The sequence below is a fragment of the Numenius arquata genome, chromosome Z (genome assembly GCF_964106895.1).
Source record: "Numenius arquata chromosome Z, bNumArq3.hap1.1, whole genome shotgun sequence".
Taxonomy (NCBI): Eukaryota; Metazoa; Chordata; class Aves; order Charadriiformes; family Scolopacidae; genus Numenius; species Numenius arquata.
In genome coordinates, this window is record NC_133616.1 from 31,214,176 (window position 1) to 31,286,264 (window position 72,089).

General features: G+C 37.3%; 2 protein-coding genes across 4 annotated transcripts in view; one reads left to right on the forward strand and one right to left on the reverse strand.

Moving 5' to 3' along the window:
- Positions 1-4,926: 4,926 nt before the first annotated feature.
- On the forward strand, positions 4,927-53,378 carry RIC1 (RIC1 homolog, RAB6A GEF complex partner 1). 3 transcript variants are annotated; one of them, XM_074166408.1, is made up of 26 exons: positions 4,927-5,067; positions 16,538-16,645; positions 20,862-20,938; positions 32,084-32,191; positions 33,299-33,441; positions 33,681-33,817; positions 34,785-34,876; positions 35,931-36,019; positions 37,099-37,243; positions 37,691-37,739; positions 38,892-39,044; positions 39,395-39,598; positions 40,965-41,003; positions 41,263-41,373; positions 41,953-42,042; positions 42,615-42,775; positions 43,764-43,902; positions 45,764-45,880; positions 46,791-47,519; positions 47,833-47,991; positions 48,102-48,235; positions 49,273-49,559; positions 50,323-50,517; positions 52,189-52,378; positions 52,519-52,707; positions 53,093-53,378. In XM_074166408.1, the coding sequence occupies exons 1-26, from the start codon at positions 4,927-4,929 to the stop codon at positions 53,376-53,378; spliced, it is 4,272 nt and encodes a 1,423-aa protein (XP_074022509.1). The 3 variants fall into 3 exon arrangements, with proteins under 3 accessions (XP_074022509.1, XP_074022510.1, XP_074022511.1); XM_074166409.1 differs by having other exon boundaries at positions 52,201-52,378; XM_074166410.1 differs by lacking the exon at positions 41,263-41,373 and having other exon boundaries at positions 52,201-52,378.
- A 7,312-nt stretch (positions 53,379-60,690) lies between these two features.
- ERMP1 (endoplasmic reticulum metallopeptidase 1) overlaps positions 60,691-72,089 on the reverse strand; it is a 19,195-nt gene continuing 7,796 nt past the window's right edge. The window contains exons 6-15 of the mRNA XM_074166356.1: positions 71,970-72,062; positions 70,370-70,582; positions 69,190-69,410; positions 66,363-66,537; positions 65,585-65,775; positions 64,822-64,974; positions 64,095-64,297; positions 63,251-63,366; positions 62,626-62,789; positions 60,691-61,482 (exon numbers count right to left, since the gene is read on the reverse strand). Coding sequence (XP_074022457.1) covers positions 61,318-61,482; positions 62,626-62,789; positions 63,251-63,366; positions 64,095-64,297; positions 64,822-64,974; positions 65,585-65,775; positions 66,363-66,537; positions 69,190-69,410; positions 70,370-70,582; positions 71,970-72,062 — 1,694 coding nt within the window. The 3' untranslated portion in view covers positions 60,691-61,317. The remainder of the gene's footprint in view (positions 61,483-62,625; positions 62,790-63,250; positions 63,367-64,094; positions 64,298-64,821; positions 64,975-65,584; positions 65,776-66,362; positions 66,538-69,189; positions 69,411-70,369; positions 70,583-71,969; positions 72,063-72,089) is intronic.

The window sequence follows — 72,089 nt, forward strand, 5'->3', positions numbered from 1 at the left end:
TATTTCCTAAAGCCAAGGCTTTAAAAATAATGTTATTCTGGATGTTTTGGCCTCCTACTATGAAATATTGAACACTTCAAGGAATGCAATTCTTTAGACATATTCAGAAACCACAATGGCAAAGCAATTGTGTGGACAAAGCAAATACTTCAGTGGTAGGCTGCTCATGAAACTAAAAGCATATTCATCAGTCACTGAAATCCAGATAATACAGTCTGAAAGAAGATCATGTATTTCTAAGGATATTTCCACTGAGGAGGAATTTTTAAAAAAATACTCCCCTACTGAATTTATAGCACTTATGAAAACCAAACTGAAGTCCTCAGGGTTGTTTCTATAAGGATTTTATTACAAAGAACCCAAATCTTCTGCAAATGTTGTGGTAGCTATGTTAAATCTGATACCCCATGGTCTTGGCACATATATTTATTGACACTGACAATGAGTAATCCATTAAGTGATAAGAGTTGCTTTCAGAACTTTCAAATCTTTTTCTCCCTTGATATTTGGTTTTATATCTTGTGTATTGCTGTTAATGTAGGGGTAAAAGCTCTGCTTTGACTTCCCTTTCTATATTCCCAGAGACAAGTAAACATAAGAAAGTATTTTGGGCCCAAATTAATTTGATTTCAAGCCTAACTAAACCATAACTATAACTTTATTATAATATTTGTATCCACATATATTTCCAAAATTCACTCACAAATTTACTAACTGACTTGCAAATTTTAGGTTTGGGTTCTTGAATGCTTGATGAAAGCCACTTCTGCCACCTACCAGTGATTTTGTGACCATTTGTGAATAATGGATTGCTAGGAGAAACAGGTGGAATGTATCTGATTGATTTTATTACTTTCACTTTCTTTGCTCGGAATTACCTCTTTATTCTATTTAGCCATAGCTGGGCATAAAAAAACAAAAAATAATTTTATGTAAAGTGAGTATAAATGTAATGATTAATCCAAAAGAACTGTACTGGTCTATTCCAGAATGATTGTTTTGTGTGGTAAAATGATGGTGTGTAGGTATTGCAAATCAGTATTGTCCCAGTATTCCAGGTAATATACTGTATATAAGCACAGATTGCTGATTTCAATTTTGCAGTAACAACAGAATAAACTGTTCTTCCCCTTCTTTCTAACAGTCTCTTCAGAGGAATACTCCTTCCATTTCTCTTGGCTGAATTCAGAAAATGTCTGCAATAATGACCGTGATTTTTCTCTGTGCTTTACTAAAACTCATGGCTTTGCAGTTGACTAGCCTTACCATATAATCCACTTGTGGTTTTTTTTTTTTTCTTTTCCTTTTAAAATACGTAAGATTTTCCTGTGGTTTTATCTCAAAAAACTTCCCCTTAAGTATTTTTTTAAAATTTCTGATATTCATATTCTGATATTTCTTTAGTTTTTGTTTTTAAGGATGCTAACAACCACTATAACTTACTTCTGAAACCATCTCTGTGGATGGTCTATAGACAAATGAGTTCAATATTTGCCCTACCTTGTTCTGTTCATATGTATCTGTTCTCAATAAAAAGTCCATTTTTGGTGAGTCAAAGGATGACTAATGAAACACGCAGTTCAAATAACAGGCTAGTCTATGGCAGTCTTCACAGTTAAGCAGCAGAAATCTGCAACGTAAAGGACTCGTTTGTTTCATAACCAGTTTTAAGAAGTCAAGATGACGAAATAACGATATTCTGATGTACACTAGACAGATGCTCACGCATTGTCACACACCTTCTATGGCTTATATGACATAAAGCCTGCATTTTAAAGCAGCCTGACAAAAGCTTAATGCCACTGACTATGACCATGCCTCATTAAAAGTCTTTCTGTAAGTTTTTTTTGTCTTTGAGCTCTGTTGCTGGCAGTAATAATAGTCAGGGGAGGAGTCTTTTTTTAAAAATAATTGTTCATGCAACAGCTGCAGATATAAGACTAGGTGAGAGCTAGCTGCACAATCTAAATGACAGTTCATCGCAAGAGCTGCAAATCAATGTTAGGAGTCTAACAGTGGCAACTGTGCAGAATGCCTACCCTCCTGTATCTACTTTTGACACCAGCAGTGTCCCCTCCTTCCTCTCACTAGCCTTCTAATATCAAGACTTACGGATCTATGCTTATGGTATTTTAATGTCCCTGGATGTTCACACAGCTCTGCATGACTTTGTCCTTTTCAGGACACAGCTATCTCAAGAGTGCAGTTTCCAAAACAACAGGACTGTCATGCAGTAGGCAGCTGCAGGCGAGTCTTATCTTCAGCTAGGTGAACTTGATGACAACTGACAACTGGACTTCTGTGCATAAAAGGTTTTCACAACTCTGTCAAGCTTTGTTATCATAGTGTCACTGCTATATCCTGTAATTGTGCCATGGTAGCCACTGCCAGATCTGTTCAAGAAACTCTGTGAGCTAGGTCCCCTCTATGTATTTCATTTCTACACAACTTTTGCATCCCAGGGTATTATGAGTTACATTCCAATATTACAACACTGAGAAATGTGCTTATGTTTTCATACGCAAGTACAAACAGCCTATGTTTGTCTATTAAAAGTCTATTATTACCAAATTACCATTCTAGGCATCTAAATATGTTCTTGATTCATCCCACAGTATTGTAACAAAAATGACATAGTTTAGATCATAGGCGTATCACTGATGTGAGGATTTTGATAGTCACATTTTTAACAAAACACTGCATCACCATCATTTCTAATTTCAATTGTGTGCCTTGTGCCTTTCCACAGAGAAATGCAAACATTACAAAGACTTCAGTCTCTTTACTTTTCGCACAATGTACAGTTACAACAAAATCCTACAAGGTAGTTGCTATTAACAGCAATAGCTGTTTCCGTCATGAATTCTGCTCTCAGCATACCATCTGGCATTGTTCCACAAGAACAGCATGAGCTGGAAGCATATTTGCCTCTTATATGTACACACATGTTAGGATGCTATAGCACTAACTAAGAAAGCTACAAGGAAATATGAAAGACATGCAAATCCCTTAATAATAGTTTCATGGACTTTCTTCGAGAAATTTTCCTGTACTTTCATCAAGTAAGTTGAACTTGGCAAAATGTAATTAATCCAGAAGAAGAAGAATCATTCTAAAAGTCATACCTATTCTTCAAGATGTATTTTGTAACATTTATTTCCTAATACAATGAATAGAAAGGGAGTTAATAAGTGAGATCCTGCTACATTCCTAAATATTATTTCCATTTCCTAGTTTAGAATATTACCTATCAAAAAACCTGTTTTTCCCTGGAAACATTCAAGGTCAGGTTGGACTGGGCTCTGAGCAACCTGATCTAGTTGAAGATGTCACTGCCCATTGCAGGAGAGGTTGGACTAAATGACCTCTAAAGGTCTCTTCCAACCCAAGCTAGTCTATGACTCTATGATTAATATGTGAATAATGCATCTTGGGCAGTCACAGAAATAAGATTAAGGCAAGGCCTTGGCTGAAACATGATCTAGCAGAAAAAAAACCCACCAAACCCTTGTTTTTTTTTCAGATGAATCAGATCCTTGATCCAACTCGTTATCTGGGAGAAATATTTGTGCCAGCACCTGGCAGAAGCTTGAGAGCAAAACCACCATGCTGCACACACAGTGCATGAGCAACTGTTCCCTGCACCTGCGCTCATCTTGTCTGCAAAACATAGCCTCAATGGCAACATCCATGCTGGTGACTCACAGGTCCTTCTCACCCAGGCTTGTCTTTAACACTTACAGAGACCCACCCTGGCACCCCTCTGCCACTAAACAACCTCTGCATCTCCTAAGCGGCAGGCTGGGTGCGAGAGGGAACTACTTTGTCCAAAGGCTCCGACAGCACCAATCCCCGACCCAGGCCGGGGGCCTCCCGGTGCTGCGAGGCGTGAGCAGCCCAACCGCCGGCGGCGGGACCCAGAGGCCGAGCCTTACCCGGCCACCGCAGGGTCTCTGCTCACACGCTGAAAGCCGGTTTAACTCCCCCGCGCACCCGCGCTGGGACAGCTGGCCTCCGAAGAACCGCCCCGGCCCCCCGCCCCTCACGTGGGGCAACAGTTACCCGCCCAACCGCCGTCCTCCTCGTCGACATTACCTTCCCCCGCGCGTGCGCAGACCGCCACCACTCGCTCCACTAGCTGGCGGGCAGCGCCTTTGTGCGCCTGCGCAGAACACACACCGCGCTCCCCTCCCCCCCTCCGCGCATGCGCATCCAGGCGCCTCTTCGCCCGGAACCTTGACACGGCGTCCTCTCGGGGGCCGGGGCGGGAACCTCGGGCGCCACTGACGTCACTTCCGTGAGGCCCGCGCTGCCCTGGCCAATGGGTGCCTCCGAGCCTGGCCCCGCCCCGCCCCCGCCCCGCCCCGCCCTCCGCCGCGGGGCTCAGACGCCGTCGAGGGGGTGAAGGAGGAGGGAGATGGCGGCGGCGGCCTTAGCGGCGGCGGTAGCAGCAGCGATACGGAGAGCGGGCGGACGAGGCACCCGCAGGAGGCAGGAGCCGCCGCTACAGCAGCAGTTCCCGCGGGCCCGCTTGGAGCAGTGACCGGTCGCCTTCCTCGCCGTCTCCTCCCTCAGGCCGCGGCCCGCTTTGGCTCTCGCCCCTCTCGGGACTTGCCTTCTCCGCTCTTGCCCTCGGTGGCTGCGGCGCCCCCCGCCCTCCGACGCGAGAGCGGCGGCGGCTGGGGGCGACGGGCCTCAGCGGCGGGGAGACTTGGGCCACCCCGCTAAGCTGAGGGGTCCCGTCAGTTTGCTGGTGATTATGCATGGTCGGCCCCGGGCCGGTGATCAGAGCCCGTGGTCCGGAGGCCGTCGAGCGGACGGCGAGCCCTCCTGCGTCTCTCCTTCGGCTGATGTCCCCGCCGTCCCCCCGCCTAGGCTAGAGTAAGCTGGGAGCCCCGCGTCTCGGGGAGAAGGAAGTCTACAGCCATGTATTTTCTCAGCGGCTGGCCCAAGAGGCTGTTGTGTCCTCTGGAGTCCCTGGAGCAACCTCTTCACATCCAGACGGACCCCCAGAGAACTTTCTTCGCAGTGTTATCCCCATCTCAGCTAAGCATCTGGTACTGCAGAGTGAGTATCCGTCCCCCGGTTAGCCCGCAGACCCTGCTGTCCCAGTTGAAAAGCCCTCTCGTCTTTAAAATGGGGTAGTTTTTTTCGTTCCTGTTCCAGAAGGGGTTGAAAAATTTGGAACTGAAACTTACAAAATACATGATTATTTGTGAATCAGAGCAGTTAAGGACGGTACTTACTTGTAGTGTTAAGAAAATATGTAAGATCAATCTTCTTGGAGTTAACACCTGTTATTCCTGAAAATGAGGCTTCTAACCAACGTTTTCTTTCTTTAACTTTAAATAGTGCATAAGCTTAATATAAGGAGTGTTTGTAGCAGTGCTTTTTTTTTTTTTTTTTGCGAATGTTTCATGTCTTCTGCCTTCATATGTTCTGTGTTTTATGTAAAATATCTTATGAAAGTAAGAGATATGGAACACGTTTTTTATAAAACACAGAACAGACTATAACATTCTGGGTAATGATATGGCATAGAAGTTCACAAACTTCTCCTTTTATGAAAACTTAAAAGTTTTGCGGTCCTAAACAGAATTGTCATGGATTTTGCATGGAAGTTGCTGGTCTAGCAACATCCAGTTTCAGACTGCATGAATAATTGTGGTTAAATAACTTGCTTTTAATTCACTTTGAATTAGTGTGGCAACAAAAATGCTGTTTTTCAGTTTTGATTCGATGCAGTTAATAAAACAGCTGTGATATTGACTGTAAATTTTAATGCTGCATCCTTTTAAATACTGCCTAGATTAGACCCTAAATCTGTCTATAAATATCTCCAACTCCAGGTAATTTATAAATTTCATCTCAGATTACAGGAGAAAACTAACAATCCAGTTTTAGAAAGCTGTTACTGAAATGTATCAACTGGCAGTCATAGCCTTAAAAATTGTGTTTTAAGTTATGCTGAGATTTCATCCCTTTACCTTGTGTTGTGCACTGTGTTGCTGTTCATTAGTTCCTGGGTGGGGTGCTGACGCTGTTTTTTAACCTATAAAAGTATCCAATTAGGGCATATCGGCTCAGTAACTATGCTGTGTGAACATCATCATGTGGCCTCTGTTTTCTTAGGTTTGTGGCATTTAGTGTAGATAAAGTGTACGCTCTTCTGGCCCTCGCCAGTTGTTAAACCAATAGTTGTAGTCCATCAACAGAGCACAACTGATCTTATTTTCCAGGAAAATATGTTAAAAAGGAACAGGCTTGTAGACTACTTCTCAAGATGTGCCATTGTCTAGAATGTGGTTTACTTTATGGTCTGTTCCTGAGGACAGCGTTCATTAACTTACATGCTTGGACTTGTTTTGAAATGTTAAATGTTGTATAACTGGCTACAGACAGAGCACTAAAAGAATTCACTCAATGCAGAGAAGTTGAGCAAACTTACAGGTCATTAAAAATTTTTAAATACATTTTAATTCAGTTTATAATGGGTGCTCTTGAGAAAGGTGCTGACTTTGCCAGGCTTGATCACTGACCGATCTTAGACTAAAAATTATGTCACTGTCTCACCCCCTCTGTGGACATCCAGCTGTTAGCAAAATCCTTTAAGACAAAGGTTTCTGTTAAGGACATTTTTTAAAGAGAATCTCTTGCATTATTTTTATGCACTTAGCTGGGGTATTGGGTGGGATTTTTTGTTTGTTATGCTGGATTTTGTTGTTTGTTTTTGAAGGTGAAGCTTAAAATCATATGTTGGACTTTTATAACACAAAGTAAAGTTACTGCATTCTAGAAAATGTTTTCATTTGTCAGAAGTATCTTTTTTAGAGCAAGGCTAAGTTCTTGTGAGGCTGAATTAATTCAGTTTCTTGAAGTAGAAAAGCCTCCAGGCTAATGTTCTTGTTATGACTTATTACTATCTCAACTATATATGAAAGGTTTCATGTAAGAATGAGGTGATGAGGCTGGTGAAGTTCTGTTTGGAATTTTTCAGGAACAGGGGGCCCTTTGAAGTACTTCCAGGCATGTGAATTTACATTCAGTATGTGTATTTTTCAAGCGAGGTGGTAACAGTTTAAAAGCTCCTTTTCACCTACCATGTGCTAAGAACTAATAGAATTAAGGAAAGTTCATCCCAAAGTGTGGATTGTTTTCTGGTTTGGAAACAATATGGGTATTAAGGTTAGAAACTGGGGTAAATAGTGTGGGTAAGACCAGATGGAATTCTGTTAGTGTTTTGGAGACAAAAAGTCCTTGACTATTTTACGTGTTATTTTGTAGGGAGGGATTGGATTGTGGATAGAAAGGCAGTTAGTCAGTGGTGAACATTTTTGGTGATGCACCAGTATTGGTGAAAGATTTTTGATCATGCACCCCCGATATGTGTACATTTATTTATTTATGAACTATATGCCTGTGCTACTGTACTAGTATACATATTACCAAGTATACACAACATAGAAATTAAAAAATAGAATAGGATAAACTATTTCAGTTGGAAGGGGCCTATAATAATCATCTTGTCCAAATGCCTCTTACGCAGTGACGGGCTTGGTGGCATTGACCACTTCTCGGAGGCCTGTTCCACTGTTTGAAAAGAAAGAAAAACAGAATAAGGTTAGCTGAAATAAACACTTTTTTTAAAAATTTTACTTTATTTATTAATGGTACAAAGCATATTTTCTTCTTGCACTTCAATGGATTGTATTAAATGCATCCCACTTTGAAGACTGCTGATCTAAGTATTTTTCTTAAATCAGAAGAAATTTATGGCTTAGGTGTGTCAAAAGATTCCTTGACAGTAAGAGCCAGTGAAACTGATTTCATTGACACCATTAGAAAGTTTATCAATGTTTTCATTCTGGTAATGTTACGTAGTTGGATGCTTAAAATCAGTAACTTCAGCTTGTAAGAGAAACTTTCTAAAATGCTAAAACGAGGCAATTGATGTTTAGTAGATAGACTAGGGAACTAATGGTGAGGTTTCATGAGGCAGTTGTGCAGTCCTAAGTGTCATGGTCATTCCTGCTTGCCCCTGTATTTTAGTGGCTCCTCCAGTGGATGAGTGATGGCTTTTACGGGGTTGTTTAGCTTGCTGAACAAATAGATGCCTGATTTTTTTTTTTTTTTTTTTTTTTTTTCAGCTCATGAAGGGATCAAGGGAGCCTTGCAGTTGGCTCCTTGAAAGTGTTACTCCTTTAAGAGTAGTGGCTTTTAATTTTAAAATGGTTTAGTTATCTCATGAAGTAAGAGCTTGAGGCAGTACAGGGAATTCTAGGTATTCGCCCACAGGGCTCTAGGTGTTAGGGGAAGATGTGTGTAACTGAGGGAAGAAGTGTGAGAGATGAGTGGAGTTCCCCCTGTAAGTGCTGAAGAGAGAATTGTTTGCCACAGGAATAGTCTGATGATGTAGTTGTATGTATAAATATAGTTCAGCATTTCCTTTCCTTAATCTTAACAAACTTGTGGCAGTGACAGGAATAGGAATTGGCCTTGAATATTTAATGAAAACTACTGGAGGGTGTTGGGCTATCTCCTGTGACTGCCAGTTAAAACCAGTTTTGTAAGCTCTTTGAAGAGAAGAGTAGCTTGCCCCAACTACTCATTTTGAGGGGCATTTCTTAATTACCTAGATGCTTATCAGCTTGTGATTTACATCTATCCATGTTTTTAAACTTTCCTGTTTCTTTATGCAAATACAGACCAGATGTTGAATCAGATCATCCAATTGAACTATAAGCTTATGGGAAAGCATGCGTGTCAGAAACCTAGATTGTCAAATAATTTCTCTCCATTCTAAATACTGAGTAAGTCTATATTCAAACAGTTCTCATAACTCACTTTTATGTGCTATTCAGTCCCTAGCTGTTGCAGTATTAGAATTGAGCTTGATATGTGCTTTAAATCTAAGCATACATGTTATTTAAACAAATACGACAAAGACTATGCTTCTGGTGTCTGTAATCTGGAATTTTTCCACGCTGTGAAAGGAATTGCTTGTGACACCAGTGCTTATAGTTCATACAATATATGAATAAATATCTTAAAAAATAAATCTGAGGGTTTCTTTTGTAATCATTTTTATTACAGGTGGACTTTAAAAGAAAATAAAATATTTTCACCTTATTTTTAGGATTATGCTTTGATCTCAGAACTGTAAGCGGAATAATTTAATGAATTATTGTATGCAGCCTTTTCCTGGATAGGATTGCATACAATCTTTGTTGCGTTTTTATCTGAAATTTGATTGCAAAATGGACAATAGACATCTTATAGTGATTGTGTTGTGAACAATGACACAGATAGGATCAGTGCAAACTAAGATGTCTTGCCTCTTGTGTTGTGTTTTTTTCCTTAGTAATTTAACCCCTGAGATGCTGACTTCTTCCTGATAGCCATCAGATATTTGTCTGAAGAAACCATTTCTTTTTGTACACTGATAACCATAATAGTTGTGCTGTTGCTTCTATTATAAAGAGGTATTTGTGGTTACATAACTGAAGAAAAGAGAAATACCTGTTAGACTGATGGATTTATCGTGTGAAATGTAAAGCTGTCACATGAATATTCAGTAGGCCTTACCAGGTTTTCAGTGTCTCCTGTATTAGTGTTAAATAGATGACCCCTGCAAGACACCTCAGAATTACTTGCATGAAGAGAAAAGCATCCTCAAGTTATGAGTTTTGACTGTCCAGTTAGTTGCACATACAAGTTTTTTGCCAGTATGAGATCAGAGATGAGGTTAGAGAGCCTCTTATCCATTGCATACAATTCCATTTAATCCAAATCTAAGCATGTGGCAATTCATGGGGCTGAGCAGCAGCGAAGATATATAGAATATGGCCTTTCTTACTGGCAACAGTTTTGAGCTGTAGGTTAACTTTCACTTGGAAGATGTAGTGATCAACAGTTCTGCTGCACTTTACTGTTTTTGAACTCTTTCACAGTAGCTTACGTGAAGCACAGTATTGGAGCTGTGTCTGCTGTGTTTGTTGGGGTAGATGCTCTGCTCACTCCTAAGCTTACTAGTTGCTTTTAAAACTGAATTAAAGAAACTATGTTTTTATAAGAAATTCTTTTATCACAACCTTGTATCTCTGTAACTGGCAAAATGGCTTTTTATGGTTGTTTTTTTTTTTTTCTTCTTCTAGTCCTTACTAATGAATTTTCTTCTTCCTTATGCATGTATTCATGCTTTACTTTTCTCAGTCTTACCTTTCTGGTTTATTAGTTTGTAAACCTAACAGTGCTTCATCCGTTAAAGTGGAGCACAGACCATCTAATATAAAAATAAAGTATACACTGTATCCAGGCTTTTATTCTGTTTTCTTCCAGCCTTACCTTTGTCACTTAGGTTGTAAGGTCATCAGAACAGGCTGGTTTTTATTTTTGTCTTGTGCCTATAGCCTAATGAAGCATTGAAGCATTTGTCTTATACAACTAAACAGAACACTTGTGTTTTTGAAAGAAATTGTCTCTTGATTCTAGATGAGATGACTTTTTGATGTCTAGAACACTAAAGTGTTATGGGATGAGAATATTAGGATTTGGCAGTTGTCTACAGCTGTGCAGGTTCTTGTATTGATGTTCCCTTACAAAACCTAAACCTGTTTTTAATACCATGTTGTCAGTTGTTACTACTGTTGCATGTTCTCTGCAAATACAAGAATCTTCTTCCTAGACATAACAGTTGTGAAAAGATTGCTAGATACTTAGTGTCTGAAAGCTATAATTAAATATAAAAAAATGTAAATTAATAATAGTGAATTGGTGGCATTAAGGATGAGAACCTTTAAAAGAGAGAAGGAAGCATTAAAAATTGTGTCATTTACTTGAGTTTAAAATTCAAGTTACTTTGGATTTATAGTTACAATAAAAGCAAAATAAAAAAATGGAGTTCAGAGCTGAACATGTTGGCTATGAATAGGCTAGACAAAACATTCAGGACTTCTCAGTGTTCTTGGGATTATTTGGGCAGAAATAATTGGATTCAGTGCAACTTTATTGGTGTTTTAAAAAAGTCATTTAACTTTTGCATTACGTAAGAATTTGAGTATGTCTATCAACTGGTTGATGCAATGTTCTCAGAATTTAAGCAAACTTGTGATTTTGCTATTCATATTTAATACAGAGAAAATAACTACTACTTTGTTTTGCATAAAAATTATGGGAGTGCTGGTGTCTTACTCTTGGTCAGGCCCGTGGATGTTCCTGTATTACTTCATATTTTTGCAAATTTTTAACACTGCTAATAAATGGTAGTGTTCCTGTCTTCCTCTCTTTCTTTCTGAGTTCAAGTGAATTAATGGTAAGAGAGCAACTAAAAATAAAGTAGCACTAGGAAGTTTCAATATCTGAATGCATACATGCTGTTAGGTGTTTACTTCTCAAACTTAGTCCAGTAGTTTTCCATTGTATTTGCTGACCTACTTAACTTGTTAAATCTACTATATGCACAGTTCGTCATTAACCTGACATGTAGCAATCAAACCATGGAATCCAAATTAAGGAAAACTAATTTTTTCATTATTTTATATTCTGTCAAATGAACAGTGATTGTACCTCTCTCCAATTGGTTAATGTATCATTTTCTTCAAAGCCCTTTGAGCATCTCAATTAGGACATGAAGGCTGCTGTCCAAGTATACCACTTGTCCGATTTGAAGACCGCCTGTTCAGAGCAACAGTTTTCAGTTTAGCTTTTAAATGTCTACTTGATTTACATTTACATCAATGTGGTAGAATGTTTGTGTTTAGAGAAGGAAATGGTAATATCCCATGTCTAAGCTTGCTGAGAGGCATGTTTTATGCTAGAAAGGCATTGCTGAAAAGCATAAAGATTTCAGAGTGAGAGCTGCTTCGAAAAGTGCTCTTGTGAAACGGCAGCCAAAGCAGCTGAGTGGTGCATAGGAAGGGAAGGAGATAAAGTATATTTAACTGCGGGAACAAGAAGTTCTGGTTCTCTCTTCTCAGTAGCATTAACTAGACCACTGGAGAATTTGTTTACTCTTTGGTAATGATACTATGATACTACTATGTTATTTTTAAGGTAATCTTTCCTTTTTTTTTCCCTTTTTTCCTTTTTTCACCATTTTTGTTTTCCTGTGAGCATTCACCACCTCCAATGCTCTGCTCATAAGTGAGTGCGATCTTCTGTTTTGCCTGAGCCTGCATTGCTCCTGAGAGGCAAAGTGTACTACATCAAAATGCTATATTTTCTCTGCAGCAGATTGTGAAATGCCAGATACGCTTCTTATCTATTTTGGGAAACTTTTGCTAGCTTTAAGTTGCAATTTGAGTAAAGAATTACTTACTCAGTTCTTTTCTTCCTTTAAAAACTGAAGGTGTTTACTTTTGTTCTGTAGACAAATTTTGTTCATTTGTTTGTTTTTTTTAAACAACTCTTTATTTGTTAATCACTTACTATGGTTCTCGGACCACCAATTTCTCCAAAGCTGTGGCTCTACCATTAATATTTACAGCAATCAGATTCTAAGCAGTATAAAGAAGGAAAATCAATATCGTGCCATGTTTGACACAGTACACGTTTCATTAGTTGTTTTTAACTCTATTTCTTTATAATTTTAGTAGCTACATGTAGAGGTGTGAACAGATGAAAAATACAGAGTTTTTGTGAAGCTGATATGGAGAGTAGGTTTTTCCAACAGAAACAAATGTAGAGATTTAGGGAAAATTCTGTGTAATAGAATCTAAATTCCTACTGTTTCTGTACAGGCTATGAATTAAATATCTAAAACTAACGAGATAAAAGTACTGTGCTTACTAGGCTCTTATTTTTGCTAAAATGGTGTTTAATGGCTTGCTTTGCTTGGGGCAAGTAATTAAAATTAGACCGATACACTCCTGTTTATAGAACATATTTCTGTGCCATTATACATCTTCTGTCACTTCAGATGTAATAAATTCCTTCAGAAGTAAAATGGCCATTTCTCTTTTCTCTTGCATGAGCAGAGCAGGATAGTGAGCTGCCCTTTTAGCTTTGTTAAACTTGTAGCATTTCACACTTTTGTGGGAAGCTTGTGAACAGGGGGATGAAGTTGTTATGTTAGAGTTACGTGTGAAATAATGCTTTTGAGTTGTGGAGTATGTGGAAATAAATTGTATCAGTGAAATATTTATGGTTTAACCATTAGCTAGGTAGCCCTTGTGACCTATTGAATTAGAAGTGGGTCTGCTTTCTAACAAGAAAAGAAGCTACTCAAACTGCGGAAAGATAAAAATGATTACTTGCACTCCTAATGTTCACTCCTTTAGTGCTCATCTGTAAGGCACAGAATGAGATCAGTCTAGAAATCAATTTGTAGGAATGCATGCAGACCGCTTTTCCAGGTTCAAAGGTGTAATAGCAGCGTTTTCATGAATAAATGTCACAAGAACATTACAATATAAATACTATCATTATATTCTGTAAAAGAAGCAATATAGAAAGAAAATTGTACATTAATGGGCTCCTAAAACTTTTTTTTTCCTGCTGCTAAAGTGCTTGAAGCACACAAGTGCTTTAAGATCAGTCTCTAAGTCTGCATTAATGATGCAGATTACCAAGAGTGTACTGTCAAAAGGCAATTTTTCTGTGGTTATCAAAGGTAGTTAAGATGAGTCTAAGCTAAGCAGTAAAAGATAGTTCATGAGAACAATCAGTAAGATTCTGTTAAGAATTGTAAGTTGTCTGTTTGATGTTAGGTAATCTGATTTGCAAATATCTGCAAAAGAAGCCACATGAATTGAAAAGGCTAGTGTAAAGTGTTCTTAGAGTAAAGATCAGTTTGCTTGTTATACTTTACTGTGTAAATATTTAAATTTATTTTTGATAATTCAGTTCTGTGTGGGTGTGAAATTTAAGTAATAGTGCTGCTTACAGGATGCAAGGTCATACTAACAATTTACCAAGACTGACTGCCTGTGTGGTATTAATTCAGCTCCTTATTTATATGTATGGTGAAAATACTCAATTACTTTGTTTCATACTGTTTTTCCTTTCAAATTAATTTGTTTGTAACTGTACTTTTTCTTAAGGGAAACCAAAGCAACTGATTCCAAATATGACAGTAGTGGATAACCACTTAATTCTGGGGTAGCAGACGCCCATGTGATTTCTGGGGAGAACTAACATTTTTAGATTTATTGTACCAGCTTCTACAGTTTGAGCAAGTAAACTAGGAACAACAGTAATTTGCCATCAACTGTGGTCCTAGTGGTGGATGACAAGCTTTGCCAAGCTGTTTCATGATTACTTTCAGCCAAAAGAGAGATTACTCTTTAGCCTTTTGGTTCCCTCCCAGGAACTGGAGAAGTGTGCTATTTTTGGTACAGAGTTTGCTATTACAACTCTGAAGAGAAATTGGCATTGATAAAGTTAGGGAGAGCATCTGTTATGAAAGTGAGGGGAAACTTCTTATTGTAAAAAGAAAAACGTGGCTTGTTTAATTTAAGTGAAGGCAGAAGTAGTACAGTTGTCATCTAACTAATATATATGGATGTTTCTCTGTCCTCACCTCCCAGTGGTGGAGGGTAGCAGAAGAGGAAATACGTATCTAATCTGAACGCTATTACTGCTTCAAGAGCAAGAAAGTACAGACAGTTCTTAAATATATTTAAGGAGAAAGAATGTTTCTAAACACTGGAGCAAGGAAGGGTAACTTTCCGTTAGGTTTTTGTGAAACAGCTTTCAACTCCTTTCATGAAAGAAAATGAAGACTTAGTGCCTATGACAGCTTTTTCTGCGCTTCATGACCCCAAAGCTTTTCTCCATTCTTGGGAAGAGAGGTGCTAATGGGTGCATCTCATTTTATGCAAAATCTTTTCAGCAAACTGTAGAGGTGGATTTTCTGCACAATTTCTGGGAACTTTTTCTCGAAGAGATATAAAACAGATTTTCTGATTATTATTGTTTTTAATAGAATGGCCAATTAATTTAGTAGAAACTAAGCAAATGATTGTACCAAATACTCTGTACAGAATATTTCATCTTAGTTATCGTGACAGTCCTTTTCATTATAGGAGCCTGATTGAGATGCCTTTTTTCATCTTAAGCATTAGTCACAGAATCACAGAATGATATGGGGCTGGAAGATCTGGAGATCATCTAGTCCAACCCCCCTGCCAAAGCAGGTCCACCTAGAGCAGGTTGCACAGGAATATGTCCAGGCGGGTTTTGAATGTCTCCAGAGACGGACACTCTACCACCTCTGTGGGTAGCCTGTTCCACTGCTCTACCCCCCTCAAAGTAAAGAAGTTCCTCCTCATGTTTAGGTGAAACTTCCTATGTTCAAGTTTGTGGTCATTCCTTCTTGTCCTGCCACTGGGCACCACTGAAAAAAGACTGGCTCCATCTTCTTGACACCCACCCTTTAAATATTTATAGATGTTGGTCAGATCCCCCCTCAGTCTTCTCTTCTCCAGACTAAAAAGACCGAAGTCCCCCAGCTTTTCCTCATAAGAGAGATGTTCTAGGGCCCTAATCATCTTTGTAGCCCTCTGCTGTACCCTCTCCAGCAGTTCCCTGACCTTCTTGAACTGGGGAGCCCAGAACTGGACACAGTACTCCAGATGTGGCCTCACCAGGGCAGAATAGAGGGGGAGGATAATGTCCCTCAACCTGTTGGCCATGCTCTTCTTGATGCACCCCAGGATACCATTGGCCTTCTTGGCCACAAGGGCATATTGCTGATTCATGGTCATCCTGTTGTCCACCAGGACTCCCAGGTCTTTTTCCTCAGAGCTGCTCTCCAGCAGGTCAGCCCCCAACCTGTACTGATGCATGGGGTTATTCCTCCCCAGGTGCAGCACCCTACAATTGCACTTGTTGAATTTAATCAGGTTCCTCTCTGCCCAACTCTCCAGCCTGTCCAGGTCTTGCTGTATAGCGGCACAGCCTTCTGGTGTGTCAGCCACCCCTCCCGGTTTTCTGTCTCTTGGCAAACTTGCTAAGGGTACATTCCATCCCTTCATCCAGGTCATTGATGAATGTATTGAACAGGAGTGGACTCAGTACTGACCCCTGGGGAACACCACTTGTTACGGACCTCCACCTAGATTCTGTGCCACTAATTGCAACCCTCTGAGCTGTGTCTTTCAATCAGTTGTCAATCCACCTACTGTCCATTCATCTAACCCACACTTCCGAAGCTTGCCTATGAGGATGCTGTGGGAGACTGTCAGAAGCCTCAAGGTAGACAATATCCACCACCCTCTCCTCATCTATCCATCCAGTCACCCTTAGTCTGAATTGAAACTACTTCTGTATTGACTCCTTTCTGGGCAAGTGAAGTATTTTATTTAAACGTCCTGGGCTTTAGAGAGTGAGATTAGGAATGATAGTGTGGCAGGAGTTCTCCATAAGCTTACTTTAAAAGCACCATTGTGTAATGCATTGTGTAGTCAAATATGCACTAATTCTTTAACGTCCCTCTTGAAGGGAAACACGTAGTTGCTCTTGAGGTTAGAGTTATATTGCAATATAACAAACATTCCTTCTAGATACAACATGTAATTTTTTTTTTTTTCCCCTCCAGCCCAGTGTATTAATCGTAAGCTATAAGGAACTATCAAAAGCAGCTTCTCAGTTTGGACCATATAAACAAGCAGAATGGCGGCCGGACAGCACCATGATTGCTGTTTCAGTAAGTAGGCTTTTTTCCTCTTACTGTGGTTTAAACTATTTTGTGTTACCAATTTCTCTGCTTATACAAACTCGCGGTTGTTTATATACATTTAATTTATATTTATCTTGTGAAAATACAGAATAGTACCAAGAGGGTTTTTTTGAGGATAGAAGCTTCCTTTAGTGGTTTTCATTATTATTTCCACCTTCCCATCCCCCCATGCCCCCCCCCCCCGCCGAAGAATGAACTGCAGTTCTTCATATTAAAATAACATTTAGATATGGTGGCTAGGGCTGATCCAGCATCTCATTACTTTAGTAATCTGGTCACGAAGAATAAGGGAATTTAAAGACATGTGAATGAAAGAAATAGTTGAGGAGTTAGATGACATAAGCATATTTAGCTTGATAAATAGGGTTTACAGATGTTTCTGAAAGGTGGGTCTTAAGAGGATGAAACTGTGGCTTTATTAAGGTGCAGTGTCTTTTGGTGTTCTGAGAACACAGAAACAAGGGCAGTGATAGGTGACACACAGACCCTTCTGTTAAGACTCTTAAAGGTAAAGACGAGATCTTGTCTCACGTGGAAATAAAATCTTGTTTCGTAGCTGGTGCTGTGCTCACAGCAGCAAAGCGGACTATTTCAGCACCGGCTGAATTTAAAAATTACTTCAAGGTGCAAGGTAGACACAACAAAGGTGGGAGCAGAGTTTATAGGAGTCAGAGTATGTGATCATACTCTTGGTGACCTTTGGTCAGGTCTTATGTTAGGACCAGGTCTTAAATTGGGTAAATTTCTAGCTTTTAAAATCAAGGCTATTGTATTTAAGATGTTCTTGTGAGAAAGTGCAGAAAAAAAGAATGAAATCGTTAAACTTCCCCATCAGGAGTTGTTTATGTGGAATTACAAACTGAATAACAACTACTGTATTTGTTGGTACACTGACTTCATCTCCTAATATAAACCATCTTTTGTGCTTAAAATTATGCCTATAATGCTTTGTAGTTTTTAAACCAATCAGATATTGTTATTTTAGTGGAAAATACCAGATGGTTTATGGAATAGTTCCTGTCTCTACCAATATCTTTATGACTTTAAATCAACTAAACTTCCTGTGCTCCTGTTTTCTTGTGGGTAATGCAGGGGTAGACTTTTCTGAGTTGTTGGTTTAGAATGTTTAAATCACATAAAAGGATCTAATGGAATCAATGCAGTAAAGTATTTCTGTTTTTGTCAGATTGCTGGTAACTATTCACGTTTGCTAATTGAAAATACAAAGGCAGAAAGGAGACTTTTGTAATGTTTACAAAGAATAAAAAAGAATTCTTCGATTTTATAAAACAGCATATAATCACAATGATCCAAACACATTTTAATTATATCTTTATGCAACAGTTCAGAAGATATTTAGATTGTTATATTGAATTACTTTGCATATTATGTTTTTTCTTTGATGTTGGGATCCATTTGCTTGAGAAAGCTTACAGTTTAGCTGACAGTCAGACTAGCTTTAATTTCTGCCAGTCCAGTTACTGTACTTTCAGGTTTTTCTGCAGCTAAATGTACAGTGTTCTTTTTGGCAGATGATATCAGAATCTAAATGCCCATAAATTCTCAGTTTGTAAACTTAAGTTTTACAAATAAAAAGTCAAAATGGTCAGTTTATAAAATAATGAGTGTCATGAGATTTCTAATAGTCTTTGTTTCTTATGCTTATATTGCATCTCGTGGGTGTATATATACAAGTGATATAGTCAAGTGTAGTTTTTATGCTAGTTAAACACCAGTTCTGCTTTGCAAGTGTTTTTAATATACTTTTGGAATATATACATGAATTTTAATTTGAGACAGTTAATGAGTCCTGCTGAAAGACCACATTTACAAATATTGGTATTTTTGTTATAGAGAGACAGGGTGGAAAGGCAGCTTTGGGAGATTAATGAAGAAGGTGTTCCTGCTGATGCATGATACTTTATGCTCAAGTAAAACTGTGAACATCTTTCCAAAAGAATAAACATTTTCTCCCATCTTTGTGACTTTTTGTTAAGAAAAAACCTAACAAGTACAAATGAAGGAGCAATAGCAAAGCTAGTTATTAATTAAGAAAATAATAGTTTGTACTACTAGTTTTGATGAACTGAATTAACTTCTGAAGTCCTGTGCAGTAGCTAAAAATACTGGTTTGAAAGCTGAGTTAAGTTTCTCACCTGTTATTACCTGTGCTTGTGAGTTTCTTGATTGTAGTTTTATGTAATAATAAAATTATGTTGCTCTTTGTTTTTAAGAAGGTGAACAAAAGGCTTGGTATGTACTTACGAGTCAAGCAGTACATTGACTTCCTTTTGTGTTATTTTTTTCAAAGATGACAATGATGGGGAGGGTAGTCTGGATTTAATGTCCACTAGAGTAGTGTTGTATAGTGTTTTTTGTTTCTGACTCCCAGAGTCTTCAGAACACCTCTATGAAAACAAATCACTTAGTAGCATATGCTTTGAGTTTCTTATTATTTATACTGAAGGCAAAACTTTGTCTAGCATATAAGGCTTTGTAAAATACCTCAAGTAGCTTCAGTGGTATGCAGTTAAACAGATTTAAGCAGTTCTGACTCTGTCATCATTCCCACCAATTCTAACTACTTTTTCTACTACTATCTTCTATTGCTAAACTGTTGACACACTTTCTAAACTGATCTTTTTTCCCTGGTATTTTGTAGTTTGTTCTCCCATATTGCTGTACTCGTAATTTTTCCAGTGTTACTGGGAAGTATTTTGTTTCTTGTCTAGATTAGTACATACACCCAAGGTAGTTAATTCTAATAGTTAAACTCGTGAATTAGTTCAAGATGTTTCAATACAGAGAAATATACAAGACATTTCAGTCCTTCCCCTGCTACAGGCAGTCCTTGGGTAGAGACTGCTCTTCAGTGTACGTTCCTGAAGTTAAGGCAGAGCTTTATTAAACATCATGGTATACAAGAAACTATGTAGTGAAATCCATTGTAAGGTACTTTATGTTTATACTTCTGACTGACAGAGATGAGAATGGTCAGGGAAGGATGACAGTGATGGTTACTTAATAAGTTTAATTGCAACACACATTTCTAAAGCAATGTAGAAACCTATGTGAATCAATATGATCAGTTTGCAGGAAACAGTCGAATGCTTCTGCATTTCATCCAGCTCTTTGTTATTTGAGGTTCTATTTAGAAATGAACCTGTAACAATAGCAAGTTTGTGCTTTGAATAGTGCTCAGTAGGGCCCTTTGTACCTTAATATCAGTATAAAGATACTTCACAGTATTGTTTTACTTTTCCTTCCAGGATAAGATAACTTACAGGTTAAATATTTAATGATGTAATGGAAAGAACCTGTAAAGATGTTAGAAATGAGCACATTTCTTTACCACATAATACCTGAACATGATATTGCTGTGCATAGAAAAGCTTCCATTTATTTTCAGTCTGCCTCAAGCTCACTATTACGGTTTGAATTTTATTCTTGCATGAGAAAGATACTCTCTTTGTATGGGAATAGTTGTATTTCTTGGACTTTAAAGCTGAAACACAAATTTCTTTCATGATAAAGCAAAATGTTTGGTGAAAAACATGATATCTGTGAACTGATGAACTAAGCTAACAAGTGTTACTTTTACAGAACATGATTTCGGATTGAATTGTAGTAGAATTTTTTTCAGACACCAGAAGATTTTGAAAAGATGTTGTGGTACCTAAAGATACTCTGTGACATCAGGATTTTTTGAAAGCTACCTGGATGACCAACACTGAGAGGCAGTGCCTAGTTTCTTGGCACTCTGTAGTGTCCATATGTGTTCAAACACCTGGAGGTCTTGGTCTGAAGGCTTGCTTCCTTCTACTCCATGCTCTCTGCATCAGTTCTCTTCGTTGGTAGGAATTAGGTGTCCAGGTTCTAAATATCTGATGTAGCTGTCTGGTTTTATGTATTTATATGAACAGGAGGAAAATTTCTGCTGGACACATACATTAACAGTGGTGTTTTTCCATTTTTCTACCTACTGAGCAGTCTATTTAGTGGCCTTTAAGGGCTAGTATGAGTTTTACCTAGAATTAATTTCGGCGCAGTGTTTTTTGATATAGCTAAAACTTGATATAAGCGTATGTTTGTGTTCGATACATGACATGTAGAAATCACAAGAGTCTCTACAGAATTTACTCGTACAGATAAACTAGATGTCTTACCAGTGTTTCTCTTTCAGACTGCAAATGGATACATCTTATTTTTTGAAATCCCATCACCAAGAGACAAGTATCTTTATGAGCCAATGTATCCCAAGTAAGTATTTTAAACTTTCGTTGTGTCCCCGCTGTGTGGAAAAATAAGTCCTAAGCATATTTTATGATAAAAGTTATTTCTTTCCAAAGTATGTTTCAAAACTTGGTGAGTATATGAAGCATCATTCCTATGAGTTAGAGTCAGTTCAGAGGAGAAGTTGGTCTAATTGGTTTGCTGTGCGCTGGTAAGATTACTTAGGTCCATCTTACAAACTCTCAAAATCCTAAATAGCAGGATTACAATTGTCTAACTTTATGATTTGAGGTAATCTGTTGAATTCATGATCTATAACAAGCTTTAATAATTCCTTTTGAGTAACTCAGTTGAGTAAGTCATGTTTCTTAGGAACTGTTACTGTATAATTTTTTAATAGATTTGTATCCACCCCTCAGCTTTGTAATAATGTAGAGATTTTTGAAACAAATCGAGAATAAGTTATTAGTATTTTTGGAAAGAATATGAACCATTTTTAATAAGAATATACAAGTATTTTAGCTGCAGTGTGTTACAGTGTCATTATCATCTTATTTTCCTTACTGTGAATGACAATACATTTTATGTGTTAAAATATGACTGTATGTTGGGTGTGTTTCTGGTTAACTCAGTTGACTTCTAATAGGATTTGGTAAAATTGGAAAATATTTAGGACAAATTAAAACCTCAAGCTGTGTATTTTATGTGTGTTTGTGTGTTTAGATAGACAGAACCTGTAGGCATTGATTGGATCCAATTTGTCCAAACAAATAATAGAACACTCTTGATTTCTTATTGGCTAGAAACTCCTTTTTTTGATATATCTATAACTTCGTCATTATGATAATGCTAAGCAACTTAAAGTTTTTTTCATTATTCATAAAACAAGTTAAAGTTGATCAGTAGTTGTCTCCAAGTGGAGATCTGTGAGGAGTATTGGATAGTGTATGGTGTCATGTTAGAGGAAAACACTTCGGTGGTGTTTTTTGTTTTTTTTTTAAACCATAACTGCTAAATCATGAGCATTTAAAAAAAAATAATCAGGCCTTCACAAGCATTTAAATTTTAAATCCCTATTCCTTTACAAGGGCTTATAGGAAGAAATGAGTTGGCAGGTAGTATGTTATTTCAAAATTAATTCTTGCTTAATTGAGTGGAAAATTTTGTGTGTGTTACTACTATAATGCATCTTTTGGCCTCTGAAATAGCCCTCAAAGCTCTGGAATTAAATGGAATTTACTATTGCAACTTACTTGTCTATTTTTCAAAAACTTAAGACTAATGTAGGCAAGTTATTGTTTGCCTTTTGTGAGACCTGAGTAGCATTTTTCAAACTGGCTTTTCACATCTGACTTAACTGTTACCAGAAAAAAAAAAAAGAAACAGGTAACCTGTTGAAATAAATAAAGGGTTAATATCTCTTCAGATGCATGTAATGCAAAAGATTAAACAATAGTTTATGGTATGTTGTTCTATTTGGAAAGTTGGGTGGTTTTTTTAATTGCCAAAATCTTAAAATATGTGAAAATAGGTAGAAAATATGCAGTAAGAGTTAAAAAAGAAGCTTTGCAAAATTTGTTTAGACATGCCACATATAGGAGGATGTGAAAATACCTGTGAAGCAGTCGATGACTAACTGGTCTAACTTTTATATAAAACATCGGTAATTGGTTTGTATTGTTGACCTAAAAGTGTGTGTTTTTATCAAAAAGTCTTTCCATTAGCTGTGTGTTGAATGGTCAAGATTTTAAGATATATTTGTATACCCCAGAAGTGGTATAATGCTGACTCTGTGGGTGCATAAGACAAGGTGTTTGTTCCTAGAGTGTTTATGCACAATCTCCTAAGACTAATGCATGTGCTTAACTTTAAGAAGATGAATGATCTCACTGAATTTACTGGGATTACTAGTCTATCTATATTTAGCCCTCAATTTTGAAAGCCTACATAAAATTACTACTGTTCTGGTTATATTAGATCAAAAGAAAGATATAAGCATTTTTGTGTGAATTATGCCTGCTGTGATCAATGTCAAATTTTTCTGTAAGCTATTAAAATGGGATGAGCCAGCAATGTATGCTCACAGCCCAGAAAGCCAACTGTGTCCTGGGCTGGATCAAAAGAAGTGTGGCCAGCAGGTGGAAGGAGGCAATTCTGCCTCTCTACTCTGCTCTCATGAGACCCCTATCTGGAGTACTGCGTCCAGCTCTTCAGTCCTCAGCACAGGAAGGACATGGACCTGTTGGAGCGAGTCTGGAGGGGAGCCACAAAGATGATCAGAGGGGCTGGAGCACGTCTCCTATGAAGACAGGCTGAGAGAGAGCGGTGGCTGTTCAGCCTGGAGAAGAGAAGGCTCTGGAGAGACTTTACAGCAGCCTTCCAGTACCTAAGGGGGTCTACAGAAGAGATGGGGAGGAACTCTGGATCAGGGAATGTAGTGATAGGGTAATGGTTTCAAACTGAAAGATGGCAGATTTAGGTTAGATCTTAGGAAGAAATTCTTCACTATGAGGGTGGTGAAACACTGGAACAGGTTGCCCGGAGAAGCTGTGGATGCCCCATCCCTGGAAGTGTTCAAGGACAGGTTGGATGGGGCTTTGAGCAATCTGGTCTAGTGGAAGGTGTCCACACAAGTGTCTAGTGTCCCTGCCCATGGCAGCGGGATTGGAACTAGATGATCTTTAAGTTGCCTCCCAACTCAAACTGTTCTGTGATTTGATGAACTTTTTTTTTGGTGTAGATACAGTGCGCTGCCTGTAGGCAGTTTCACTAGTCTGGTTTGTAGATGAAATACTGAAAAAAAACCGAAACCAAACAAAAAAAAAAAAAACAATCCAATGTGAACAAACACACAAACTAAACCAAAATCCTAGAACTGAAACTTTTAACTTTCTTCTGGCATTTTCCAAAGACATTATTTCACTGAAATGCTTGAATCTCATTTCTACTGGACTGAACAATCCCAAATTAATTTTGTTAACTCTAAAGCTGCTAAAAATCAGTGAAAGGCCTCATGTGACTTGTCTTGCTTGAAAGGGGACATCTTATTCTTTTCTCCCACTGTAGCAGTGTGTTCTTGGCTCCTTCCTCTGTGTTGGCAGCAGTGATTATGCAACTATGCCTTAAGTAAAGTCGGCTTGCTGACCTGGTGGGGAAACTAAACCTGCCCATCTCCCTTCTTTATCCCTCCCCCGGAATTCCAGTAGCTTAGCTTGCAAGTTGGCATGTAAAAGGCTGGCATTAGGAAACGGTGCCCTTGAAGTAGCACTGAGTAGCAGCACTGGGAAGTTAAAAAACATGGAGTAACTGCTACACGATGCTTGTATGATAATTCTTGTATGATAGTTCATGATAAAGTAATTGCTTGCAACATTTTAACTCGCGTGCAGATATTAATTGTGACTTGTCCAGCTCTGTCTTACGTGGTTATTTGCCTTCGTTAGGTGAAGTGAATGGGAGGGTGGTTATTCTTGCAGGGAGTATAAAGATGTGAGGCTGTCCTTCTGTTAGTGGTGTGATGGAACAGCTGCTGGAAACAAGTCATTAAAAACAGTGAAATAGATGGAGAACAGCTTCAAATGTACGTCTCCACACTCTGCATGTTTGAGGTAAAGGTTTTTTTTTTGTCTACCACTTCTTTTTGGACACTTCCACAACATGCAGATAGTTAAGAGATATTGTAGAATATCATCAGTTGAGGTTTTGGTTTGGTTTTTTTTAAGCTAGTGAGCTCACTTCTGTCAGTGCTCCTAAAAGTTGAGTCTCATTCAACTTTTTAAAATTATGAATTATTCTTAGTGTTGATGAACTGTCCCTACCTAATAACTTTCCTTGAGCAGAATGAGCCCTATTCTCTAGTATCCTTTCTTTAAATAATAATGGCTAGTTCTAACAGAAACTTAAAATTTCAATGTAGTGACTACAGAAATGAAGGAAAACTCTCTTAATACATTAACTTCAGTTTGAACAGAATTCTTAAGCAGTGCAGGTCAACATAATGAGGTGGTTGTGTACTGAGAGAACCACACCAGTAACGTTCTCAGCTGCACCAAAATCCTGGTGCAAGATTTTCTAGTTTAATTAGTATCCTGAAGTTGAACTTGTGGCTAGGTTTGATCCCATACAAGTGAAAACATTGAGAAAGGTTGAGTTTAATTCTCCTGTCAGCTTACCTCTCATTTAAATGAAATCTGTATATTTTACCATAAGTGTAGAAAGAACATAAGAAAAGTGGGTGATAAGGTATATGATACACAGCCATTTTCTTGACTTCAATTATTTTTTTCCGTCTTCCAGATAGGGATACTGATAGCTGCAGTAAAGTTACAGCTTTATGTGATGTTGGTATTTTTTAAATAACTGCTTTAAGATTTGCTTGATAATGGTATACCTTTGATTTAAGGAAAAGAACTGAAAAAAGTTGCTGAAAATAAAAATCACTCCTCATTCATCCATATGGGAGAGGGATGTTTGTGCAGAAAAAGTACAGTCCTCCCAGTTTATAGCTGTTATTACACAGAGGTTTTTACTATATATGGCTGTTGAGTAATATGATCCAGAAGAACTTGCCTGTATTTGATCTCTTAACAGAACTATCCTAGCATACAGTTATTGTCTAAACTGTAATTACACTTGCAACTGGTTTTTTTGCTGGTACAGCTTGAATGAAATGCCTCAAGGTAAAAAAAACCAAAACAAACCCCAACAAAAAACCAACCAAACAAAAAACCAACAACCAAAACTGCATGGAAAGTGATAGAAACACTTTTGCGGTTTATAACTCAATGAGCATTGCAGTGTATCTAATCACAGCATGGTGGGGTTTTTTAGGGCCAAATCTCTCTCTTTTCTCCCAACCTAATCAACGTAGGTTTAGTAGAGGAGCTAAAGTGTAAGTTGAGGCTAAGCTCTCATCCTGTTTGAATGTGAAAGTCTCTGCTTCCCCTTATCTTTAGCAGTGTTGAATAACCAGATTTTGGAAAGCAAGGCTGAGTGAACTCCCCCTGCTATTGTTTATTTAAAAACAGACAGAATCAGAGTCTAGAAAAATTGATTTCCTGTTTAAAAATGCCCATTTGGCATGACTTCCTCCTTTTCATAGCAACCTCTGTAATGGTCTTTATATTCTGAGATTTAGTGTTTTAATGAAAGTGCTGGAATTCAAGATTATCAGTGTTTGTGGCTGGAGCCCACAAAACCTTTTAAGTTTGCACTATCAATATCTGAGGGCATAGCTCTTAGAAAATTGAGCATATATGAATACTTGAGAATGCTGGCTATTTTATACCTTTAGAGGTTTAATCAGTTTAAAATATGCTTATGTAGATATGGTAAGGGTTAAGGAACTGACCTGTTCATCATTATGCACTTTTAATGTAAAATGTATTATTAGATTAATGTGATAAAGCAAGTGCTCATATTGTAAGCTAAGCACAGCATTCTGTCATGAATTCTGAGTATATTTATATATATAAAAAAAGGAAGCTTTTAAAATATTTTTAAATTTTTGCTGGAGTCAATTGATAGGTTTTTATGTCAAATTATGATATTTAAGGAATGCTATCAATTGAAGTTGTTCTATAGAAGGAAATATTTCTGGCTCCATTGATATTTGACTAGGAATTGCTAGTCTGTTCTTGGAGTGAACAGACATTCATGCTCAATGAAAAGCTTAAGTATCCTGCTTAATTTGTTAGACTAAAAACAGGAAAAAAAGTATTTGTGTGGGGGCCTTTGGGTTTTTTTTGGTTGGTTTCTTTTTGTTATGTGTTTTTGGGTTTTTTTTGTGTTTTTGTTTTGTTTTTTAAATTGAGCCAGAATAGTCTGCAGTTTCGTTCCAGCTCTTAGAGACTTTGCTCCAGTTCAGAGCAGACTTGGAAGAGAATCAGTATTGGCCATTAGCCCACATTCTGGGATACTTTGCTGCAGTGAGCACAAGTACAAAGTCATTACAAGATAAAGCATGAAGAAAATGTATGTACGGAAAGATAATAGAACAGTAAAATAAAATTAATCTCCACCTGTGTGATACACTTAAGAAAAGTGGCAGCGCATACAAGCAAATTTGCAGCTTTGTAAGCTGTGGCAAGGTACAGTAATTATTTTTTTTTTGAGGAGGTCCCAGAGGAATTTGTACAGATACACCTTTGTTTCACAGTGATGTTTAACACCATCACAGTAGAGGCTTCCCTGTACTGAACTGTTAGTTATTTCTATTCAGAGTTTTGGCAAGGAGAGTGACTTAAGATTTGTCACTTGAGGAGGCAGGATGCGGTGACTTAATGCTGAAGATATTTTTGCCTTTAAAAAAGACAAAACCTAAAAAACTTTACATGGCTAATAAACTAAACATGGTAATTGGAGACTCTTTTGCCTCAAATTTCTTCATACCCTCATACTCTTCAAGCCTGCATTGGGGAGAGCATTGGGAGTGCAAGTAATATGAATGTTCTGTAAATCTAGAATAAGACCTCAATGCTGTAGAGTTTTAATTACCTGAAAATGCTTTAAAAATTGAAGTTGTTTTCTAAGCAATATAGGCATGTGAACAAGTTAGCGTTTATATCCTGATTTACAATGCTGTATTGTTGCATATACATCTGCTTACTTACTGTATTTGTGACCTCATCTTTCTGGCACTTTTCAAAGCTTTTTCCTCTTCTATGGAAAGATGGTTTATAGGTGCCATAAATTACCTCATCAGTGGGGATTTTTTTCCTGATTCAGGAGACTTAAGATTAGTATATACAAAGGTTTTGAACTTTAAACTCTGCAAGGTTAACTGATGAGGTGTACAGTTAGTTAACTTACTAAATAATTTTTGTTTGGAATTAAGCTTGTACTAAACTTTATTGGTGTGGTTTTCCCCATAAGTTGTTTTTGGCATTGGTTGGAAAATATATTTTTAAAACTATATTAGTTGTAGAATTTTTATCAACCATTGTGGCACTTGCTAGCCCTTGATGTGGTTCAGGAGGCTTAAAATGTTGACAAGAAACCTTTGCAACTGCAATAATAGTATGGTAAATTATTTAGCTTTTTTGCATGAATAGTTGATTAATATATTAGCTAGTTATTTCTCTTCTCAAACCACAGAAACCTGTTATTTCTCAATTGAGTATACAAAGTTGTACTAAGAATTACTTTTCTAAACCCTTACTCATTCTTTAGAGTTGTTTCCATAGTCTTTCTCTGAATTCTTGTTTGTCCAGCTCTTGCCAATCTGTGTCAATGTAGTTCTGGATCCAGCCAGACATACTCCAGCTGGTGGCTGCCTGCAGTGTGTGTTGGAGAGATGCAGGTTTAGGTGTGAGAAGATGCTAGTTCTGTGGAAATCAAAGCTCACAGTGTAACTTGTTTTACTTGTTTGACAACTGTTTCTAAAAAACATGGTGGGCAGTGAATTGTGAGTGAAGAATCACACATTTAGGGGTGATGATGCAGGCTCATTGAATCGGGTATAAAAAAATCTAATTCCTCAGCTGTACAGACAATTCATTAACTGATGTCTTCACATGAACTGTTTTAAAACAGTTAATAAACATTATGTAATTGTGCTAATGCAACAATGGTTGGTCATTTTTTTTTTTTTCTTTTGTGCCTTCAAGGAGAGCAACTCGGTTCTTGGTGGTGTAAATTCATTTGGAAACATTGTTTGCCCTGTTTTTCTCACATGTATAATGCTCTCAATAGTTGAAACATAAAGGTATTGGGGTTTGTTGTTTTGTTTTGTTTTTTCCCAAAAAGTCCTGCTGAAAAAACTGTTTTAGCAGCAACAATTAAGAACATCATCACCCCAAAATAGTATAAAAATATTTTACCTTGCTTGTATCAGTTATTTGTTCTAAAAATATTTACTGATGAACAAGTCTGGAATCTTTAATATTTCAGTAAAATGTCTCCATTACTTCCCTAACAGCTGTGATTTAACTGTGGCAATGGATGCTACTGGCTTGTTCATTGTTTTTGTGGTTTTTTTTTTAATTAATTCACTGTCTTCCATTAGCCACACTAATTTATTTTTTGAAACATAATATTTGTTGACTGAGAGAGCTCTCTGAACTTTTTCTAAACTATTATCCAGCCATAACAACTACCTCGACTACCGTGATTATCCCCGGACAGTAAGGTGGCAACTTAAACCCTAATTTAATGCTATTTCTACTCTGGAATAGAATTCTCCAGTAATAAGTGGAAAACAGTGAACGTTATTTTGAAAAACTGGAGACTCTCTTAGAACAGACTAAACAAGTTGATGTGTTATACCTTAATTGGAAATAATGAAGAAGTCCATAAGTATATCCTCTCAGATTCTGCAGTAATTAACTTCCTAAATATTTTGTAGTTGCTTCTGCTAGCAGTGACTAAATCTGGTAATGATATTTCTGAATGAGTTTTGTCTATGGATCATGCGGTATCTAACCACTCTTCATGTAGTGGAGGACATAAGAGAAGCAGCGTGCTGCTGGAAGAATTAGCTGCCTGGTGTCCTGATTCCTCCCTGAACCTCCCCCCAGCCCAGATAAGAAACTCCAAAGAAATTCTTCCTCCCAGCTCAGGATAGACTACGTGACTGTGCTTTTGTGAGGTGCTGCCTCATCTTGAATTTAGGATGCTTAAGGTGTTTTTTTGTTTTGTGTTTTTTTGTTTTGTGTTTTTTTGTTTTGTGTTTTTTTGTTTTGTGTTTTTTTGTTTTGTGTTTTTTTGTTTTGTGTTTTTTTGTTTTGTGTTTTTTTGTTTTGTGTTTTTTTGTTTTGTGTTTTTTTGTTTTGTGTTTTTTTGTTTTGTGTTTTTTTGTTTTGTGTTTTTTTGTTTTGTGTTTTTTTGTTTTGTGTTTTTTTGTTTTGTGTTTTTTTGTTTTGTGTTTTTTTGTTTTGTGTTTTTTTGTTTTGTGTTTTTTTGTTTTGTGTTTTTTTGTTTTGTGTTTTTTTGTTTTGTGTTTTTTTGTTTTGTGTTTTTTTGTTTTGTGTTTTTTTGTTTTGTGTTTTTTTGTTTTGTGTTTTTTTGTTTTGTGTTTTTTTGTTTTGTGTTTTTTTGTTTTGTGTTTTTTTGTTTTGTGTTTTTTTGTTTTGTGTTTTTTTGTTTTGTGTTTTTTTGTTTTGTGTTTTTTTGTTTTGTGTTTTTTTGTTTGTTTTCACTGTGAGATACAGTTACATGGGCTTTCAACACCTGAAAGACATTTTGGTACGCTGTATAGTGCTCTGTTTTCTGTGAACAAGCATATAATTGCTGACATGCTAAATAGAGAACAGAGAATGAACCTGGTGATTTAAAAAATACACCTTGATCTTCAACTCAAGATCTGAAACTTCCCCATAGACCTTGTATTCTACCTTTAAAAAAAAAAAAAAGACTGGCATTCCTAATCTTTCCATGCTTGGGGTTTTCTTGGATTGCAGATGTAATTGGAGGTTTTTCTCAGTTCTGAGTGTTAAGAGACTTTACTCACGGGCTTAGTTACATTAAGAGATACCGTGTGAATAGAAATGATTATATTTATTTTGACATGCAGCTGGTTGGTCGCTGGAATGTGTCCATTTCTCTCAATTCTTGTGCAAAAGTGAGTTGCTTAAAGTTTGGCTACAACGAGTAGCAGATGCTGATGTGGCAACCCAGACCAAACATTCTTTCCTGTTTCCGTCAGCAGAGCACATTCTTCGTTTAAAGGTCAAAGTAGCTTAACTAGTAAGGCTGACTCATGCAGATGTGGACTATATGAACACAGTGTACTTTTGATTGTGCCCCCTTTGCACCCATAGGAAGGGTTTCTTTTTGAATCGATGAATTTGACATAATTGCAGGCAATTAATTAAAATACTGACTTGATGATACTCAGTGGAAACTGAGATGAACTCAGTGGAAAAAGATACACTCTGCAGATGGTAACAGATTTGGTGAAACTAGCTGACGAAACTGAAAATATTCAAATATTCTTGCAAACTGTTTTTAACAAAGGTGTTTAAAGAAGCCTGCCCACATGGAGACTTGAAATTTCTTTTCCAGCAAAAGATGTCTTTTAAACCATGTTGTTCCCATTCTGGCTTAATAGTTTGCTCTGTGCAGAAACACTGTGTTTATACTTGGTTATATACACCAGTTGGTTACAACAGGCATGTTAATATGGTGTGTAATAGGTATGTAACAGTATCATTTATACATTATACAACACTTTTCTCTCAGTTTTAGTCGATTGCTTTCAAGATTCAGTTGTAACACTGATTCTTGGTAACCCATACTCATTTCATCTTGCTTGGGAGTATGCTGTCTGGATGAGCTGGATGATGTGTTATAATACTTACGATTGTAGATCAGCTTTAATTTTTTTTAAGAAAAAAAAAGGTTAATGAAACATAGCAGATCGGATAACCCAGACAAATATGGAATACTTTAATGATGCTATATTGAATTTTAAAATAACTGCATTTCATTAGAGACTGAAACATGAAATTTAAAATGAGGAAAACAAAGTTAGAGCTTTCTACATCTAGAAGTTGATACTATATAATGGTCTACTTAAAGGAAGAGAATCAGTGCTCGGTCCTTGCTTTTCTTAGTAGGTTTTAGGTTTATTGCTAACTTGGTACAGAGAGTTACATTCTTATGAATTACTGTAATAAATGTCTACCTGTTGGATTATGCATGCTGAATTAATAGTATAAGCATTGATCTGGCAAAAGAAACTGAAGAAACAAACATTTTACAGTCTATAATATGTGTAATGCATCTTGGCAAAGAATGAATTGGAGATACTTAAAAATTCAACACATTTAATTACTGGAAGCAGTTGAATACCATTTTATTGAATCAGAAGTTGCATTAATATATATCACTTATTTTAGGATTATTAAGATGGGCTGCACAGCTATTGTAATGCTCATTCTCTGTCCTTTGTCTTACTTTGCTTACACACTCTTTATAGGCGTCCAGGATGATATGACCTTTTTGCACTGAAATTGTGTCCTAGTTACCAAGTGCTTCTTGTGGCAGGTTGCACCTGTATGTATATATGGCATGTGTATACATATATATGTATATATATGTATACATATATATATGATATATATATATCTATGTATGTGGGGGGGGGAAAACCCTGGTAATGTAAGTCAGTAACTCTTTATCTCTTTTGGGGGACAGCTTGTTTCAATTGTAGTATTTCTCTTTTATTTTTAGAGGAAGCCCACATCTGAAGGGAACCCCACATTATAAGGAAGAACAATGTGCTCCTTCATTAAATCTAGAAATGAAGAAAGTGCTGGACTTGCAAGCCTCTATCACAAGGTATCCTCATTAATCATGTCATAAATACTTCTCTGTATATAGCAGTTACTTGTTAAAAGGTGAAGGGAAAACTGCATGGAAAAAACCTTCTAGTAAGTTTTTCGACTTATTGATAGTAAGGACTAATAGTTACAAGTAGTGAGTCTAAGGAGGTGAAAAAGTAAGTTGATGTTTCAGAATTCTTTCTGTGATTGGCTATACTGATGTTTTTAGCATATAGAAGTATATAGCATGTGTGTGTTCTGTACTACATTATGTTACTATAAATGTGTCCTTGGGCTCAAAAGTGTGGATTAGAGATTTCATGGAGATACAGGTACCTAAGAGCAAAACTATATGTAACATTTCAGCATTTCTCCAGCAGCCCACAGATGGTCCCTTTTTGTCCTGCAAAACCTTTTTGTTTATCTCTTCCTTTTGTTGGGGATGATTGCCTTCCCTGTAAATAAGCTTTGAACGTGCTAAATAAGTGTGTGTGAAAAGTTGGTGAAACTGTATGGCGTTGGGGTGGGGTGGAAAAGTAACAAAGTGCGATTTGGGAAGAGGCCTCATAGGAAAAAATGGATGTTAGAAGAAATCCAGTATATACTGCAAAATCTTCCCTGGGAAGCTGCGGGTTGTTATCTGCATGGAAGTAGATTAACAGTAGCTTTCAGAATTTTGGAGGTGTTTGGGGAAGGATTTAGGATAGGTCTTAATTTCTGTTTAGGCCATGAGTTAGAAAGCATTGTGGATTATTTACAGGTTAGGCAACATTGGTAGTTTTCTAGAATAGATGAGTAATTGATTTTTGGCAGCAATGTCTTATGTTTAGTCCAAAATATTAAAATAACCTTCAGCAGTTCATATACAGGTTAAACAATTACTCTAACAATACAGACCTGTCAACGAACTCTCATTCCTGGAGAAAAATAGACACATACCATATTTTGCCAGCTTGGCACTTTTACTGTCTAGAAGACTTAGGCGTTTAGTTTGTAACTTCTTTGATGTAACTTCTCAACATAGTTGCTTATACAAGAGGCAGTAATATAGTGGTTGTTACATTAATTGATTTTTCTGTGACATTGATGCAGTTTTTTGGAGAATGACAAATGCGTTTGTTAGTTTGCAGTCCATGTTGGAGGATCTACTTGTTGCTACTGCTGATGGATTTCTCCATCTTGTTCACTGGGATGGTATGACCAATGGAAGGAAGGCCATCAACCTATGTACAGTTCCATTTTCTGTGGACCTGCAGTCTTCTCGAGGTAGGTTTTGGATTTTTTCATTGCTTATAATAGTTAACTACTGGCAAAATACTGTCTAATATAAAATATTTTCTCTGTTCTCAAGCAGAGATGAGAAAAATGTGCCTTTTGTGAATGTGAACAAAATAGCCTGTTTAAATTAGGGTTTTTTTCTGTGAAGTAATAAGTAAGCAACTGAAAAGTCGGTTGGCTTGCAATATGACTGGTGACATATTTCTAAATTACCGATGTTTTCTCAGCAGGTTCATTTTTGGGCTTTGAAGATGTTTACATCAGAGATATGGAATACTGTGCCACGCTTGATGGTTTTGCTGTTGTTTTTAATGATGGCAGAGTTGGTTTCATTACACCAATGTCAAGTAGATTCACTGCTGAGGTATGTTTACTTTAGTATTTCTAGCATGCACTGTACAATGAATGTGTTTTCCTTGGTCTCTGCATTTCAGTGAGCTTGCTACTTCAAATTCTGTTCAGCTGCAAAGAAATTAAAATTTAGCAACTGCTTAAGAGAGAACATGAGAACAAGCTACATTTCATACCATAATTTGAACTAGATTGTTTCAGGCCTTGTTTCTCCCTTCTCTTTATGGGAGAGCATAATAGATAGTAGACTTAATTTTTTTTTTATTGCTTCAAAGTATCACTATAGTTTTGAGTTCTTACTGTCTCTGTGACTGACTTCCTGTTGCTAGTTATAAGTAGGGTGATAAGGAGTAGTTTCTCCTATGGCAAAGTAGCATAGGTACTACTTCTAGCTTTCAGCTGTAATCAAGTCTAATTCTTCTCATAGTGGCAAGCATACTTCAGAATTTGTTCTAAAGGAATATTTTCCAAGTTGGGTGTTTCCTTACCCGTAATTCAGCCTACGAGCTGTATTACATTTTGTCATTAGATCTCTTTATTTTAATTGCAGAAAAGACAGAAGGATTTGCGTAGTCTGTCCTGTACTGCTTCACACACTTATAATATTTGCAATTTCAGCTGTTGCAGATGGGTATTTAATTTCCTGTCTTGTCAGCCTTGGGACTGATTTTTATGCAGTATCAGGGATATTCTTGCCTAAGAGGTATTGATTCCCTTTGGTTATTCAGAGCTCTGATAAAGTTTCCTTACATACTGGCATCTTTCTGTAATTTTTATTAAGAACAATGAAACCAGATTTACATATACGGGGTTTTGTTTATTTGAGCCATGTCAGTTAATCTTGCCATTTCCAGTAGAAATTTCCTGAGGTGGTGAAGGCCAACTGGTAGATCTGTAATAAGGCATACATGGGTAGAAGCTGACTATCATGAATAAAAGCAGTGTTTAACCAAAAATTCTGTGAATTCCTTTCTTTACAGCAGCTCCATGGTGTTTGGGCACAAGATGTGATTGATGGAACTTGTGTGGCAGTAAATAACAAATACAGGCTAATGGCATTTGGATGTGCCAAGTAAGTTTTGTGAGGTTGGTTCAATAAGGGGGGAAATTATTTCATTATAAAGCTTAAATACTAATTTCTTCTTAGCAAGTTGTGTTGCAAGAGCTGTAAAGATGAAAATGGTCAGTCTTCCTAGAGATGGTACCATCTGCTTTATCAAGAAGGTAGGAGAGAAGAGGAAAGAAATGATTGCTTGCTTGAACTTCAATTGAAACTGATGCTTGCTGTTTAGCTCTGGAGAAAAAAAAAAATTAGAAGGCTCTACCGGTAGCAAGGATTGGAAAGTGCTGCTGTCCCAATTAATCTCAAAGCAGGATTATGAAGTCAGTTTTAAGCAGCTAATTGTAATAATATTGGACAAGAATCAGCACTTTGCAGCCAACTGAGAAAATGGCCTGTGAGGTGTTGATTTGGTCAGGAAAAATGTTGCCTGTTTGAGTAACTGTGAATCTTTATAAATTAAATGTGCTTTCAGTTGTGATGTTTTGCTTACTGCTCCTTCAAGACAGTTCCTCCTGCGTGGCACTGCTTTAGCTGGTTTAGAGTGCGGCTTTTTTTAAATTATTTTATCTGGTTTTTAGAGCATTTCAAAAGATCTGTCTGGGCACTCTTCAACTGTCTTAAGAAATAGTATTTTTGGTTGTAGTAACAATGCAGGGTGTCGGTTTTTTGCCTCTGAAACAGCAGTAGTTACAAAAATTCATTGATCTTGGTATACTTTAGTACACCCCTGATTAAACTTTAGCACTGAGTGAATCCTGACTTCCCTCATGGATTGTCTTGCAGTTCAAAGCCATACATATACGTGGATTGTGTGTGCATGTGTATATTCAGAGAATGAAATAGTGCATTGGTTATTATAGGACTGGTGTTTTGGGTCCTTTGCTGCCTCCTGCAAAGTATCTTATAAATTTGTTTCATAAAGTTCTTTGAGTGTTACTTGACACAATGTTTCTGTTATAGATAAATTTGGTATTGGTGAGAAAACAGCAGCTTTTATGAACCTCTGGAAACTGATGAGAAATCCAAATGATCTGTGGTCTAAAGCATGTGTAATCTCTTACAGCGGCTCTGTGCAGGTTTATACGATAGATACCACCACTGGCGCCATGCAGTTTTCGCATAAATTGGAGCTGACACCAAAACAATATCCTGGTGAGCTACTCTTATTGCTAGAATTTGCCAGCTGTTTTTAGGATATTAAAGAATATTTTTACCTGTGGCTAGTTAACAACTATTTGTTGTTTGCATTCTCACTGATGCATTTGGTATTTACTCTTGCATGTTTGCAGTAATTTACTCTTGCACATTTGTTCTTTAGCAGCTTGCTTGTAACTGACTTTTGGGTTTTTCAAATGTGAGGGTCTGGGGTCAATTCTTTGGGTTTGGTTGTGGTTTTTTTTGTTGTTTGGTTTGGTTTTTTTTCGTTGTTTTTTTTTTTTACTGAATCTGAGCTAGCTGTTAACAGAAGCCATGATGCTTCTGGTGGTTCCTTTTTAAATGCTGTACATCTTAGTGGTTCCCACACATAGTCTTGAGATTACTTTTCCATTACTCACCTGAGAAAATGAGAGATTATTGTCAAAACTGACAATGAATATAATAGAGGTGTGAATTAACTTGAAACAACTGACATGTAGAGTACAGAAAAACATGAGTAATTCAGCACTCTGCCTGAACTGCAGTGAAGAAAAAGCTTGGGGAAATTTTTCATGTAGTGATGAGTATTGTGGGCTTGCGAGTGAGGAACATACAAAGTGGGTAAATTGCATCTTCAACTGAAAATGTGTGTGCCTATTAGGTTGCAACAGAAAAAACAAATTAGTAAATAACGTAGTTTTACCGTTGTGCTAAGTGCCAAAGGGAGAGGTTTCAAGCATGACTATAAAATCTTTTGTCCTAAAAAAATCATTTTACCAGAATAGCAGTTCTATGGTTGTGTTATAGCACACTGTATTTCTGGCCTGTTTTCATGTATTCTTAGTTTCCTATGAAACCAAACTTGTATTGGAAAGTAAAAAAAAATTTCTTTGTTTGCTGCCTATTCATTCTGAGATGATCAGTTTGATGAATGCAACAAGGAAGTTAATTGAAAAATCAAATATGCAACAAAGAAGTTAATAGAAAAATCAAATACTTATTTCAATATACTTTTGTTTCTACTCTTATGGTGAAAGCAGTAGAAGGACATTTGATGTTTTTCACATGGTATTTTATTGTCTGTTTTTAAACAGATATTTGGAATAAAACAGGACCTGTTAAACTAATCAGATGGTCACCTGATAGCTGTGTCGTGATGGTGACCTGGGAATGTGGAGGCTTATCCTTATGGAGTGTTTTTGGTGCTCAGCTTATCTGTACTTTAGGAGGTGATTTTGCGTGAGTATCTTTAATGAAAATGTAAAATATTCTATTAGAAACTTTCTTTTTCTAATTAAAAGCATTTAATTAGAAAGTAATTCAATGAATTAGCTTTTTAAAAAACTTTTTCCATTATAGTTCCTTAGATATTGGAATCATTGAATAATATTTAAGAGGGTATTTCTTTTTGTAGCGGTCTTCTTGGCTGTAAAAGCAAATTACCCTAAACACAGGCTTTAGCAGACAAATATTAAAATTCCCTCAGTGCTAATATACATTTGCTGAAAGTGTGCTAACATCTGGAAATCACAATTCAAACAGTTTATGCTAGGTATCTGACAATTGCATTGCCTATTATGCAGTGTCATGGGGGCTTTATAGCTTGACAATACAAAGATAGTAAGAAAATTTCTTATTTTGGTGAAGTTGGTTCCAAACTCAAACTTGTTCTGTTCTGTTTTTAAGGTATCAGTCTGATGGTGCTAAAAAGGACCCTCTAAAGATCAGTTCTATGGTAAATATGGATGTAAAAATACTGTAATAGGAAGGCTTGTTATTTTTTTAAATTATTTTTAATAAAACAGATTTTCAGGAAATCAAACTGGCTTTCTTCAGATTTCTTACTTGTAAAGAGTAAGATGCCTTTACTACAGTTCCTACATAAACTACTACCCCAGGGCTGTGTTATAGGAAGAGGGAAAAAGGAACAGCTTATGACTTCTTTTTTTTCCTGTCATGTATGTGCCTGATGATGAATGACATGCCTTTTCTTGGCATTGCTTTTAATATTAAGAATGAACACTTTTGGTTTTCCTTAATGCCTCTCTTTTTATTTTTTTTTTTCTATTTTTTAAATCTGGTGCTGTATTTCAGAGTATAATGAGAACTAAAACAACACTAATTGTAAACTTACTTGTTTCCCTGAAATTACTAGCTTACCTTTGGCTGTAGAAGTAGCTTAACTCAGAATATGAACTCAGGAGAAACTTAACTGATGTTGTTTTAATACAGACTAATTAACGTGAAATCCTGTTAGTCTGTCAAATCAGTAGATGTTGATAAACATCTTCAAGGCCAGTTTTACAAACCATGATGACTTTTGTACAATATTTCTAAAACATTTGATTTTATTTATGTAGAGCCTAGTTGCTATGAAGACTAATAATTATAAGCAATCATCCCAAGTGGATGTACATATTTGCAATGACAGGACAATTTACCTTTTAAAAAAAAAAAAACCAACCCAAAGACTGAAATTCTGATATGATTGAATTTAATGCACAACAATCCATGTAATTTTGGGGATCGGGTTTTTTTCATACCTGATTCTGTTTATGGATTCTTTGTTAGTTGCTCTAAGCTGCAAACTAAACAATCATCATTATGTACATGGATATCTTGCATAGTTCGTTATTATTTAATCAACATTTTTTACATAAAGAAAAGCATTTAAGCTAGATTCTTACTGTTTCTTGTGGATTTTACTGCTATGGGTTACTTACGATTTCTATGATGATGCATTTTGGAACACCAAACTGTGTGGTGTTTTTTAACAAGGCTTACATCTATCATGAGATCAGTTATAGTAAGTTTATGTAATTCTTGTTTTCTGAGAATATATAGTGTAGGGTTTGGGTTTTTATTATTATTATTCTTTTACATTCAGACCTGGGGATCAGAAGGGTATCATCTGTGGGTTATTGATGGGAATTCTTCTTCAAACATGAAGCCTGAAAGAGATGCAAATAATGAAGCTCGCCAATTTGGTATTCTGCAGTTTCATTTCATCAAGAGTGCACTCACTGTTAATCCTTGTATGGTAAGTTTTTTTTGTTGACAAACATACCCTTATTTTAGAGCACATTCCCAGTTTTCAGGTGACCTCTGAATTATTCTCTTAATGGATTTTAAGTCTGTTTTGTAGCCATTAGATTGGTCTTCCTTTTTTATCATAGAGCCTTTAAAATGGTACTTTTAAAATATTGCTATGTGTTACTCTAATATAAAACCTACTAGTACGTAGTGATACAAAAACTGAGAACTGTCTTAATGGTTATTTTTCATATTATTTACGTAGAACCTGTTAATACATTGATCATGTGATTTCCTTTGTCTGTACTTGGAGTTCAATGTTGCCTTTGTTTTTCTGTTGTTTTGTTTTTAATGTAGAGTAACCAGGAACAAGTCCTCCTTCAAGGAGAAGATCGCTTGTATTTGAACTGTGGAGATGCAACACAGGCTCAGAGTCCCAGAAATACTTCAGTGCACTCTGAACATAAGCCTACCAGGGAAAGAGGCCCATTTTCAGATGGCAGTTTAGATTCTCAGGGTTTAAGCACTTTACTAGGACACAGGCATTGGCATGTTGTACAGGTAATTGTTGCTGGTTGCCCATATGTGCTCTGTGCTTGGCGAGAGTTTATAGGACTGGAATTTGCAGCTGATCTCATCACTTTGCCATACCCTTCTCCTCTAGTGTGAGATCATTGCCTTTTTATTGCCTCTTGGGTTTCTCCTGGTGCAGCTTTTTTTAATTGCCAAGTGGTAAAGGAAGGTTGGACATCTCAGCCTTTGACTTCAGGAAGGAGTACTTAAATTACTTTCCGATGCTTTGAAAGGGACAATAAGTGCAACATGCAAGAATCCTTCAGGGATTTGTTTTGTTATTTACACAAACTGCTTTTAGCATATTCAACTGATGAGTACGGCCTTCGGACTTTGGCTGTATTTTTAAGCAGCTTTAGATGGCATCTATTTAACCATATGATTAAAAATTCACAATATTAAGCTCGTGAATTATTTCCAGGGCTAGTAATGGCACCAATTCTATTTTCTCTGTAATATAGAGGAGAAATTCAGTAACTTTTAATCCATAATTCTAGTGTGTGTTCTTCCATGCTTGAATTGGCAGATATTTTTCTAAATTAAAGTTTTTAAAAGGTCCCCAAGATTTTATTTTTCACATAATACATGAACCAGTATTACTGAACAGGATTTGACTCTAGGCATGTATGTCAGGTTCTAGATACTGTTGAATTTCCACTTTAGCTGACCAGGTAGTTCTTCTGTCTTCTGAAACTGATGTAGGAGGGAGAGGTCTTTCTGTGTAGAAGTAAAAGTAACACAGTTGGAATTACTGTAGGGAGCAATATAACCTTGAGGACAGCCAGTGGCTGGGTAATGAGGGCACTTACTGTCTTGTATCAGACCAAGGACTGGAGTTTGAACCTGGATTTGTATCATCCCATGTGACATGAAGAATCCAGGATCAAGAATAATTTGACATATCCCAGTCAAGTGTTCTCCTAAAAAGGCTTTTGGATGCGCTGGTGTGTATTTCTGATGGGATTAAAAAATTTCATCCCAACATTGACAGTACCTCCTGAATGCTGTGTTTATCAAAACTTGTACGTTCCCCTGAAAGTTCTGATTGAGGAGGAGTTCCTAGGTGGGGAACGGAGCAAATTTTGACTACCAATCTGTAATAGCGTATTAGCTGTTGTGTGTTGCTAATGCACTTTTATATTTCTTATATTAAAAGCAGGCTAATATTTAGGCTTCAGTAACTTTCGGGGATGGTGGGGGGAATTAACTGTATTTAGAAAAGAAATCCCAACATTCAAAAAACTTAAAGCCAGTGCTTTGGGAATGCATGGACATTGTACAAATTCCTTTAGAATGTTGTAATTCATCTCTAGTGCTTGGTATAGTTATGTGGTCTTGGTTTTCTTCTTTTTAGATTCATAGTACGTATCTAGAGAGCAACTGGCCTATAAGGGTGAGTTATTCTAGGAATATGTTCTTGCTTCTTTAAAAATACTGGGTTTTCATAACTGCCTCTTAGGGTTGGAGGAGCTCTGGAAGCTGAAATCATTGTTTTAAATTGCAGAAAGAAGAATGTGTTGGGTAGTAAAGTCAAAAACATGAAGATACTTTACAAGTTTTGAATCTGACATATTGCCTTGTAGTGATGTACTTAGGATATATCATTTAAATAAGTTCCCTCCTGAAGTTCTGAGTTTTTTCTCTTTTAACAGTTTTCAGCTATTGACAAGCTTGGACAGAATGTAGCTGTTGTTGGCAAGTTTGGTTTTGCACATTATTCTTTACTCACCAAAAAATGGAAGCTGTTTGGAAACATTACCCAGGTGAGAGTTTATGGTACTTTATTCAGGTATAATGGGGAGGTTGTATTTGTTGGAATGTGACTCTTGGAGAAAATAAAAAAATATCTTTTTCAAAAGAACAACATGTAGACATGCCTGGGATTAGGGACGCTGGGTTTGCATTTGTTTTCCATAAAATGGCTGAAACACTTATCTTGTGGCTTTGGCACAATAATTTGTGTCTGGTTATTAAAAGGTTTAAAAATCTGAGTGTGTATAGTCAGACAGTTACTCCCATATGTCTCATCTGAGAGTTTGTGAGATGTATCTTTGGGTGCCAAGCTTTTAAATTCTGGCCAGAAGCAGAAAAATAATTTGAGACTTCAGGGATGCCAGTAGCATAAGGAGCTCTGGAGCTGTGTTTTGGAAGACAATGTTTTTTCTTCACATAATATTTCTTAGTACTTTGTTTTTTTCAAACAGTAAAAACTTCATATACATAGATTGTCTTGCCACTATCAGTAAAGATTATAGAGATCATGTATGGCTTTTAGAAATTACCCATAGAGTGTATGTGTGTGTATGTAAGTATATGTCATTTGCTTGCTTTTTTCTTTTCAGGAGCAAAATATGATGGTAACAGGTGGCTTAGCGTGGTGGAATGACTTCATTGTTCTTGCATGTTATAATTTAAATGATCATCAGGAAGAGGTGAGGTATTTTTCTTCAAAGTAAATAAATCGTATTTAGAATATATGGCCTGTTCGGCCGTAGTAGTATAAATATTAAAAGCTTGATACATGGGTGGCTTTTGGTCACGTTTAGAAATTCTTTATTACTATGAAGTAATTATTTGCAGAAAAGTTTATTATTGCTATTAAAAACTTTTCTGCTGACTACCATGAATCTGCTCATTGTCTGAAAACTTTGTGACGTTGCATGTTAGCACAAAACCTGTTTTGAGGTATCTAGATACAGTATTTTGGAACACTTCTGTAATGTTCTATATTAGATGGGTAGAAGAGCTTTATTTACTCTTTGCTTTTTAAAAATAATTAATAAAACTCCTTCATTATGTTTGTTGTTCAGTACTTCAGATTTAGCTGTACTGTTCTTTAACCAATAATGTATGCAATAGGTATAACATTTGATGAAACAAAAACCCAGTAAAGTGTCTTGCTAGAAATCCTTGGCAGCCATTCCACAAAAAAGAAAGCAGTTGAATGTGGAATTACTGTTTGTTGGTAAGCAGAAACTGTATTCAAACTACTTTTTGCTTGTAGCTGAGAATCTACCTGCGAACGTCTAACCTTGACAATGCATTTGCACACATCACCAAAGTGCAAGCAGACACCTTACTACTGAGTGTCTTCCGGGACATTGTAATATTGTTCAGAGCAGATTGTTCCATTTGCCTTTACAGTATTGAGAGAAGGCCTGAAGGGTGAGTATCAGCATTTGAATGCTTTTGCAGTAATATATTGGTAAATTGGTTCTCAGTCTGAGTGAATTCTTAGGATAATATAGAGTTGTCTGATAACTTTTGGAGTCAGTTTTTTTTTTTAAATACAGAGAGGTAAGTATGCACAAGTGATAATTCACGAGTGTTGTCACTTCCATGCATGCAGATATGCACGTTAGCTGTGGAGGTAGTGACTGAGAATGTACAGACCGCTGGAAACACGCAAACATGTTCTAGCTGATAGGAACTTGAAAACTGAATGTAAATAGAAGGAAAAGGTACTAAAAGGCACCCACGTGTTAGAAACATTTTTTATTAAAATATTCGAACATTAGGAATTAGTGAAGATGGCGGTGGAGTAGCAAAGATGGAGAGAAAATGTTTGGTCTGTGGGGAGCTATTTTCATACAAAAGAAGTAGCAACGTAAGAACCAGATACTTTCAGACAGTTAAGATTAGTGAGCCTAAGGAGGAGATAAAGATTCACAGATGTTTTTTGAAGTGCCTAAGCAGCTGATTTTTCTTACAGTTATGGTATCTTGGATTCAGCAGGAAAGGACTTTTTTTTTTTTTTTTTTTAAAGCAGAAAGCAAGCTGTTGATCTGCTTTAAAGGAAAATATTTTCAATGCTTTTCAAAGAAAACTCGAACAAAATCTAAATCCTGGAATTGTCTTATTGAAGGGTGAATAGAGTCTTATTCTGAAGTATCTGATGTTGTCTTCTGTCCACTCCTAGCTGTATTACCCAGAACTATCAAGATAAAGTAGCCCAGCTTAGATTTATTTGGTATGTGGAGTAGATATGTAGGCCTGTGGGATTCCTGGTTGAAAAAAAATAATTAATTTTGGTCTGTAGACTAAACTGTTTGCGGAGGTTAAGTTGCTTACTTTCATTAGGTTTACTTAAATATATTTAACTTTATGTAAATAGTATTTTAAAACTGCTAAATGTAGTCATCTTTCCTTTCAGTCTTAACCCTACTGCCAGTATCCAAGTTCTTCAAGAAGTGTCCATGTCTCGGTACATTCCTCATCCTTTTCTTGTAGTGTCTGTTACATTGACGTCGGTGAGGACAGAGACTGGCATCACCTTGAAGATGCCTCAGCAGGTAAAATAGTGCTCAAAATTTAAAAGACTCAGTGCCTGGATTTTTTGACTTTAGCCCTCAAAGGTTACCTGGCTGATACATGAATTGTAAATCGGTTATTCTTCTACATGGTAAAATATAGAACGTGTTTTTTCCGGTGCTTGTAATACAGACATTTGATGTGTGAATTGGGGGCAGAGGTGATGGAAATAAAATCCAAACTCTTACTCTGTTTCATAGTTTCTCCTGTCATCTTGTAAAGTTTGGGGCTAAATCTGAAGATAAATTAAACTTAGCTATATCAAGGGTATGTTTCTCAATTGTGTATTAAAAGTTGAACACCAGAGCAATCCATGGTATTCAGAAGTGCCTTTCTCGCAGCAACAGGTCCATTATTCAAAGAATAAATAGAAAAAAGGGAAAGATGGCATATGACCCTATAAGGTTATTTCCTGCTACGCTAAAATAAAGTAAGAAAATCTCTCCCATTATTTACGTCAGGACATAGGCCAACAGCCAAACAATGACTAAGATGTGAAGGTGAAGCCGTGTCTTAACTCCAGGAAATGATTCAGGCCACTGAAAGCACAGTGCAAAAAGAACCTGGATTTTTGTTGTATGTGGTGTAAACAAATTAAGCTTAACTATTTGAGTAGCTGCAGTATGAAGCGGATTTTCTTAAGCTTCCTTAAGATAGTTTGGAAGTTGTGTTGTCTGTGAGGCAGGACGTAGACATATGAAGGCGTGTATTTTTCTCCATATACCAATGCCACTGCCAGATATGAAAGCAATGGCACAGATGTAAAATCTGAAGGTTTGTGCTTGCTTCCTTCAGTTCATTCTAATGTAGTGTCCCACAATGCTGAACATGTGTCCTGAGCCTTTGATATCATCTTAGACAAGGGGATAAAAGGCAACATGCTTTTGGTTTTCTAGGCCATCTTGCTGTGAGACAGCATCCTTATTCCTGAACTGCCTGACCTGTGGTGTTTCCTAATTTTGAGAAAAAGCTACTGAAACTTTTTAGAGCACTAGTAATATTTTAAACTTAGCTTCAGACTGAACAAATATTACCACTTTTCTTTCTAACTAAGAGCCCGTATGTTCAAACATTGTCAATCCTCCTGACCAAATGAAAATTATTAATGCTAGCACAGAATATGACACTGCACTGTAGACAAAGCAATCTGCCTGACTTAGCAGAGTGTGTCAGCTTTTTCAGTGCTGTTGCCTGTTAGTGACCTTAACACCTGATGCTGCAAATTTACCATACATCTACCCATGTATTTTAAAACTAAACTTCATGCACAGCATGGTATTGGCTCCAGCAACTTGGTTTAAAATTAACGTGAAACAGTTTTGAAATAAATCTCTAAAAAGAATACTGTGCTTTCTTGTTATACCTGACTAGAAAGATTTTTCTATAACTGCAGCTTCTAGAAGTTGAAGGTGCTGTACAAATGTGGCTCAACTCTTTTTGGCTTATGTACCAGTGTCAGTCTTTGCAGTTAGATACTGGCAATCATAACAGTGATACTGATAAGAAAAATAAAGCTCTGTATTCTTAAAATACTGGTGGCTTGCCTATGCCAACAAGTATAGTTGGAAAAAGCCCATATCAAATAAACACATGAAATCAGTCTAGTGATCAAGAAACCTTCTAGTATTTACTCCTTTGCACGAGAACTACATAAATGAATCTGTAGGCACTTGGTTCTGCTTCGTTTTTATGAGTCCTTCTGCACTGAAATTGGTTGTTAGTCACCTCTGTATGGCAGTGCAGTTAATTTACTCTTTTTATTCTGGGTTTGTATCGTGGTTATGGGTAAAATCATGCATTCAAAAAGTTTAAATAATTTCCATAATATTCTTTTATCCTTAGGCTTGTGAGGCTGAAAGTATTATGCTAAACTTAGCAGGACAACTCATCATGTTGCAGAGGGATCGATCTGGACCCCAGATACGAGATAAGGATAATAATCCTAATCAAAGGAAACATGTGAGTAAATATATGTGGAATACTGTATATGGCTTCAAAGACATTGTCAGAGACTGAAGAAGTTGTGGAAAGGAGTGGTCCAGGCATAAAGAAAAGAGGTCTATAATACAAGGCAGTGTCTACACTTATGGGTGAATTGTCAGCTGGAAGTAAATCACTACTTCTGTGATGTACCCTTTTTTCTCTCTAAGAACCTGTGAAACATTACTACTTAATTGTGTGAATGTCTAACTAAAGTATTTACTACTTGTCTTTACTCCTTGTGTTGCAGTGAAAGATACCAGTTTTAGGTGTAAAGGTCCTGCGCAAAATTTGTTACGCACTGATGACAAAATCTCCAGTCTATCTAAAACTGTTCTGTATGTTTATGGAACATCATGTTTTTTGCGGAGTATGTTTACAAGGTTCCTAAAAGCAACAATAATAGACTGAACTTCTAAATTTTTCTGTGCTGATGAAAAACACTTCTACTTGGAAGAAACACTTTGGGAGAGTGAAATCTGAAACGTTTAGATGAAGAGCTGTTTGCAGCTCAATCAAGCACTAGCAAATTCGGTGTATGTAGTACTGTCGTCAGTTCTAGGTTGGACTCTCGGGCCAACTGAAGAAGGAGACACCAGGTTTTAATTTTCCTCCATTATTCTTATCCCTTTGGCTGCCTGACTAAGTATAAGGAGGTTTAAAAAAAATGAAAGAAATGTTGCTTAAGTTAAAATAAATAATAAATGGTGTTTTCCCAGGTGCTAGGGTGCAGTTAAGGGATAAGCAGATCTGTTTCTTCTTTGTTAGAAGAATAACATGTTTTGAAGTGAGTAGTTATTAGCCAAAAAAAAGAGTTCTTGTGAAGAGGATAAAAAAAACAACAACCAAAACAAAATTCTGATGATTTTTTCTTCTTTTTTTTAAATAGCTGCCTTTTTGTGCTCCAGTTGTCCTAGCCCAGTCTGTTGAAAACGTATGGACTACTTGCAGGATCAACAAACAGAAACGCCACTTACTGGAGGCTCTGTGGCTCAGCTGTGGTGGGGCAGGTATGAAAGTCTGGCTTCCACTGTTTCCCAGAGATCATCGAAAACCACATTCCTTTCTGTCAAGACGGATCATGCTGCCTTTCCACATCAACATTTACCCGTTGGCTGTTTTGTTTGAAGATGCCTTGGTTCTTGGTGCTGTTAATGACACTGTGCTCTATGACTGTTTATACACTCAAACCAGTGCTAGAGAACACTTAGAGGTTCTCTTTCCTTTCTCCATTGTTGAGAGAACCTCTCAGATCTACCTCCATCACATTTTACGCCAGCTCTTGGTTAGGAACCTCGGTGAACAAGCCTTGCTTTTGGCCCACTCGTGTGCCACATTACCATACTTTCCTCATGTACTAGAACTGATGCTTCATGAAGTGCTGGAAGAAGAAGCTACCTCGCGGGAACCCATTCCCGACCCTCTGCTTCCCACTGTGGCAAAGTTCATCACAGAGTTCCCCCTCTTCCTGCAGACAGTTGTTCATTGTGCTAGGAAGACAGAATATGCCCTGTGGAATTACCTTTTTGCTGCTGTTGGAAACCCAAAGGACTTATTTGAAGAGTGCTTAATGGCCCAGGACTTGGACACAGCTGCCTCTTACCTTATTATCCTACAGGTAATGGTACCTCATATATTGCAAGAGAGGTGATACTTGCTGAAGTTGTAGTACTTAAAAAATATTCTCATACCAAAGTTGCATATGTTAAACTAATTTTCAATTTAACATTTTTCTCTTGAGATTGTCTGTTATGAAGAGGGGAATATCAGGCAATGTAGGCAGTTTACTGTTATAAAAAAGAAAATAATAACATGAAGTTCGCTGCTCCTAATCTCTGGTATACTTGAACATGACATGATGTGGATTGACTTAATATTTTTGTTTCTCAATGGCAAAAGCAAATGATTTAATTATGCTTTGTTACCTGCAGAATATGGAAGTTCCAGCAGTTAGCAGACAACATGCTACTCTCCTGTTTAATACTGCCTTAGAGCAGGGAAAGTGGGATCTTTGTCGTCATATGATCAGATTTCTTAAAGCCATTGGCTCTGGAGAAACAGAGACACCTCCAGCTACACCAACAACTCAGGTTTGTGATGAAAATAGTAAATACTGTGCATCAAACCCTGTATGATTAATCTTGCTATTATATAGTAAGTTTGTTCTTTTGACTGTATGTTTGGATTTTCTTGCTTTTAGGAACCTAGTTCAAGTAGTGGCTTTGAGTTCTTCAGGCATCGCAGCATTAGTTTATCCCAGTCAGCAGAGAATCTCCACAGCAAATTTAACTTGACAAAAACACTGAGTATGCCCTCTGGCCCATCTGGAAAAAGGTAATTAATTGGTAGTAATTCCCTCTCCTTCCCCACTTTAAGTGCTGTACTAACTCTCTTACCAATTTAGAGAAGTATATTACATGATAGAGTTAGTTTTGTCATAGTTTCCCTCTACATCCTTTTGAATTTGTCTTTTCCTGACTCTTCATAATGTCCGTGCCTCTCTCCTACGTTCTTAGGGGAATATATTCTCACACATGTAAATGTCTGTGTTTGTATGTACGTATACACAGACACATTTACATGGATATTGCTGACCTAAAGCATCTAAATCCACTGGATGCATATGTAGTAATTTTAAATAGCTATTGAGACCACATGCCTTATATTGGAAGGATCTGTTTTGCTGAAAGATATATCTTGAACAGCTTAGAGTACTGCAGCGTGATAGTTTACAGTGCATTGTGATAAAGTGCACATATTGATACAGTAGTGTGTTGCCAAGTCATAAATAGAGCCTTTTACATCTTGGGGTGAATCCCTCTTTAACTGCTATATACAGAATTTGTATTGATTGGTATTCATGTTCCAAAGCAGCACTGAGCTGGGATTCATGATCATCTTGGTTTTGTGTTTTTTCCCCCCATATAAGACCTTCAAAGCAATCTTAATATAGATTCAAATACTTTTATTTAGTAAATTTCCATAGAGAATACTATCTTTAGAGTTTTGATAGGAAGGGTTGTAGACTAATACTTGACTTGTTCTCTAAACCTGCTTCTCAGAAGTCACTTTGCAATGGCATCTGCCTTTTATCTCTCCTTTAGTTTTTTGCTGCACTGCTAATAGTTTAATGCTCTATCAACACTGTTGCTGTTGTTATTTCCTTCCCTTATTTCACTTACTTGTTGAGGCAGTTGAGGGATCTTTCAGGGAACATAAATAGCAAGGAATAGTGGAAGCTGCTTTTGTTGGTATATAGAAAGCTCCAGTGACTACTCTGGTCACTCAGTGTACTGTAGTTGTGGCCAACAAACAGCCTTTACAATTCCATTTTATATCTTAAGTGTCACTGTTCTGTGGTCTGTCTGTAGGTGGAGTAAAGACAGCGACTGTGCTGAGAACATGTACATTGACATGATGCTCTGGCGGCACGCTCGGCGTCTGCTGGAAGAGATCAAGCTGAAAGACCTCGGCTGCTTTGCTGCCCAGTTAGGATTTGAGCTGATCGGCTGGCTGTGCAAGGAGCGAACCAGGGCTGCCCGTGTGGAGGATTTTGTGTTCGCTTTGAAAAAGTTACACAAGGATTTCCTCTGGCCGTTTCCAGTCATACCGGCATCATCTGTTAATTCACCTTTCAAGAATGGAAAGTACAAGACAGGTGCTGTAACATCTGAGTTGATTTGGACTACATTTCTCTCCTGCACTCCTCAGTCTGAATCTGTCCTTCCTCGGTTCAGCCGAGCAAAGAACAGGCTGAGGCTTGTCACCTGCGCAGCTTTCTCACACAGGCAGTGTTTTCAGAAGGGATTCTGTTTAGCACAGACGGCATTACATTACTGTTACTGTTGAGGTTTCCTGCTTTTTCAGGTGCAGTTGTGTAGATGTTGAGTTGAATGTGGATATTGGTCTCTGATGTAAATTCTGCTGCAGAAAATTAGTAAACTCGACATTCTTATATAGTCTTTAGATGAGGATTTGAATAACTTTTTTATATTTAAAAAGTAATGTTCCTAGTATTTGACATTTGCTTTGTGTTAAAGGGTAAGAATTTTGAGAACTTGCTGTAAACTTCCTTTGTATTATTAATCTCTCGGTTCAATAGTTTACGTTCTTAGGGCGAAGTTGATACTAGATGCTAAGTCTTCCTCTTTTTGGTAGCAGGAGCACTGTTATTTAGTTCTATTGATGCTAACACTTTATGAACTGATGTTTCATTTACACCAGTGCTGACCTAAAAAGCTGATCAGATACTCTCGAAATACCTGAACTTGCTATGTCTCCTTGCTTTTGGTGATCCCTCAGTAAATTAATTGAATATTGACTTAGATACGAATTTTAGCTTCCTGTAATGCCTGGAGAGAACTTTCCAAACTGCCCTTTTGATAGTTTTGACCTGTCCTTTGGTGGGTTCTTTTTTTTAGCTGTGGGGGAGCAGCTGCTAAAATCTCAGTCAGCAGACACCTTTGTAAACATGGAAATGGACACAGGGGTTTCAAACACACCTCGGAGTCGCAGCTGGCTTGGCACTATCGGCTCCTCTCAGAGAGAGCTTGACACAGTTTCATCCCATGGACCACACATGCAAGATGCATTCCTTTCTCCTTTGCTAAGTAAAGGTTAGTCACCCTTCTGTCTGCTCACTAGAAAAATGCACCTGGAAGTACGCACTTACATTTTGATATTTGCATGCCACTGCTGTGTTGTTGCTTCTCAACTGCTGATAACCATAATTCAGAGGAGAAAAAAAAAAAGAGAATTTGTTGAAAAGTGAACTGAAATTTTTACAAGAGAAAGATAATGCCCATGTCATGCATCTTGAAGTACTTGAAGTAGAATATGAAATTGATATTTACTGAAGTTCCTTTTTAAAAGCTCAAATGTATGGTCAGCTTCTGAAAATACACAGGGGAATTTTATTCCCTATGCATCTTTTCTGACCACAGTCAGAGACAGGAAACATTTGTCTGAACATTCATCTCTTTGTCTTACTCCCTCAAGCATAGAGCAATGTTTTCAACAGTCTCTACGTCATGTGATTTCCACTTCATTAGGGGAAAGACCTATGTACCTTACCTATGTAGTATGAACTACAGTCTCCCCAAGATGCTAGGGCCTCCTGTCAGAATCAGAGCACTTGGAGTTACTGTTCAACAAGTTGATGGACTTCAAAACATGAAGAAAGAGTGAGGTTCTGTTCCTCTGCTTGAGCACTGCCTCATTCCTTTTTCACTCCTTTCTCTTGTTTATTACTTCTGGAGACTGCAAGAAGGCATTAGGTTTAAGTAAATTTGTTACAGAACACTACAAAAAAGCATAATTTAAATGGAGAAACTTTATTTCTCTTCTTACTGCACTATCTTTTACTGCTCCCTGCCACTACCACTGTTTAAACAAGTATCTCACTTTTTTTCTGAGCTGGTTGAAGACCTTTGAGTTCAATGGGCTTCAGTACACATTTTGAAGCAGTTTATTTCTAAAGTGAAACTAAATTAATAGTCTCTAAAACATTGTGAGCTGAATTCTAATAACAATAATTTCACAGATAACTAATCCAGCAGTGGTATTTATGGGCAAGAAGCTAATAAAATAACTTTCTGACTTTCTAAATATTTTCCACAGAAAAGATGCATCTACTTTAATACGGAAATCATTCTGGAGGGTGGGTGCCTTTCTGACTCACCACTAGAATGGTTTTAGCTTTGCTGTCACTGCTCCTGTGAGAATTCTGTGGCTACATCTACTCCTCACCTACTCTTCATATTTTTATTGGAAACACTTAGTTCTTTTTGTAGTTAGTGCAGGTGATTATTTACATTACCAAGCATTCAGAATCTTCAGGGTTTTGTATGAAGAAAAGAACTTTGTTAAAAATGAAGATGTAATACTAAGTTAAAGGTTAAGAAAGCAGTATCTTTAGACAGACTACAGCCCTTCCTACAGATTTAATTGTAGGATGTAATGTAGGACGTAATGTAGGATGCATCTTACAGCATGTAAGAGGTTGTCACTGCTCTTACAAGTGCCAACACATCTTTAGGATCCCTTATTGATATTATTCTGCAGGATTATTTTTATTTGATAGAAAAACTACTGCATTCCTCTGATAATAGTTCTACTGTATATGTGTGACAAGAAGAATGCTGAAGTGGGTTGGCCCAAAGTAACTTCTTAGCCCTGTGACACACAGCAAAGCATTACTGTGTAATTTGTCCGTTTCTGTAGGAAGTAGTTCAGAAATTCTGGGTCTTACTAAAGTAAGTAGTTTCTTTTTTCCTTATATTTCTGAGTGTTTTTGATAGGTGACGAATGCAGCATAGGTTCAGCAACAGACCTGACTGAAACAAGTTCTATGGTGGATGGTGACTGGACTATGGTGGATGAAAACTTCTCTAGCCTCAGTTTAACTCAGTCAGAGCTTGAACATATCTCTCTAGAACTGGCCAGTAAAGGGCCGCACAAGTCACAGGTCCAGCTGCGGTGAGTAATGTAATCTTTGCATTTGAAACTTAAAATGGCTTGTATGCAGCATTTGTAGAAAGAAACACTGTCTACAGAATCACACTGGGATTTTGTCTTCAGAGTGGAAAAAGAAGTAAGTAGACTGTTTTTCCATGTAGGTACTTGCTACATATCTTCATGGAAGCAGGATGTCTGGATTGGTGTATTATCATAGGCCTTATCCTCAGAGAATCTTCAGTAATCAGCCAGGTTTTCAGTATAATGCAATCCTCTGATATTGATAGAGAAATCTGTCAGAATATCAAGACTGGCCTACATGCTGTTGACAAATGGGCTTCTACAGATTGGTAAGTGTCACTTTCCATCTTTGTTTTCATTCCAGTTGTAGGTAATTAGTTACCTAAAAAGTAACTTTGAATTATCTCAGCCATAGCTGAAACAATTATTTAAAAAGCACTTTTGCAGAAAATTTCAGGACACTTAATACAGTCATGATCAAACTGGAAAAAAAAAACACAACCCAAAATAACCACTCCCCCCCTCCCTTTATTGTTCAGTTATGGTTGCCTTTTTCCCTCTATTAAAAAAAAAAAGGTAAGTTTCTGTACAGGAAGGATTAGAGAAGACACTGATTTATATTAAACATCTCCCAAGAAATGCTGTTTTTCAGGCATATGACAGAAGTACTATTTTTGAATTCACTCATGCTGTTCTATCTCATTATTTTCCTAGCCCTGGGTACAAGCCATTTTTAAATATCATCAAACCACAGATCCAGAAACTAAGTGAAATAGCAGAAGAGCAAGTACAGCCAGAAGCTTTTCAGCCAGTGAATCCTTCTAAGGTTACCGAACAAGTGAACCCCAGAGCTGAGGAAAGCAGGACTTCGTTGAGCCATGGCACTAATCCTCAGAGTGATGCTGGCAGCGTCAGTGTGAGCAGGCATGAAGAGGACAAGTCTAAGACAGAGGATGAGGATTCATTCCAAGAAGGCAGTTATGACTGTATTGTGTCTTAAACGGAAGATGAACAACTTCCCAAGCATCAGGTGTGAAAGGAAGCAAACCAGCTCTTAAACATGCTTCCATGTTTTGGGTGTGAACTCTCTTTTTTTTTCTTTTTTTTTTTTTTTTTAATATTTCAATCTTTGAAATCTTTAGTGGGGATAATTAAGCAGCAGTTTCATCTGGTAATTTCAAAAGGAGGCAAGATTTTTTTTTTTAATGCTTCTTCAGACTGCAGCTTTAGGTTCTGATACTTAAGAGTGTTGAGAGAGACAGTGAATACAGACTGATGTTCATCAGTATCTTTACATCATCAACATGTTCTGAAGAAACTACTTATCTTTTGCTTGACTTTAAAAGGTGAAGAGGGGATTAAATTTAAAAACTGTTATCCTACGTAGCTTGCCTGCCTAAGAAATGTCTGATCAATGCAGTTCAGATTTGGTTTGATATCTGTATTTTGTATTAAAGGACTGTAAAATATATATTGTATGTTTCTGTGAATACTCTTGTACAAATACTCAAGGTTGTACCATATTTGAAGGTACCTGTATGTATTGTGCATGTTTCTAGATGACTAGTAAAGTTAAAGCAGAGTTGCACTTCTTTCTGGATGAGGCATACTTCACTGACCTAATGTCGACACAAGGTGGCTTACCTGTTTTTTTTACTGCCGCTTGCAGATCTTGTGGTTGGGTTTAAGGGATTGCTGAAGGTTATTTATTTCATTGTAAATTCTTTTCTGAAAAATGGATTTTTTAAATGTAAATAATCATCATATACTCTTGCTATGGAAAATTAGTTTAACAGCTCATACGTAAGCATTTTTCAAACATTTTATAATATGCATACTTGTAACTAAAACATATTTAACTTTCATACAATGTTATGGAAAGCTGGCTGCAGAAGTCTGTTGCTTGGAGGTACTTATTTTTTCTAGCTGCTGTCCCTATGTAATAACTACCTGTAACAGTATTAATTTAGATATTAGCTTGTTTGTACTGTGCAATCTGAACAAAAATGCAACATTACTCATTTTATACAAAATAAACTAGTTTATTTTTTATAACATCACTTGATTACTGACATGGACCAAACTAGTCATCATAGGGTAGTTAACAGCATCTGTTGCTTTTCTAGTGTAGTTTCTAAATGCGCATCCATTTAAACTCTGAAAATTAAAAATATTCACAATTAAGTTGAAATAAATTGTGATTTTTATCATCTTTATTTCCTTTGTAGATAGGATCAAGTGCTTTAAAATGTACAAATATTAAACTGTTGCTTTAGAATGGCTTTACTAAGCCAATACAACCAGTACAAGTGCAATAATTGCAAGTATTACTCGGAAAGCTGAGATTTCAGTGAACGCAGCTTGAATTTCCATTTAAGAGTTGAAATGAATATTGAACTTACAGGAAAGAAACCTGGTTAAAGAGTCCCAGCATTAAGCTTAGTCTGCGTTGTAGCTACTGGTTACACATGTCTATCATACCTACAAGCCTGTTGTGATCTGACGTCAAAATCCATTATTGTTATAAGGGGATACTTAAAGCTTTTTTTATGATAAAAAAACTTGCTTAATCTACGTTAAAAGAAATAAAAACTGTGCTTCAAGTTAATATTTTTCTGTGATTCTGTGGTAATGATGTAAGCCAAGCCCATCCTGATCAGCTTTCTGCTGTTCAGGTTTGGGATTTGTACAAGTAAACACGTACATTAACTGATACACTAACATTCTTAATACTCGTATCTTACTACCGTGCTACTGTTGTTTAGCAGTTAAATCTTTTTAGTTGTGAAATTTTAGAAGTTTGTACTACCTTAGTAGTAATTATCTCTATGCAAATCTTATGTGCTAATTTTGTATTTCAATTTCACTGCTGTTATACCTGTAATTAAAAGACAAATGTATTCAACTTTACTTGAAGTTACTCCTGTGGAAAATAACTATTTCTGACTTCAAGACATTGGTGGTAAATTACTGTCAATTAAAACTGAAGTAGGTTATCTCAGAGAAGCAAAGGAACCACCCAAGGAAGACTCTTGTAGTTGGCCACATCATACACCTATGGCCTTTTTCACAGGATGGAGGTATCAAGCTTCTCAGTTTAAAATTACCATATTAGTGCATCTTTGAAGTTACATCCACCCATTGTTTTGAAAAGAGGTGTCTTTGATTTAGGGGGCAAGGGTGTGGTAGCAAGGGCGGGGGCTGCAGGGGTGGCCTGGGTGAGTAGAGCCCAGGAGCTGCCCCTGTCAGATGCCCTATGGGTGACAACTGAGCCCATCAGCCAAGCTGGTGGCCCCTCTCTGGTAATGTATTTGTTTAACAAGAGGTAAAACATGCTGTGGGAGAGGTGAGTGAGGGCAAAAATGTGAGGTGAGGGAGGAGGAGGTACCTCAGGCAGGAACAGAGATCCCTGGAGCCTGAGCATCTGTACAATTAAACACATAAATTAACCAATACACTAACATTCTTAGTATCGTGGTGCTGTTGTTCAGCAGTTAAATCTTTTTAGACCATGGTGAAGCAGGCTGTTCCCCTGCAACCCACTGTGGAGCACAGAGCAGATATCCGCGCTGTATCCCATGGAGGACCCCACACCACAGGAACCCAGGAAGAGCCCCTGAAGAAGCAGGCTTTCTGGCAGAACTGTGGCCCATGGGGAACCTGCCCTGGAACATTCTGTTCCTGAAGGACTACCCCAGCGAGAGGATGATCCGCAGTGGAACAGTTAATGAACAACTGGATCCCAGGGGAGGGACCCCATGGTGGAGCAGGGGAACAGTGTGAGGAGGAAGGAGCAGCAGAGAGGAACTCTTATGGACTGACCGTGACCAAACCCTTGACGTACCATCGCTGATCCCTCTACACCACTGTGAAAGAGGAGGTAGAAGAGTGAAGTTGAGTCTGGGAAGAAAGGAGAAGTTGGGGGAAGATGTTTTGATTTTTCCTTTTTGTTGCTATATTACTTTATTTTTAATTGGCAATAAATTCAGTTTGTTTTGCCTGTTACAGGAACCAGTGAGAAAAGTCCCTGTGTCAACCCATGAGCATTTCATCTCATTTTCTCCTTCTGGCCTGCTGAGGAGAAGGCACAAGAGAGCGGTTTGGTAGGCTCCTAGCACCCAGCCAAGGTTAACCCACCACAAAAGTTTATTCACCTACAACTATGCACTGTTACCTCAATCTTAACATAGGAAAAATGGGCCATTTAACCAGTTGAGCAAGAACATTTTCTACAGAATTCCAACTCACTGTCTCTCACTTTGCTTATCCAGCTCACGTAAAACTGGCTGCCCTGGTTCTCAAGAGCCTGGCCTCCTAAAGGGTTTAGCATTTAATGGCATAGAAAAATGTCAATTTCCTCCTTCACTAGTATTTCCATATCACCAAGTTTTCTTGAGCTGGTTCTCATCCTGCACAAAATTGCCTCTGAAAAACAGCAACAATGCTGGATTCCTTGCTTTCCATTTAAAAATTCCCACAGAGTATACTTGCAGAACTGCTTGAGTCAAGTCACATTTCTGAGGATAAATTTTCACCATCGCTTTTGTCAAACAAAGGATGTTTATTTTTCACTAGTATGTTTTAGTCCAAAGCAACCAATTTGAGCAGTTTTAGAGCTGAAGTGTCTGTAAGTTACAGGTGGAGATCTACTGCTAAGTAAACAGAAATACACAAATGCATGATCTAGCCAGAACCTGTACAAAAGAGGTCCCTTCTTTTCATGATATGAGAGCACTTTTCTACAGCTACAGTGATATTGTAAGAGACGATGGGTGACTTGTTGAGGGTCAGGTAAACTGGCTTCTGCTGAAATAAAAAATAAGGCCACAGACCCAACTTACTGTCTCATCATAGTTTCCAATTCTAGAGCTGAAGATTGTTGAGATATTCTAATGGGCAGTGAGATGAATGCCAGCTTATGGTGAGTAGCAAAAGTAGTTCCAGTGTTTAACATAGAAAAGGGAGGAGCTTTCTCATACCACTTGGAAGGAAAGGTACAACTTGCTCTTGCTGAGTTTTCTATTTATCCTGTACCACCTTAAGAAGAAATAAACTTCCAAGTTTTTGCTACTAGAGCGCACTGAGAAGAGTCTTCACAAAAGCCCAGAACTGGAGGCTAAACAGGTCACACGTAAGGCACCCAACCACTCTTTCATAACTTTTTTCTAATTATTGTTTCCTATCAAAAAAGAAACACACCACCACCCCCCACAGAAAAACCAACATCCCCGAATAAACCATGCGTGGGCAGCTTTATAAGACAGTTACTTAAATTCACCTGTACCTATTGGCTCTGAAGCTTGCATTTGTTCCAGAGTCCCAGACGAGACTGGCAGAATTATTCCTTTCTATATGAACTACTGCTAACTTTCAAGACTAATTCTGACACCGTTCTGAAACTGAATTTTTTTTAAAAAAAAAAACACAACTGTTTTTTTTTAATGGACAGTGATGCTTCACACCCTGCTTGAAACTGAGGTAGCAGTGACTAAATCTCCCTGAATTGGCTTATACCTCTTGCTCAAGTCTCAGCTTTATCCTTGGCATGTTCTCAAGCTTTGACAAAACCATAAGGTGTCTTAACTCAACAGAGCCTCTTCTGCAGTGAAGTGGGAAGCCTGACTAATTTCTATGACAAACATCCTCCAAGACTGGAACAGATTTTCATGAAGACTGACAATCCATGTTCTATCTTCAAAACAGAAGTCACACTTCACATTGTCTAACCACACAGTTTTGTGACTGGATTAGGGTTACTGACCTCACATGGCTTTTTAACCATCCTTCACTAAGACTGCATACCAAGTTCTAAAATGGGTTATCCTGCAGGCTCCTTCCAGATTATTACCAAGAACTAGATTAGGGTTAGCTCCCAGAAAAAAGTACTGAGCAGCGTTATCAATGCAGGCAAACCCTTCAGCAGCTCTGCCCCATACGCTACAATTAGCTCTGTATAGACTTGTTAGATCTTGTTGATTTGATTAGTGTTTTTCCAGCAGGCTTGCAACCCAACCTAAATTGAAGAGACTTATTAAAAACAAGTCTTGCTAACACAGAACAGCTCCGCTCCGCTCAACAGTCTGTCAGTCTGTGTATGATAGGTGCAATGAACAGAATTCCAGCTATCTCAACACAGTTTCTTCAAATGCATAGTTGATAAAGTACTTATTTCTGAAGCTCTTTTACCTATAGATACGTCACAGAGTCCTATGTATGTTAATAGAGAACATAATAGAGTCTCAAGGCCACCAAAAGTTGGGGAAGAACTCCAGCAATAAGGAAGAGTAAAGCAATTTAGAGAAGGCTGTGAATGTGAATTGTTTCAGATGAACACAGGGGAATTCCACTCAACTGGCTGCTTACTGCCCTTGCTCAGAATGAAGACTTTTTCTACTACCATGCCCTTCTAGCCTTAAAATTACCAGCTGCTTGCTTTTTGTATACTTCACAGAGTAAGACACACAATACTTTTAATGAGAAATAATAAACCACAGTAGCAGAAGACTAATCTGCTCATACCAAATGGGAAAGCAGATGGACACTGAAACAGCAAAATTTTCCATCTGGTTTTTCTACCCGTGATCAACAATAAGTTTGCTCTCAACTATCAGTTTTGCAAAAAATACTTAGCTCTGCTACCAGTGACTCTTCCATACCACATCTTGTTTCAGGAAGAACCTTCCTCTCCAGGCACCCAGCCAGAGCTCTCATCTTACACATTTCTCAGCTCAGATAACTTTTACATTAATGGCTATGCATATCTTCCACATAGCTCTAACTCCAGCTGCCTAACTCCAGCATTGCTTAGAAGTATTTCTACCCCAAGCTTAAATAAAACATTAATGCAATGAATAAAACCAACTCAAATATGCCTTTAATCATGCTGAAAATCGGGTTTCACTGATCGAGTTTCACTTTTATTTACAAAGATAGAAATTTACAACAAACTAGACATCCCTCATAATTAAATTATTTAATAAAGGCTACATCCTGAGTTAGCAAAAGTTATTGCTTCACTGAAGTTGCAGAAACTGCTGACAGGCATTTTTATATTTTTGGCTCCTGGTGCAAATTCTTCACACAGCACTTTTTCAAAGCTTTAAATAAGAAGCAACACACAAGATAAAAATCAAAACTGAGGAAGATGGGAAATATCAGTGCAGCTTCAGCTAACTAGCTGTGCATCAGCTAGAATACAGTACGAAACATTTATTGGGATTCAAGACATAGGAGTTATGAAATAAAACTCTGTTTTTCAAATCATTAGTAGCACTTCTTAAAAAAAAAAAAAATGCATAATATAGGGATTGTAGTTTCAAATCAGATACAATCAAGTGATGATTAATGCACATGTTAATGTAGAAAGACTACTGGTTTTAAGGTACTGATGGCCAGTTCATTATGATTACAGTAATTAAACCTCCTTCCCTAGTCCATGAGTCGGCTGGCAATCTTCACGAATGTACGTCACAATAAATAAAACTGGTTCTTGCCACTATCATACACAACTGCAGAACAATTTGAAGGAAAAATACCTGATCCAGGAGCTACTGTCCATGGCAGCTCACACAAAGTCTTACAAAATTTTCTTTCACGTCCTGTAAACTTCCCAGTACTCAAAATGATGATGCACGCACAAAATCTGCTTTGCATGAGATTTGGCAATACTCATGAGATGAACAAAATACTAATTAGTACAATTTGTAACGTGGTACTGATGTCACAGAATGTTTTATATATAGTTTGGAAAAAAGCAAGAAGTTGTTTCTTCAGGTACACAGAGTTCTTTGAGTTTCAGAAACTAACATTAACTATTACACCGCGCTGAAAAAAACCTGGGAGTATTAAAAAACCAAAGAGACCAGTGGTTTCTGAACTCAAAGCTTGACAACTAAAACTGGAAAATAATCTAGGTCACTCACAGTCATTTATAAAACCCATCCTGTGGAATTAAAACAAGAGCAATCCAGACGTATTAGACGGTATTCTTCCTTATGGAAAGCAAACCATATTTTAAGAAACAGTTAAATGTATTAGCAAAGTGCAATACTGTCACATTACCAGAAGTGTCTCCAGAGGAGAGACCAAAAATTAGCCAATTCTAATAAATTAGAAGATAACTTGAAATTTAGAGTAGGTTAATCATAAGACATCCACATGAAGGAGTGCGGACTTAGCACTCTTACATACAAGAGAGCAAGTGACATGCTTATATGCTGATACTGAAAGATCCCAACAGGAACAAAGCCAAAAGACGACAGGTCAAACTTACCAACTGGAGTTGTAACACTGAAGAGAGAGGCAAAAGGGTAGGAACTGAAGCTTTTATCAGAGATGTATTATTTGGAGAAGATAAATAATTACCACATTCCATCATAATATTAATTTTTCTGCATTGTGCATTTGCCAAGGACTGCAAATGCAACCTACACAAGCATCATAGCTATCAGTGACAAAAGTAATGTTTACAACTTTGCCAGCTCTGCCCCCCCACCATGTAAACAAGCATCTTTTAGCAGAAGGTCTTACTTCAAAAGGACGGATAGGATTGGTAGGCAATAATCCCCACATGTGCACGAAGTACGGTTATATTTTACATAATATAAAAATAATTTCATGAGGCCCTTTCATTACAATTGCCATCATGTTATGCTAACAATACCTCCTCAAATGCAGTTTTCATTTTAAGAAACCCACTAGTCAAACTGCCATTTCAGCGGAAGAAACAAGGTGAACTGTATTCACATTGACATGATATATCACTGTATCCCCAAGAGAGCAGCAGGCTTTAAATAGTCAAACTGCCAAAGAAACACCATGTGTCGCCAAAAGTACTTTAAATTCTTGTGAAAGTCTCTGGCATCTTGTTAGAACATGTTTGCTATAACAGCATGCTGTGTCAGAGAGATCACCCTACTAGCGCTGCAGTACTGTCAACATTAAAAGACAAAAAGGTCGTAAGTGCAGGACCAACCAGAAGAAAACGTCCAGTTTGGAAACCTTTCCAGTAAGGCAGAGAGCTGAGGTGACTTTTGATCTTCCCCAAAAAAGTAATGTGCTGCTATGGCGAGGGAAACTATTCCATCAGAACGCTTTTCTGGGGCCTGAAAGCAAAAAAAGAGCAACACAGTCTTTATGATTGTTTATGGCTTTTAAACGTAAGATCAATCCAGATGCATAGATATTAAGTCTGTAGAACGGTACAAGAAACTTTACCTTGCAGTTCTTTATCCTGTATGTTAAAACACTTCCTATATTCAAACCTATCAGCCCGGTTACATCCTGAGTTCAATTTGAATTGAACTTGCAACTAGGTATTTCGATCGCAGTGCCTCCAACACGTTTGATAGCTTGCACATGCTCTAACTTCAGTGCTTGTATCTGTCAGTTTTGCTGACAAATCAAGACACGGACTCCAACACAGCATTGACACTGATCCTTCTATTGTGAATCCTTAGGATGAAAATCCTTTTCTGCCTAGCTTTGCCACTATCAATCTTGCAAAGTTTGTCACCCTGCAGGTTCCTGTCCACCTTTATCGAGTACCCTCAGAGGATTATTTGGTTAAGTGTTTACACTGCTTGATCCAAGACAGAACAAGGGACTTTCTGAACTTTTGGAGGTTCTTGTAATATTTATTCAAAGAGCAAGACACTGTTAAATCTATAATGAAAATACACAGATCTGCAAAAAGTTCTTCATTGGTGAATTAACGAGGGCAGGGATCATAAATCCCACTGGAACAGCAATGCTGGAAGGCTTGCCTCCAACTGAAAAGAATGTAGAACAAAATCTAGAAAACAAAGCTTTCACAACTCTCTTCAACACAGGTAAGTTTCCCATCAAGGACTCCCTGTAGTTTTCCAGAACCAAGCAAACCAAATACGTGAAAAGGAAACTACTCAAAAGAGGAAAAAGGACTCTGAAGTAACAGCAATAAAGATAAAAGTTCAAGAACTATGATGTTAAGAACAGAGAAATTAAAACATAAAACCTAAGACCATGACAACAAGGAAAATATTCTCCCTTTGGCTGTTTGGCAAGTTAGTGGACTAATCATCAAAAATATGGTTTTTGCTGATATATAAAGCTGAGGAACAAATTAAAAGAGCAAAGCTAGAATTAGGATCTATCAAATAAAGCAAAGCTTAAGAGAGTTATTATGATGTTTTTCACAAAAACATGCAGAAATGGTGACAACAGGTCAGACCAAGGGATCAACAGGTTTCCAGCAGCAGGATACTCACTGTCAGTTCTATCCAGAAGTGCCACGGCGCAGCCAGCAGCCCATGGGAGTAAAACACGAAGTAGTCTCCTCCTAAACTAGCAACCGGCGTACCATCCCCAAGGGACCAGGTGGACAGAGCTGACCCTTCATGTGGCCGAACATACAGAGACATGTGACTTGGACCTGCAGAGACAAGGATATGTATCTAGATGTACCAACAGGTGGAACTAGAACAACCATCTATTTTCCTGTACAGTAGCATGTTCCCTGTGTGTTACTATTCCTGGTTTCCAAAACATGATAAAACTGTCTTCTCTACTGAAGAAGTTTAAATTATTTCAAAGCAGTGAGATAAATGAGATGATGATGTAGGAGAGGGACAGAGCTATAAAATGGACTTTTAAAAAAAGGACTTGCTATAAAAAGATCAAGGCTTACTCAAAACAGACAAGGTTATCAACCCCCCAGATAACTGCAACACAACACCCACAGCTTCTAGTGTGTTATGGAACTGAATTAATTCATACTAATCTCACAAAGCTCACTCTCTTGGGAACAGCACTAGAACCTGCAGTACTGGAATCAACACCTTATTTATTGTGGGCATAAACACCAATCACAAACCAGAAGCTGAAGTCACTCACCAGCTACTTCAAAGCTTAACCTCACATTGTCCCAGGGCATCAACTCCTTTGACAGAACTTTAAAGTGAATGGGGCTTCTTGGAAAAATTTCTGGAGCAGGAAGATACCAGTTTTTCCTGGAGTGGAAAAAAAATACTTTAACTTACTCAATGCAACACTCAGAGGTATTAAAGATGATAAGTGAAGAAATTTTTTTGGTATAGCATAGCTAACTGTGCTGTTACTAAATGAAATATTCAGAAGCTAGTGATTCTAGCAGAAGGCAGGTAAAATTAGCAACTTGTGGCCAGACAAATATTTAAAGGGCATATTAACAGAAAAATAGTCACCAGTGTGTTCATTCATTACCTTCATGTGCCTTAATTTAAAAAGCAATAAAGTAAGAATATTTGCATCTTCAGACTGCTACATTTCTGCTCACAGGACTCTTGGGGCATGAGAAATAGCCACTGCAGGTAGATTTCTTCTGTGGAGACTAGCTACTCTAGACTTCCTCCACTGTCAGCTGGGGTGAGAGGGGGAAGAAGGGAAGAAACATACATACTCCAAATGTGAACTGCCCTTTAGAAGGCCCCCCCTTCACCTTTTTCTCCACTGGCGCTAACATTGATTTTCCACAAATCAACTTCTACAGCTCCTGCAGCAGACCCAGCAATCTCTTGCAGAGCTTCTGGCAGAAGACACTGCACCTAGACAGAAGTTCAAGTGGCTTCTGAAGTGAAAGGATTATTTACTTTTAGACCAAGTTTAGCCTTACTTTTTCCTCTCTTACATAAGCGAGATGACATAAGTGACCAATGTGCTTTGTCAGTAAGTGCTCAAGTGAAGCAGTGTTCACACCAACCGGAACATGAAATGCACTGGCAGAATCCAAGGAAGGCCACAGAAAGGAGCCTGCTCATCACATGGAGTTCTAATGGTGTCATTGATTTCAGGTACATGCGGTGTTATGTGAGATATTCCATTATAATCAAATCCATTGATCCATATACCAGAGTCACTTTTAATCACATTTCCATCTAGATCATGAAATCTCCTGCTCGTGTGCTAGAAAAAAAAAAAAAAAAAAAGATAACATAGAAAGATGATGGAGCCTATGCAATTCACATGATTTAGAAGTGTGTTCTGAAATATCCTCTATGTCAATCCTTAAGGTCTACTGCATTTGCAGTATGCACTGAACATAGCGAACATCTTAGTATTTATAGAGAGAGAATTACTCAGATAAAAGAAACATACCATAAAAACACCTACATACAGAAGATGACTGTGCTCTAAGTATTTGCCCATCTCTCATCACATTCACTTTTTAAATTATCATTGCCTACTCAACTCCCCCATTAAAACCCCTGCTCTTCTGACACAGATGAGCTGAACACACAGACTGAACAAAGGAAACATTAGCAATTCTTTCAAAACCAGAAATAATCATTAGAGCTTTTAAATCAAGCAAGAAAGGGAAGGTTACTTTTTTTGGGGGGTGGGGTGGTAGTGGTGGTGTTAAGATTTGGAAAAAATCCAAATATTCCTGCAACCAACAGAGGCAGTACAATACACAAGGCTTTTCTTACCTGGAGAAAGACTCGTTTAGGCTTTGGATTAGCTGCATCAGAACTGTAAGGAAAGAAGATTCCACTACAAACGAGAATCAGAGTGACTACAAACACAGTAGTTAAAGTTATTAGCGTCGTTTTTGTACTTTTGACAAGGTAAACGAAGTTAATCTAGAGAATAAAAAGACATCCCAGTTATAAAACTGCAAGGCTTAGAAATAAGACACTATTCGTAAAACTCTAAAACCCAATTATGGAACTGAAAGTACATTAAAAAGAGAACATTAAGTACTAGCAGACACAAGACACTTCTTCATAATTTCCAGTATTTAAACCCAAAAGTAATAAAGTGAGTACTTCTTGGAGTTTCAAAAATTTTTTTAAAACATCTGCCAACAAAAACCTAGAACCTTTAGAGCAAGGGGGCAGAAAACCCTAAGAGGAGTTTGGGTTTTTTTTTTTTTCAAGTGTAGTACACATATTGTTGAGCCATATACTTCACCTAAAATTAATGCCTGCTCAAATTCCAGCATTAAATTGCATATCGTACACCAATTTTTACTACATCATCATAGAACAGGAATATTTTTATAAGCCCTGCTTCAGTGACTTTTCTTTGCCTAACATAAAACATAGAATCTTTGACATTTTTCCCAGAAACTTCCTAGTAGTTAACATATTGTCAAAATGCCATTAACTTCAAGTATTAATTTGGAAAAGCATTGATTTTTAAACTCTAGAGAGAGTTTAAATGTTTTAAACATTTACAAATTCTACTTACAAAATAGGATGACAGTATCATAGTGATGACAACAATAAATCCTGCCAGCACCACATCTGGTAGAATTTCTGAACCACTTCGTCCCATGATAGGAGTAAACATCTCAAATACAGTCCAACTAAGATACATCATATACAGATACGGAACAAACATTCCCAGCATGTACATCATGACAAACTTCATGGTGGCACCTATCGGGGACAGAAAAAAAAAATTAAGACAAAAAACTCGCAAAAGCTTAAGAGGACATAAACACACAGCTTTACTAATATATCCATATACTGCTGCAAGGCCCAATACACAATACTCATCCTCACCCCTGACATAGATATGGAAAGGGGATCTCACTTTGCATAGCCAGTGCCAATATAACTCTTTCAAAAACAAGACAAAACCATTCTTGTATTACAAAAGAAATTTTACGCAGTTATTCTGTCCCCAAAACTACTTAAATATCACAGTATTTTTAACAACCTTTACTGTCCATCAAAGTACCCAATCACTTATTAATAACCCTACATAGTATTGTTCCTTTAAGCCTAAGATGTTTTTCAGAGTATTTTTTTTTAAAGAGCTTCTCCATACTTTCAAAATGTTTTTAGTTCAAGAACACTTCCTGTGACAAAAATGTCACATGTATACTTTGACAATTCTAAATTCAAAGAGTGGGATTTCTTTTGCTTAAATAATAGAGTTTGGAGGGAAACACCCAATATACAATAGTAGGGGCAGAGGCTTCGAAATACAACCTTCCCCCCTGCCCCCACAAAACTCATACCTTTTTGGCTGAATTCTTTATGGATCATCAGTTTAGCGAGTAAAGGAAATGCGACCCATAGTGTACAAATGAATGCTGAACAAAGGCCTATCTGAGTAATCACAGCCAATGCTATAGACCAAATCATCAATGAGGCATCAAAAAAAATATCTCCCAGGTACTGCTCATTCATATTCTGTAGCAAAAAAAGCAAATACATTCATTACTGAGCATATTCCACGTGTTACATCTCATAAGAACACATACAAGCCCTCTTATTTCTTGTATAGAATTGTTTTCCTTGGACAAAACAATTCTGCAGTCATCATCTTACCACGCTCTTACCATTTAGAGTTATCCATGACAGTGCACTTTAAATTTTTTTATTTTTTTTTAAATCTGCTCTGACATAGCTTGAAAAAGAGAGTACGTTGGCCGGGGCACAGGGAGGAAGAGAATGTACAAATAACAATACCAAGAAGATGGAAGGCTACTGTTTTACGTACACAGGCAAATAGGGCCTTTATATAAAAAGCACTGGTATTTGTTAAGCATATAGAACAGTTACGTACTACTTATGTTTGAAAAAAATTATCTGTATCTCCTGAGATTCTAACCCTGGTTTTGAACAGCAGCTATTAATACACTTCTTATACAAGCATTGCTATTAGTGCACAAATATTACACTGGTGCCTTTATATGTCACACCACAGCTGTCGTTTTGGAAGTCTGCTTTTTAAAATATATCATTTATTTTGGAGATATGTATAGCTCAGGTAATACCATATATGCTTTCAAAAAGAAGGACGTTTAGCCATCAAAAATGTGGTTTGGTTTTGTATTTTACATTATATCAGCAATGCTGTAGTGTTTGTAGCGCAAGACTATTGTGAATCCTGCTAGTAGCAAGGAGGACTGCTTGTGTGAACAACGGCTATCAAAAAGCACCTAGTTCAGTTTTGGGCTGAAAAGAGAAAAAAAGAAAAAAAAAAAGAGAGAAACACAACTTGCCAAATCTATTTCAAAACAAAAAGCTTATTAATTCACAAGTTCTTGAGCTACTAACAGAAAACACCCAGGCGGTGCCTGTGACAGCCAACTAAAGGATTAGCTTTCAAAATCTTTATGCAACTCTAAGTACAATGTAAGTTAGGGAGGCAGTATAAACTCTATGGTGTACTGCAAGCTCCAGCATGCAAGAAAATTAAGAGACTCATGATATCAAGTTCGTTGATCTGCTGATCAGACAATCAGCAGGCAAGAAGTAGATCCAGAGCCTGGAATAGCCAAACAGTTAGCCAAAGTATGCTCTCCCATCAGCTTGTCTGAAAGACTAGAAGATGGTAACATCATCTCTATTTTATAAGTGGCTTATCTTTTCCACAAAAGGACATCACCATATATATATTTTACATATACCAGTTAACACTCCCCCTCCTCTAACAATTAAAAACCCACTTCCAGATAAAGACATAATTAATTCACCCTGAACTCTCCATACAATCAAATTTCAATAACTTCTTCAAATACTTGGATGAAGCTGGATTTGGCTGACAACTCTGGTTTTCTAAATTCCCTTGCCCAAAGCTTGTACAAATAGCTGAGAAGATAAGTAACAGCAAGCTGAGTAACTAAATACTACTGTGCCTAAAACCTAAACCTAATAGGCTTAAGTAGTCAACTTCTGCCCTGAAAGAGCATCACCTGTCAGATATATCAAGGCCCTATTCGTTTTTAATGCAAAGCCATTAAACTATCATCTAAACATATGGGATTATTATGAGCTATAATTATGATAGTATTATGCAAGTTAAATCGTATTGGTTAGTCCATAAGAATTATAAGCAAAAAAGGTAAATAGACAGTAATCATGACAAATGACAGCGATGGAAAGGTGACACACACCAAATCCTCATCAAGCCTTGCAGGGGCCTAAATGACCTTCATCTATTGCAGAAAAGAACATGGACTATCAAGAGCTCTGTCCCGTTTCCAGCTGTGGTCAAAACAGCTAACAATCAGAATAATCATAGAGGGAAGGGTGACTACTCAAATTTTTACAAGAGCTTCATTTAGAAAGTTCTATGCAGTGCAGACTACTGTATTAGAAGAGAGCGTGACAGAACTAGAAATTCTGATAGATGTAAGAAAAAAGCTCTCATATGAACCACCTGAAAAAAAGAGTCATGTTATTTGCTTAGAAAGTTTGTATGAATTTGTATGGATACAACTGACATCACCAAAACAACATGCATAATAAAAGGACAGAGAGAACTGGAATTCCAAGTTTCACAACAAAATGTAAATAATAAATTAGATTAAACAAAGAATAAAAATATTAAGAGATATGTAAGGAGGTACTGTACCAAAATTAATTATTAAATTTAGGGAACCTGTCATACAAGTACATTCAGAGGCAAGAATCTGGTAGGACTCAAAGAACATTTGAGTATATATATAGATTCTGTAATGATCAAGAACATTGAAAGGTACCAAAAAACCCTAAATTCTTCAGCTGTTGCTCTGATCTCTTATCACTAAAGTGATGGCAAGAAGGGAAGGTGGAGACAGGGAAAGAAACAGTATATTATAACGTATTCTACTAGGTTTTGCCTTTTTTTTGAAGCACCTCCTAAAGGTCCTAAACCCTTAAATCACGAAGTTCTTAACCTTCTGATTTAGTAGAGAAATCCCTACACTGAGATGAAGCAATTTTTACAGGAACATTTTAAATACTCCTGTCCAATACAGAAAACTCTTTGCATCTTTTTAATCAACTCAAAAATTAAGTCTGCCACAGATTAAGCACTGCATTACCCTTCAACATTAGCAACAGAGTCAAGCTTACCTTGTAGAAAAACTTCTTGGCTAGTGTATGCACAAGAATGAGCTTAGCTGCAGCTGCAGTGCCGTACAGAAACACAGACACATAGAAATGGGTGTACCAAGAAAGAGACCGTCCGATGACAGAGACAAACGCTGCCACTACAAGGACTGCCACCAGCGTGCAGACCCAACTTAACAGCGTTAAGCCAAACGCAGTAAGTAATTTCTTCAGGTTTTGAACAGCTATGAAGAAAAAAAAAAAGTTTCATTCAACAGTCACTATGCTACTGCAGACTACCATCAAGATTGGAATCACCCCACAGTGTAACTACTTTAATGACGAAAATAAAACTGCACAAGGAGTACACTCTGAAGATTTCTTAACAGCATGGTCTAAAGCATTTAGCCTACTTCTTTGCAAGTCTTTTCGCAGTCTTCTCCACTGCAAGATTTATTCCCCGAGTACTACTGTATTTTGTGGATTACCATGTTCCCAACAGTAAAAATTTCTCTAGGGAAACAGTGGAGCCACTCTACCATCTATAAAGCCTCAAAAAAACCCTCAAAAAACCTCAACACAAATTGAAGTTGGTTTTCTTGTAACTTTTTCTTACTCCAAAAACGTTTGCTGGATTTGGCAGGGGGGGGGGGGTGTGTCTGTGTTTTGGCTTGATTTTTTTTAAACACGTATGTTCCTACACGTACCTGAAAAGGTCTAACTAGAAGATTTGTTTGATACCCTTTATTAATCTTTATTACCTTTTTTTCCCAGTTGTTGTTTTCTTATTTGCTCCTGCCTATTGACAGGTGTTAAAGAAACATGATTCTGAAGCCCTACCTATGCTAACAGAACAAAGAGTTTATATAGATACTAAGCAAATCTTTTTTTTTCCATTTTCAGGTCTTTAAAAGATTTGATTTTAATCTTCATGAAAGGATAAGAGAAATAATCATGATTCATAAATGCTAGACATCTAAGCCTATCATAGTCTTTCTTCATCATTATTATTCACAGTTGAGAGATTTAAACACAAAGCAATTCCTATGGCTTGCTGCACACCTAAAATTTATTTCTGAAGTTTATTAAAAAGATGCCTTAATCACCTGAATGCTTCTTCATCTACTAATTAGCATTCTGTAAAGAGTAATGTGATTGATTTTTTTTTTTTTGATTTTTTTTTTTTTTTAAGAGCTAGACTTACCTCTGCTTTTGGGCTGTAATACCTTCTTGCCTAAGTAAAGAAAAGCAATTGCTGCTGTTACATAGTTCATGATGGTGCCAACACGGGCCGGATAAGCCAGGACAAATAGACCAAGTACATCAAAGAACACAACATTTCCATGTCGATACTCAAAAGATTTAGCCAACTTATCTGATGTTGCTAGATATTTTAGGACAGCTAAAATATTGTCACCTATTAAAAAAGCAGATACACAACGTAACTACATCAAGATTGATGAATTAGTACACAGCATTCTTTTAAATATAAGTGTTCTTAAAAATAAAACTGTATTGAGTTATCCTCAAGGAAGATATGAATATACAACTGATTATTCTGAAATACGTATTTGACAGTATGCACAGCATAGTATTTTCATGAGTTAATCTAGACAGCCGTCACTAAAATCAGTATACTTGGGAAGCTTCATGTATTTAAGCACTGTTGCAATGAAGGGAGTAGTCAAGCTTTCAGCCCATCAGCCCTTCTTCAGGTCTGATATTAAAGCATTGGACTTCAAGGCTAACCCATAGAAGAGTTTATAAATTCCTAATCTTCCTTCTCTTCTCCTTTCCAGTAGTAACCCCCCCGTGTTTCAATGACTACGAATTACCTGCCTTCCTTTCCCTAGATGACTGTAAGGTGGCTTCCTTTGTAGCCTATAGGTACCAACCACCTTTTTCTTTCCCACAGTGCAGCCAAAACACATGTAATCAAGTGAGAACAATTGTTCTCAACTTTCATTTTGCTTTGACTTGAACTGTAAGAGTGCTTACTGGCTGAAGAGTTGTTTTGGTTGTTTTTTTGTTTGGCTGTGATACATTTAACAAGAGACATTCTATGTAATCACCATGACCAGTAAAATCATCTTTCCAACAGGAATTTAGAAGTGTTACTTTCTGTCTTGTAACTGCACTGGCACAAGAAAGTGTTTAAAACTGTTATTCACATTGGTTGTCTAAGCTGGCTTCTGTGCAAGCTTAAAGAGGGAAATCGTGAAAATCCTGGAGGCATTTAGCATTATGTTAGCTCTTCCTGGGAAACTAAAGGTCTTACTGTAATTTTCTTTACTGCAGCCTATCAAATAGCCTGCTATGAGCACAAACTGTTAGTAGAAAATAAATCCTGTTTATCCACAGTCTGTGTGGTACCACATAAGTGAGATCCATTCTAAAAGAAAAACTTGTGTTGGTGGATCAGTCTCTGTGCCTCCAACATAACCATAAGCTTCTCATCACGAACATTAGTTAGTAACAGGACTTACTGAGAGAAAAGGAATGCAGAATGCTGGACAATCATGTATAAATGGCTAGATTATAACCTCAATTAGATTCCGCAGTTACTTTCAAATCAACATCACTGGATACTGATAAAGTTTATCTTCCCAAGTTGACCAAACATATTTCCTTCGTATTTCAAAGACATGTATTCAGTCAATTCTTTGTTCTTTAGAACATGTCTAGCGTGTTCTAAATTTATACTTAAATTGATGAATTTCTTGCAATGGTAGTCTTAATAGCAAAATGAAAAAGCAGGTACAGCACTACTTATTAGTAGATTACCGAATTCTTGAAACACCAACCTGCTCTCTGAATGGAATCTGTTAAAATTCTGTCTGATGTGTCGTATTCTGTATGATAAATGTAGCCATTCTCAATAAAAGCCAAATCTATTCCTACAAAGAGAGAAAAAGCATGTTTGA

Excerpts from the sequence above, each read along its gene's own strand:
- RIC1 (XM_074166408.1), top strand. The coding sequence starts at position 4,927 with ATGTATTTTCTCAGCGGCTGGCCCAAGAGGCTGTTGTGTCCTCTGGAG. Across the intron at positions 41,374-41,952 it reads TGTTTGGAAACATTACCCAG|GAGCAAAATATGATGGTAAC; the intron begins GTGAGAGTTTAT and ends TTTTCTTTTCAG. Across the intron at positions 48,236-49,272 it reads TCTGGCCCATCTGGAAAAAG|GTGGAGTAAAGACAGCGACT; the intron begins GTAATTAATTGG and ends GTCTGTCTGTAG.